Here is a 71,639-nt window from a genome sequence, read left to right on the forward strand (position 1 = left end):
CTAAACGTCAATTGCACTGAAGGTTGTTACCGATTTTTTTTATATAACCGACAAAGCGGCCAGAAGCAAAATTAGCTAACCAGCAAAGCATCTTGCCAACTGATGTTATATAGCAACGTTAGCAGGGATTCGCTCAACAGAAATGTTTACCCACATTTCAATATCAGCTCAACTACGAAAAAACACAATTGAAACTACGTTGAAAATTCACGTGATGAATGACTAGTGAGGAATCCACTGATCCTCTTCACATAAACTTATTGAAAGCAATTCAATTTACTGCTAGTAGGAACTTGCAAACTTGGCTTACAATGGACTTAGCTCACGTTAGCCAGGAAACAGATGCATTGCATTATGTAGCATACATAGCTAGGCAAGTAGCAACTAGCTAGCAGGTAAGCAATAGCTACATGTTTGAAGCGTTTACACATTGTTAATTATCCGAAACCACTGCAAACAGGCAACTTACCATTGTGAAAAGAATTTTAGACGCGGTCTTCTTGAGAAAATGTGTTGACCATGGAACCGTGCGCTGAGACTACTGTGAAGGCTTTCTTCTTTGCCTGACAATTGTATTTGATAACAATGGCATACTGCCACCTAGTGTTCAGGAGTGTAAGAAGGCGTAGACAGGCATCTATTCTAAGCAGTTTCGTTTCATCCAGTTAACATTATGCTGTCATAGGTAACCTATATATCAGCAAAAGACAGCAGTTAGCATTTTAGCAGTCTGTTATCAGTGCCAACTGTGCTGTTGTTGGTGCTTTGCATGCCTTGTAGGCAGTTAGCTCTCTAGTTTTATACCCAAACAAAGTGACAATCCAGATATAAACAAAAAAGTGACTTGCTAGCTCAATGGCCCAGAAAACACAAACATGTATTGTCAATAATGCAGCAGGGAGAATTCAGTGAATTCACCAAGAACAGTTTTAAGAAGTTGAATCTTATGGAAATAAGGTATAATTTTCTCCTTGCAATGGCCAATCAAATTGTCAATTGTAACACTGTGAGTGGCTGGTGGAAACAGTTGCGTTTAGCTTCTCCTCACATGAATTTGAGGATGTTATGAAATAAAATCTACCCTAATACAGAAAAAAATCACAATGGTGCTTTAATTGTAAGCTAACTTGCTTGCTCAGTGTGCTGAACCATTTTCGGGGCTCATAACATGTGACCGAGTGTCTAGAGTGCTGAAGGACTGCAGCTCAGAGTCAGAGTGAGGGTTCAAAAGTCATATGGGTTTAAATCTTCAAATCTTCAAAAACATCAAACAAACCATAAGTCCAAATAAAAATGTAGATTAGGGAACCCAAATTCAAAATTCAATACAAAAAGAGGATAAGGAAAATAAGGAAAAAGTCAAATTCAAAATATCCAGAAAAAAAGCTGCTAAGCCTCTAAGTAAACAGAGGACAACAATCAGCAGTTTCATGGTCCACACACAGGCACATACCTGAAGACCAAACCTAGACTAAACAAGTCAATGTATATAGAGCGGTGGCTAGCACCATTTCTAAAAAAAAGGGGTATAGACAAAAATCTATTAATACACATATCACAAGATAAACCCTGGAAACACAAATACAGCATTCTCTGTGTGCTAAACATCAACAAAATAACTATGTAATATATCATATCCCCACGCCTGTAAAAAAGACAACTTACCGAAGTGGTTTGGCCTATACCATTTATTTCGTCGCTACTGCCGTTACAGGGGATCACCAGTTGGTGCACCAACTCGGTTCACTACAGTAAATAATTGAAAGCGAAATTACAGTTCTAGCCCCCTTTGTGTATGTATAACCATCTCTGCGCGTTTGTGTGTGCTTGTATGCAAGTCCAATGTGTGTGTGCGCTAGCGGTCGTAGAACCAGGGTAGAAGAGTGTCTTTCATGTACAGTCACACCCAACCTCGGGTCTCACACTGGTAAGCGGTAGAGAAAGTCAGCAGTGACATTATTCCGTCCCGGGACATGGTTAATGATAAACTGGTAGGGATGCATGGGCCAGTGGGTAAACCGTGCATTGGAATCCCGCATGCGTTCCATCCATTGCGGTGGCTGGTGGCCGGTGGTTTGTCTCCAAGAGAAACTCATGGCCCAAGAGGTAGTACCTGAAGGTGTCAAGGGCCCATTTCACCGCCAGGCACTCCTTCCCGACTGTGGAGTATCTTACTTCCTTTGGATACAGTTTCTGGCTGATGTATGCCACAGGATGTTGCTGATCAGGCTCACCCTGGAGAAGTCTAAATCAGAGGCATCAGTCTGCAACACAAACTGTTTTTCAAAGTTAGGACAATACACCTGGTCCATCCATCTCTGAAATGTCGCTGGTGCTCCATGCAAACGAACAGGGGCAGTTAATTCAGACTCACTGAGGGGGATCTGCCAGTGGCCCAAGTCAATAGTCATCAGCCATTTAACAGAGCCCAAGGAGTCAATCAGGTCATCAATTCTGGGTGTTGGGTAAGAATCAAACTTGGAAGCAGAATTCAGATACCTGAAATCGACGTTGACTCCTGTCTTTTTTCGGCACCAATACAACTGGGCTGCACCATTCGCTCTTAGGAGGCTCGATGATGCCCATAGCCAACATCTGGTCAACCTCCTCCTTAAAGGTGGTCAGAAAACGTTAAGGGATTCTATAGCTCATGTGACAGGAAACTGCCCCCTCACACAAGGGGATCTGGTGCTCCACCAGACTAGCGCGCCCTGGTGTTACTTTAAACAGGACTGGACTGCAAAGAACCCGAATGTCAGCATGCTGGGCAGGAGAAAGATGGCCGAGTTCAAGGGTCCCCTCTGATGGTAGTGGTTGGTACTGCTCCTCTACCTGTTCCTCATCCTGCACATGCCAAATCATGAGTGCATCTATGGCTCTGGTTTCTCATGCCACTCCTTCAGATAGTTGATGTGTAACACCCATCTGGAGTGCTTCTGTCCTGGCTTAACAACTTCATAGGTGGTAGTCCCTAGTTTACGGGTGACTTCAAAAGGGCCCTGCTATTTTGGCAACAGTTTGCTGGTATCACTAGGCAGCATCACCAACAGCGTATCCCCAGCTTCAAATCTCCTGGCTCTGGCTCTTTGGTGTTGCAGTCAGAGTGCAGGTTTGGGCCCCTGTAGACCCGGTTGGGTGCATGTGTATTCCTTTGCATGTGAATGCACCGTTAGGCTGCTCTTATTACTTCAGTTATTTAAGCTGTAAATGTAATGTAATATTTCTTCTGCATGCCATGCAGCAGAAACCATTTGTAGTTTTTCCAGATGCTCAAAGCCATCAACCTGTCCTGTCTCAGGATAGCATCCAAATAAATTAATCTCACGTCAAAAAGTTTGATCAGTCTTCGTCAATCTCACGCCAATAAGTCTTGGAAGTTTGCAATCTTGGAAACCTAACTCAGTTTGCTTGTAATAAATTACACTGTCCAATGTATATTAAACCAACAACATTTTATTAAATTACTCATACTCCACATTCAAACGCTTAGAAAACAATGTATATGGGCTGAAAACATGAGTCGTATTTTAGCAAAAAAGTTTTGGTTATGTTCGTGTTCATCTCCGATTTTACAATGAATAAAACTATGCAGAGTCATATTTCTGTAAGATCTTGTAATATTACTCTACTTGTCAGTCTACATGTTTCTTTGGCTTCTGCCGTTGTCTTTGCCGGTTCCATATCCTTCAGCTTATGAACAAATGTCTACACTGTCCATTAGGGGGTCTTGAAGCACGATTTGTGTTTAGTCGTGTAAAAGTGAGCTACATTCCGCAGCTTTAAGAGGAACTTGGTAGCAAAAAAATACCAATTCTCGCGTAATGGGGCTTTAAGGAGGTGTAATAAGTCAGATTTTATGTATCATGATAAATGATACATTTGCAAACATTCCGCCAGGAATTGGGAGATTGTGCAGATGATTGGAATTTATGGCAAACAGGCAGAAATAAAAACTATGTAGTCAAGAAAGTTTAGGAAGGAATAAATCAGGTAGAATGGGGAAGGAGATGGGGCTTTAGATTTTCCGTTGAGAAATCAAAGGCTTTGTTCTTTATAAAAAGGAATATTGGGGAGTAAGAATTTAGATCAGGTACATGATTATGGTCACATATGAGAGACAAACCTGGAGCATATTCTTATCTTTACTGGTGATCCTGAAACAGGTACTACAGTAGTATTTATTGTAGTTCAAGGTTGGAATGTTGACATGTATAAAAGAACTTCCTAAATGTATACTTAGTAGAACTGTATGCTATACTGATGGCGGTACAGTGGGCAGAACAGATCCAACCTCATAAGGTGTTGGTGTGCAGTGGCTCAGTGTCAGCTATCAAAAGTCTTGGGGTTGCTCAGAGCTAGACCTAATCCACGAGAGTCTGTTGGCAATTGGGGAAGTTTGGGTTAATGTGGGTTCCAGCTAGGGTTGCCACCTTGTATTACCCCCCCAGCCCCTGACCCACACCCTTGCATGGTTACATTTACATTTACATTTAGTCATTTAGCAGACGCTTTTGTCCAAAGCGACGTACAAGGGAGAGAACAGTCAAGCTAAGAGCAATAAGATTGGTTAGATTGTACTTGATGTTATTTTAGTCTAAGCGGTTTGCAGATCTAGTGTATTATATAGGAAATGATGTGTATGAAAATACATTGATTATGGGATTGAATATGGGACACAGCATTTTATTTTCCAACATGGGACGATTACGTATTGTAAGGGAAGGATGGCAACCCTAGTTCCAGCAAGGGGTATAAGGAAATATCGATACACTTGAGTATTACAACATTATGTTTGTTTATTGTTTATTGTGATCGACTGTACCAATTCTCAAAAACACTGTATTGATTTTTTATTTGGCCTAATAGTTTACCTGCAAAGATACGTGGCTTGAGGGGGTAAAGGGCAGACAGAGAAGGTATGTGTACAAAAATGAGGAATATTAATTTGACAGAAGTATCAGTTAAAAGTACTTTAGAGATTCGGGAAAATGAAAGAGGAAAAAGGCTTTTAAAATTCCTGAAAGACACGGTGGCGTAATGGATTGACCCAGAAGGTGGCAGCATTGCGAGAGTAAGAATGGCGGCTGCCGTAAAAAGTGAAAGAAGAAGAACAAGAAGATTAAGATTTTACAAGTTCCGTGGAGATAGCGACAATAAGCGACAATAGGAGGCAATATAGCGGCTAAAAGCGTCAAAATAGAAGTCCGCTTCGAAGTTTTGTTTGAAAATCCGGTTTCACCGAGGTTTCAACGTTTTACACATGCATATTGTGCTGCTAACTACTGTAGATAAATACACTGCATATTTTATTTGCGAATTTTGTCCTTTTAGCAGACTCATCTTGCAAGTAACCATGGGATTAGATGGTAGCCTATTAGGTAGGCTACACAACATTTCGTTTTTTGTTATTTATTATCATTCATTTCTCCATTAAAGCTATTATAGATAACCACATCCAGAAGGCTGTATTTCACTCACACTTAGGGTCATAGAACACCCTATACATTTCTTAATAAATTGAGCCCATAGATTGTTCAATAGGAATAGGCAGAGTTGTGAGTTAAACTTGCCCTATTATGTGACCTATATAATATATATATATATATATATATATATATGGATTATGCAAAACATATCGTTAACACATACAAAAAGTATATGTGTGCAATATTTATTTACAACAGTGGAGGCTGGTGAACAAATACAAAATTCAAAAATTCCTTTAAAGCTCCACAAGTGGTATTAAAGGGAAGCAAATACTCTTTGATTCTTTTAGAATCTATATCATAAATAGGATTACTGCCAAGTAGGTTTTCACATACAAGGATATGATATAAATATGTATTAATATGAATCTAAAAGGAGAATCTTGGATATTTGCAACAGTGCTGTCTGTTGGCTGAAACAGAAGTTTGTGGGCATTGTTGATGAGACTGCTGTTGGAAAAAAAAACCTGTTCTTATGGTGTGAGGCTTTGTTCCTGATGGACCGCAGTCTCCCTATAGGGGAGATTTTCAAAAAGGCCTGACCCGGGTGGGAGGGATCAGCCATAATCTTCCCTGATCACTTAAGGGGCCTGGACTCGTTTAGGTCCTGGAGCGATGGCAAATGCAGCCAATCATCCTCTCTCTGAATGATGTGCAGCAATCTGCTCTTGTCTTTGGCCATGGAGGCAGCGTAACCAGATGGTGATGGAGCAGGTTAGGATGGACTCAACCATGGCAGTGTAAAGTGCACCATCATGACATTTGGCAGGTTGAATATCTTCAGCAGTCTCAGGAAGTTCTATATACACTATACATACACAAACCAACACATACAGTACAAACAAAATGTATATACTCCAATTGCAGCTGGTGAACAATGAGTAAATTGTAACTTTTGCACTTCATATCAGTTAGCAAGATGGGGAAGGTGGCAGTGTCTGTATATCTATCTGCATTACATGTAATGTCATCCACATGGAAAAAGACACACATGTAATGCTGAAAGTTACAGAGACAAAAAACAAACAGGTTTCTTGATAACTTTGTTGACTACAAAGGCAAGTCAAGCATTACTATCTATATATTCCCTTAAAGTACCTGTTATTAGGATTTCATTTCACCCCCATATCACAATGTGTTATTTTCTCAGGCGCACAATTTATATGAATTGAATAGGCCCTTACTGTAAGCCTAGTGTATATGACTGGGCTGGGGCTTTCCATGTCCTTGTACCTACCAAGGCGATTCAGACAACATTTATATGCTTCCTTAAAATTCCTGTCATAAAGATTTAATTGCAAGTTAATTGCATCAGTAGGCCCTTATTGTCTGACAATTATATGCATATTCTATTGACTATCTTTCAACTCTCAGTCTCAGGCAGGTGGAAAGACTCAATTAGATGTTTAAACACCTTTTTTCTTGTAGATATATATTTTTTAGCTTTTCCCAGATTTTTTTCTCCATGTCCCTATTTAATGTAAAACAAATCAAAAGTTTCGACCTTTATTTTGAAAAATGTACGAATTACCATATTGAAATTGTCGTTATTGTCGCTGGCTACACGCTGCTCGTCTTTACATTGATGCACTCCGGACATATTTCAAAACAACCTGAAAAGGAAAACCTACGTTCGCGAGGTTCTTTGTTGGTGATTGTAGGGTAAGAGTGGCACATCTTATTCGACAAAATAAATTTGCTAACGTTAACGGCTAGAGCCAGCTAGCCATCGATCTACCAAACTAGCTAGCTGAAGTTAGCTAGCTCAAGGTCCACTCAAGACACGAAAGGCTAGCGAAACCTAGTGTCGAGTTGTCTGACGTTAGCTACCCAATTTCCATTGTGTGATGATGATCCACTTTCATATCGATTGCGGGTTTCATGCAGAGTTGTAAAACTAGAAATTCACAACATAACGTTCACTAGTGCATTAGCTACAGTCATTGTTAACTAGAGCCACTAAGCAAGCAAATTGTTTGTGTTTGGCCGCGTTAGCAAGGCGATTAATTGGCAATGGTGCTAGCGACGTATGTAAAGTTGAATGAGCCGACGTTAATGGTCTCTAGCATTTAGTCTGTGGAGTCACAGTGGGAATTTAACCTAGTTGATCGTATTGGTGGTTTGCTGAACGTCCAATTAACTGACTAGTTAACTTCTAGTTAACAACATGTGACTACGTGTTAGGTAGCGAGACCGCTAACATTATCTAGTTTCTGAATAAGCTCTCCGATAAATGTTAGCAATACATTTTGGGTCAGTGCGCTGATTGCATGAGATCAATTCGTATAGCCACTGCTCGCACAGTATAACATCATCTTCATTCTCTTGTGCCGTTATAGGCAGCTGCACTGATCCATATTAAAGTTAGGTTGATAGCCCGTCGAACGTCCTGGCTAGCTCGCTGACGTTACTCTTAACGGTAACTGTTTAAACAACGTTAACATAAGTTATTGGGTAAGTTACAGAATGAATAACGTTTACTTTGCCTTTTTTGTGTACGTTACGACACCATTAGCTTACCCCTAACGTCACAAGTTAATATTCTTGATTAACTTAAGGTGCCACACCCCCGGTAATTACCGATTGACCTGTTTATTTCATACATCAATCTCATTAAACTTCTATATCTCAAAGATAATGTTGTATCGTTGTCTTGAAATTTTAGTTGGTGTTGCGTGTATTATGTCGCACACACACATTTTATATTTCAACTGTATAACACATTCAAATGAAGACCAATACAATATTGACTTTGCCATTCTGCTTTTTTCAGAGGCGAAGTTTGTCTATGTGGGCCAGAATCTATGCAGTGCACCCATGGCTGACAATGTGAATGTTTGTGTGAACAATGAAGTGAGTAATTGCCATCTTTGATTCTACATTTCTCATACTGTCATCAAGCCTAATATGAGAAGCACGTGTTTATGTGATTTGTGATTATGGGCAAGGCTGAGGGTATAGTCCTTCAGTAACAGGAGTCAAAGTCCTTCCATGCAAGTAGGCTCTGTCTCGTTTAAACACGGACAAAGGGTAGGGTTTCTCACAAAATGTTTTCAATAAACTTAATCAATGTTTGAGTCATACATATCTGCCATTAACTGTAAACATATATATCATTTGTTTTCTCTCTTCTCACCTCACGCAGCTTTACTTTTGAGCATTGGTAGATCTTGGGCCACACCTGTTGGTTTCTTGCCAGCTCCACACGATCAGGTGTGTTAGGTGATGTAGGTATGTGGCAGCAGTGAGTGGAGCTGGCAGTGTCAGGCCCTGACTTGCCTGTTAGCAGAGGCTATTGAGATGCTGTGTTCCCTAGTGTTACGGATCTTTCAGCGTTCTCCATTGGATGATCTCTCCAAAGCATGGAGCCTCCTAGTAGTTTGGAGAATAGATACAGCGACGCCCTGTTTTATGACCGAGAGGAAGTGGAAATGTAATTGACAAAGAGAAAGAAATAGTGAGTTAGACAGAAAAACCACAAACTGTCTCTAAACAGCCCTAGAACCCTTCAATACGAGTCTTATGTTTTTATTGTTTCTTCTTTTCTTTCTATGCTCTCACATTCTTGTTCCGTGTCCTCTCGAACACTGCACTCTTTTATCCCTCTGTGTCGTTCTGTATATATCTATCTATTTATCTATCCATCCATCATCTCCTTCACAATTGATCCTCCCTTTCTACATATAATACAACAGGTAGACAGATCGCATGGGTCACTACGGCACCGCGATGCAGCGGCCTCCAGGTCTGGGGGGGGCGACGGTGGCAGTGGCACCAGAGGGGGGGCCGTGCTCAACGGGCAGCCGGCCGTGGCTCAGCGAGCAGTTCCAGCGCAAGTGCTCACCGACAGTGAGGATGAGGAGGACGAAGAGCTAACGCTCAAGTATGGAGCCAAGCACGTCATCATGCTCTTTGTGCCCGTCACGCTCTGCATGGTGGTTGTTGTGGCCACCATCAAGTCTGTCGGTTTCTACACGCAGAATGATGGACAGCAGCTGTGAGTGGAACTCCTGTGTATATATATACGTGTGTGTGTGTGTGTGTGTGTGAGAGAGAAAAACAATAGAATATTAATGTGCAATGAATTGTATTGCCTGCCTCAGGTTTAGATGACCTAGCACATCATAGTAATTGCATGGTCATGAGGCTGAGTTGTAAAAGTTTTGGTACATGGCTCAGGAGTAGTTGGTCAACGTATTGGTCATGCAGATATCCCATTTGGCCACTAGGTGGAGGTGTTAAAAAGCAAGAAAAGGAAACTAGTACATTCTTGTCAGACATCAGTTGAAGTTAGTTATTATGGAAGCGATTTGGCCACACTAAAGTTATGGGCTTTAGCTTTATCTGTCTTCCCCTGGATTGGTTTTTACTTTGAAATATGCCACTCATTCTCTATATATTGCATCTGATGTGGCCGCACATCTTGAAACATCCAGATCTGTTTGTTTATTGAGCTTGTGACCTTGTTAGGCGGGTGAGGAAGCATTAGCGTGTGGGTACCCATGGTTGAGTCTGTCGTTTGTATTTGTTTGCCCACAGGCTATACACTCCATTCCGAGAGGACACAGACACCGTGGGTCAGCGGGCTATCGCCTCTATCCTTAACGCAACCATCATGATCAGTGTCATTGTTGTCATGACGCTGGTTCTGGTGCTGCTCTACAAGTACCGCTGCTACAAGGTAGGACCAGCAGCCAGCCAGGCTATCTGGGGAAGGCAGTCACAGCAAAGTGGTCATTAAATGTGGCTTGGTGGTTTCACATTGGTTGCACCACCCTCTCATATGATTATGAAGGGTGTTCACAGCAAACGTATTTTTAACATAGGTTACATGCACATGCACACTGCTCTCATATAGTTTCCAAACGTATACATACACATCCATACACATGGACTCTAAAACAAATGAACGTGTCCTTTAATGTTTTCTATAGTCTTTTATTTTTCTATGTTCTTTTATAATGCACTTGACCTTTTTAATCTCTTGGCAAATCCTGCCTTGCCTTTTTCTCAGCTGGTTAGTGCAAGCCTCTTGCGATATGAAATTCCTGGATTCCATCCCAGACTGTAGACATGCTGATGCATTGTGAACTCCCTGTACTGTACACAACAGGGTAGCGCTGATGATGCTACCATGGTCATGTTTCTTCCCAGGTGATCCATGGGTGGCTGTTCATCTCCTCCCTGCTGCTGCTCTTCTTCTTCTCCTTCATCTACCTGGGGTGAGCTGTTCTCTGCTATCCTGCTTCTGTATACGTAATGCTTTACAACCCGACACCAGTGGGAATCTTATCTGGCCCTTTCTGTCCTCAACCCAGGGAAGTGTTCAAGACCTACAACGTGGCCATGGACTACATCACGCTGGCGCTGATCATCTGGAACTTTGGGGTGGTGGGCATGGTCTGCATCCACTGGAAGGGCCCTCTGCGTCTGCAGCAGGCCTACCTCATCATGATCAGTGCCCTCATGGCGCTCGTGTTCATCAAGTACCTGCCCGAGTGGACAGCCTGGCTCATCCTGGCTGTCATCTCTGTCTACGGTGGGTCTGGGCCACACCACACCACACCACACCACACCGCACCACACATGTAGGCATGTGTCAGAAGTTTCTCTTTTGGGTTGATTTGGGTAGCTTGATGTACACTGGCAATTACTGGGTGTTGAACAGCTGATTGACATCACAATTAAGGGCTTTGGGTAAGATGTATACAAACTTGGCCGGGTGTTCCAGGAGCCTCCTCCAGAGCCAGCTAAGAGGTTGGTAAGTCGGCCTCCCCGTGGAGAGCTGGTGCTTTCTGACCTGCTGAGCCTAGAGGTCAGAGGTCAGAGGGGGAGGGCTGTATAATGGCTCTGGTTGTTACGGGCTGCTGTCACTCAGCTCGGATGAGCTTGGAAGACAGTGTTTGTGCCTGACACTGTACTTCAAAGAGAAATCTGCTCTAAAGTAAACAAAAAGTTTGGCAATGTTTAACGTCTACTGACATGGTTGTTCCAGTTGTTCTATCCCTGGCAACCGCTTGAGATTATTCATTTTGAAAGTTCTAGAATCTCTAAATGCCCCGAGACCTCATCATCTTGATTTGCCAAATTAGGTGTGTTTGTATAAGATTTGAGCAAATGCTTCACTAACAAGTGTGTCCTCTTCAGAGTTTTCCGTTGTCAGTCTTTCTCGTGTGGCACATATGGTATGGTAGATGCTGCTGTTGGCTCACTCATAAACATTTCAGACAAACAGTGCAGAATCAGATCCAGTTTGAGCATAAACAGACGATGAAAGTGGGTGCATCAGATATATAGAAGGATCAGAAAACATGTTTCTGTCAGTGGGATAAGTCGGGCCGGATGCGTTTGGAACGGAAGGATCTGGGCACATAAACAGGAAGGACAGATTTTCAAAGAGGGAAACACTCTGGTTGTGAGAGAAACCTGAAACTGGGGAAAGATGTCTTGGGTCTCCACCAGATTTCCTGGAAGAAAACACAATGTGGGTCCTTTCAGATTTGGGCACTAAGTCAGTGTGCGGGCGGCATTGTGTGTTTGGTCACAGAAGAATGTGCTGGTGATATATTTAGATGACGTCTCCAAAGCGGAAAAGCGCAGCTGGGGGATGTCGATGGAAAACACTTGAGAGCGAGACAAAGCGTTGGTGTAGCTTTCATTCCCAGCCAATCTATTGTTTGGGTTCATTTGGAAGACTTGAAGGTGTTTTGTTGACGATTTTCTCTGTGGAATGGCTGAGGATCATTGAGTATTCGACGATCGTGACCAAAAACCAGTCTGAAGCATGTGATAACAAAAGTGTGCGTCTTTGAATCTTTATGATTTAAGATGTATGAACTCTGCTTCCCTATACCAGTGTAGTTTGACACAGATTTAATATTGTACTTGTTCATCTCATTTGAAGTTCTCTCTCTTCTCCTTCACAGATCTCTTGGCAGTGCTCTGTCCAAAAGGGCCTCTGCGGATTCTGGTCGAGACGGCACAGGAGAGGAACGAGGCCATCTTCCCAGCACTCATCTACTCCTGTAAGTCCCACATGCTGATTTGGTGTTCTTATCTTATCACCCCTCCTCCCTTCCTCCTTCTCCCTCAAGGACAGTTCCAACAGGGACTGTTTATCTTCGTGAGACCAGAATAGAATATGCTAAACTCACCTGCTGGCACACACGTTTACAGAGAATAGGTCACTTCTAACTGAAGCTGTTTTTGGATTTTGTGTGTGTGTGGTTGTAGTAAACCGTCCTGATTTAAACAGAAATTCTGAGTTGTAAATGTGTTTTTCTAACTTTTTTCTCTATTGTTTGTGGGTTTTCTGCCAGCGACCATGGTGTGGCTGGTGGGCATGGCTGACACTGCGGGGCCCAAGAATAATTCCACCACGCCCTCTCAGGCTGAGAGTCAGGGTGAGTTTGCTGACCAGCCAGCTGGGGTACAAACAAACAAACAAACACACACACACACGGTGAAAACGACGCACGAGAACATGCCACTGGTTCTCAGACGAGACTGACTGCAGCGTGTGAACTGTAGCACCTTGCTCCCACATACGGAGCAGAGTTCTGGCACCCCACGCGCTGCATCAGCACAGGCACCCAGCCAGAGCATGTGGGCAGAACGGAGCGAGTTGAAACTGCGCTCTGTATTTTGCTGTGTGTGTGTGTGTGTGTGTGTGTGTGTGTGTGTGTATGTGTGTGTTTCTAAACAGCTTTCTCACTCTAATGAACTTTGAGCTGCCTTTTCTTGCATGAAAGGTGCTATATAAAATAAAGTTTATTATTATTAATGGAAGTTGTTGATTTCTAGTGCTCACATGCGCCGCACCCAACACACACCAACACACACCAACATACCCCCCCCCCCCCCACATAAGTCCTTCTGTTGATTTTGTCTTCTTCCTCTTCTGCAACCCTGCACCTCCAGCAGTGCCAATGTCGCCAACCAGCCTGGGGGAGGATGACGGCGGCTTCACCAACACCTGGGTGGGGAACCAGGAGCAGCAGCTGGGCCCGCTCCAGTCCACGGATGATACACGCCGTGAGATCCAGGAGATGCCCCCAATACGGCCGCCTGTCGATGACGACGAGGAGAGTGAGTTTTGCGTGCCAAAAAAAATTGAGCCAAAACGATTGCTGGTCAGGCAAACCAAGGAGGGAGCTTTTTTTCTTCTGCGTTTGGCCTGTTTCCACACAGCCCACAAAGCTGAGTCGACAAAATGGCCTCGATGTGGAGTCATGCTAAGTTTGCCAAGGGTGTTTCTGCTTAGCTATGCACATTTTGCACAGAAAACATAATGGACAACATTGGGATAAGGCACTGCCAGACACCTATTAAGCTGGCTGATTTAATTCAGAGGGAATGTTGCACACGTAATCATTACCATAAAGGTACACGCGTATTATTTGCATTAACGCAGTGCTGTATGCAACGTTGTTATTGCAGGACTACATGAAAATGGGGCTATATGAACACCATGAAATGACCGTCGAAATCTCAGATAAAAGCGCATTTAAAAATCTTGCACAATTAATACGTTGTATTTGGAGGATTAACTCTCCGTTAACTGTGGATAAGCCCCACTGCTGAGTTTGAAGGGCTCTGCTTTCTGCCACATGTGTGAGTGCCATGGGACACGGTGACCAAAATGAGGCAGGCGCAGGGTGTAATCATGTCCTCACGTCTCTCATAGTCTGTCTGGAACCGTCTGTCTGTCATCTCCTCGGCCTCTCTGTCCCTCTGCCTTTCATCAGCCTCTGGTTTGGAGGTATTTTTATGGAAGCATTTTTCTTGCCCATTTTGTTTGTGGCGTGAGACTGTGCGTTTGGGTACATGCACGTGTCCGTGCGATGCCAGGCTAAGACACCGTGGCAACCAGGAAAGCTGTTAAGAAAAAAAAAAATAAAAAATGATTAGAGCATCATCGCCTGGGCAAATTACTGGCTTTTCATTTCTCTGCACTTTCATCTGAGATCACAGCCACTGCCTGGCCTCCACATTCAGCCCCTGTAAAGCACAGTACCCAGACGAAAGTTTGCTCAGTAATTAGGACAGACATGCCCTCCAGCTGTGGGGTTAACGAAGGGGTTTTCACTCTGTCTGTCTGTGTGTGTGTGTGTGTGTGCATATGCGTGTATTCATTTGTGTGTGATTTTGTTGTTTCCAGGGGGTGTGAAGCTTGGCCTTGGAGACTTCATCTTTTACAGCATGCTGGTGGGGAAGGCGTCGGCCGCAGCCAGTGGGGACTGGAACACCACTCTGGCCTGCTTTGTGGCCATCCTTATCGTAAGTGAACATCTCTGCACAAACCCCCAGCAGCCCTCGCTCCTGTGCCCACCTCACGTGCCCACCTCACATGCATATATGCCAGGGGTTTGCACAGAGGACTTGGGCATTCGAGTAATCAAATGGTTACCTCAATTCTTGAGTTTCTAGATTAACATCGAGTACATAGAACTGAAAATGGGTCCGTTTCTAAATATTGTTTATTGTTAGTATTGACCGTTTCTCATACTGCTTGGTTTGGAGACGAAGTTGATGCAGGTTTTGGAGCAGAGCAGAGAAGAAGAGTTGATGGGTGTAAAGTGTATGGCACTGGGGAAGTAAAGCGTTCCAGTTGCGAACTCGTCTTTCTCTGTTAAATGATTGCCTAGACCACTTAAAAAAACCTCCAGAGGATCCCAAGAGTACCTCTACGGTGCACACAGGATTCAGTTAGAGCCCTTGGTAAACAACATGAAGGATGCTGACGGCAGAAATCAATTGATTGGAAGTTCTTTGATAAAACAGACTTTTGTTGTGATAAAATAACCATGCAGCAATTGTGAGTTGTGGACAGATTTCTCAAGGATGGCTCAAACATCTAGACTAGGCTACTACACTAACTACACTCAAGGATGGCTCAGACATCTAGACTAGGCTACTACACTAACATGGCTAAACAAATGAATGTTGTTAAATAGGTACAAGCAAATATGGTTCATTTCAATTTTTAGTAGTTTAGGCTTACTAATGATTACAGGTTTCACCACATAAACAAAAAAAAACAGCCATTATATGTTAACACAATAACAACCCTTTTTGAAAAAACTTTTGTCGACAGAGTTTTTGGGCTACTGTAGAATGTAGTAATATATGCATCTCGTTGCCAAACCATATCTAAACCATTGTTCACAAAATAAATTAAACTTTGCATTTCTTTGTTTAGTGTCATAGTCTTTTTCTCTCTTTCTTCCCTCTTCACCCTCTTTGTTATGGTTCTCTTTTCCTCTGTAGCATGTTCACCCGTTCCTTTGTCTCCCTCCTCCCAGGGCCTGTGTCTGACCCTCCTGCTGCTGGCCATCTTTAAGAAGGCATTGCCCGCGCTCCCCATCTCCATAGCGTTTGGCCTGGTCTTCTACTTTGCCACAGACAACCTGGTACGCCCCTTCATGGACCAGCTGGCCTTGCACCAGTTCTATATATGACAGGACCTGGGAGTTGGCCTCACCACCATGCTCATGCCCACACACATACCACACACATACCACACACACACACACACACACACACACACACACACACACACACACACACACACACACACACACACACACACACACATACATACATACACACACACCATTCAGGGCCCCTTCCTGGCCCTCACCAGGGACTTTTGGGTAAAGGAGACTACCCATCCTTCCCTGCTGGATGTGTGACTAAACTGGACCTTTTTTCACCTTATATTTTTTTTGTAATGTTTTTGTTTGATTTATTATTATCATTTTTTTTAGACCTTGCTCTTGTGATTTGCGTTTATCACGCTCAGATCCTTGTGCAAACCCACCAGAGAGCTGAGTGCTTCTCTGGTCTTCCAGCGGCCTTCGCTGTGGTAGCAGGAACAATGCTCTAAGGCATTTCCTTTTTTTAAACGAAAAGCTTACCACTTAAAATGAGCATTACTGATGTGTGGTCCTTTAACATTTATCTCTGTAATTGTAATAACTGGATAATTATTATGCACCTTCGTGGAATATTCAATATTTGATTTGAATGCCAGTTTTTGCTTTTAACTGCCCTTGGAGTCAGTGCTTGCTGTGTTGCCCTGCACTGGTAAGAGATGCCATGGACCCTGCTGGTTGTTTCCCTGCACATTTATAGAAAGTGCTCTAAACCAAAGCCCTCTGAGAATTGTACATGGCTTTGCCAGCAAGTGGTTTTCCTGAATGGGACAGATGTTATTTTGAATGTGAAGGGATACGGGAGGACTGCCACAGACATCAGATGTGGTGTAATGGGTACTTTTCTAAGCCTCCTGACACCTCCATCGACTCGGCATCGCATGGTGATCACTGATTCATTGTGGTCCGGTGCTGAGCACACACAGCTGATTCTAGCCAGTGTTGTGCTTTTGAGAAATCATGTGGAGGCTACAGTATGGAATGTACCGTACACAGAGTCCTTCCAGAGTGACCAAATTTAACTGCCCATGACCGAGAGAGAGTGAAACTGCACCAAAGTTTTTTTTTTTTGTTTTTTTTTTGATTATGTAATGGTAACGTGTTTTTTTTTGTTTTTTGTGTGTGCGTGCCTGTGTTATTGTCTCTTTTTGTTTAGATGTATGTTTTGTTTGCTGGTACAGCAATACTCTTGGTGACAGATTCTACTTCTCTTAGTACAAATGGGCATCAAAATGAATTCATGTAATTATTTTAGGGAATTTTGTAAAAGTGAAGATGAAAAGGCAAACACTGTTTTTTTTTAATTTTTTTTTTTATTATTGGTTTGTATCATTTTCAGGAGGTTGTGGAATAAATGAGATGTGACTGAGCAGTACTTCACTGTTCAGTCAGAATCTGCTCCTTGTCTCCCAGTCCACTGTTTTCACCCATTCGACCAGCAGCACTCTGGCCTGATTCCTCATTGATGGTTTCTTTCAAGCTCCACGTTGTGGCTGTCAGTGCAATACATTACACTGTACCTATACTGTGCCTACACCCACTTCTACTACATGGTTGTGTTCATTAGAATGTATATAATCCACCGGTCAGGTGGCATGAGAACAGTGATTTCTTAGACCTCATATTAACCCAGGGCACTTTTTTTCTTTGTATGGTCAGTGATTCTCTATACTATATTATATTATGCACATTATGACAAATGGATATTCTCTGAATACTATTCACATCTGAAAGGTCCTTGTGTAAAATGTGTATAAATGCATAGGATGCACAATTCTTCACAGTTGCGGGTGACAAGGTCCCACTGTCTGCATTCCCTTGTGCATGTCTCATGACGCTCCGCCTGGTTTTGATGCGACAGTCATCTCGGTAGTGGGAAACGTGGGAATTCCGTGGAATATTGGTCCTCCTCTGGCATTCCATGTTCTTCGCTTTGCCAAATGGCTGGCTGAGTGGGACTGGCACACTGCCCAGAACTCAGGAGGCATTAACCGTTGCCATGGGGACTGCCTGGCCTACCGGGCCCGGATGGTGAGACTATTGTGATTTGTCCATCATGCCTCCATTCACGCTGGGGTTGTGTGCTCACTATCCCATTCATTTCCACTTCATCAGCCTTACTGGAACTGGAAGTTAGTGGCATATGCCATCTGTAAGTCACATGTATAATGACATTTAAATGTTTTAGGTTGACTTATTTTTTCACTTAGGGCAATTGTGCGGTTGGATAATGAGGTCACGTAGCTTTTAAATACACTTAATGCGCTAATTATGTAATGCTGTTCTTGCTCAACCTGGTTTCGTGCAATTTGTCAGTTCCATTCATTCAGATCTTTGCAGGTGTAATCCGTTTCTCTTGACTATGAGGAGGTGTAATCCCTCATTCTCACAACCTCTCTAGGTGAGCCAAGGCTACTCAGACGCTCCGAGCCACGCTCCATACGCAGCAGTGCCCAGGATAGCCTGCACTAAGGAGATTACTCAGAATAAACGGTTGGTTGTAGGTGGAATGAGTGGGGGCCTATCACATGTCGGCATGCAGGGAACCATGGGATTAGACTCCCAAGTAATTGAATGGAACACCCGGAGTTGACCGGATAGCCAGACACGGAGTGAGTCTGTTTATTTGTTTCTGCCTGCTTGTCTGACCACCAGTGCTAGTACTCTCCCTCGCCACTGCCAGCAGCCGCCGCTTCACCGCAAAAGACCCGCCGTCACCGCACCGCAGACATGTCCAAGGAAAAGTTGGAGGGCCTGGTGAAGCGCATGGAGGCCACCCTGACTGAGATGGAGCAGCTGAAGCTGCACTGCAGTCAGCAGAGCGAGGAGCTGAGCCAGCTGGTGGTGGAGCTCCGCAGGGAGAACCTGGAGCTGGCCCAGAAGTACGAGCAGCTAGCCGTGGACATGAAGGAGGCCAAGGAGATCATAGTGCAGCTGCAGGAGACCAAGATTGCCTTTGACTCGAAGGACAGACAAGCTCAGAAGCTGAGCAGGCAGCTCTGAGGCTCCGGAAGAGAAGAGGAGCTGATGCCGCTGTGGAGATGGAGGTTGCAAGAGAAGATCCAAATGAACAAATAGGACACTTGATATCACCAGAAATGAACAAATAGGACACTTGATATCAACAGAAATGAACAAAAAGGACACTTGATATCACCAGAAATGAGCATATAGGATACTTGATATCACCAGAAATAAGGGAATGAGGTTTTAAGAAAGCATGAAAAAGCCTGAGGAGAGAGGTAAAAAAAAAAGGTTTCGGTCGACTGGTTTGACGCAGACAAGCTGGGTGGTATAGCGGCGTGGAAGGGTTGTCTTTATAATGTATGTATATATATCTTCTGTGTTTTACATATATGACCGAGGAGGAGACCAGTGTAAAGTGAAAGCGCTCCAGAGTTAAAATTTAAATGCAGTCATTCAGTTTTTCTTTTTAAAGCTTTGGTAAACTGTAATGAGTGAGGAACCAAATTGGAGGTTTACTCCTTCACAGGCGGATGTGGGAAATGTGGTTTATAGCTGGATAGGGGCCCCTGAAAGGTCCCGATGTACAGTATGTCATGAATAGATGTGCAGAATGCAAGAGGAGCCACCAGGAGAAATACTGGATTACAAGGATTACTACTCTCACTGGATTACCAACATCTGTAGGTCTATGTTGCCTTTGCAATGGTGACTTTACTGATGAGCTCTCACAAAAGGAGGGGCTCAATATTGTTGACTGATGTCATCACTGTATGATGACTATGAATTAAGAGCCCAGTTTACATATGAAGACATCCTCACAAATCATCTCGGTATCTTCCCACTACTCCACAATGGTTCAGAAGAGATGACCTCTGCTCAACTCCATTATTTGTGAATGATTCGATTTGTGTCTGTTATCACATAGTAAGACTGTACTCTGTCTGTTACCTCTCGCCACACCTGTATAGAAGAACAATGCAGTATGAACGTGAGAATATCCTGACAGTTTATCTTCCTCTTCACATTCTCGTAGACGATTAAAAAAAAAAGCTTAAAATGGCTCAACTGGAGTAAACATACCCTTTCTAAGAACTCAAGTAGTGGGAGGGGTTATTGGTTGTCCAGTGGTCAACTTAAGTTGTGACAAAACCTCATCCTGTTTTCTTTCTTCTCACCAATGTCATGCTCGCAGGAACCACTGAGATCAACATGAACGTAGGGGAACACAGATGGAAGTGGCAGCGGCCCCCTGATATTACCTCACCAGATTAAACAGCAATGTGCTTTTACAGTAGCCAAAATGGCAAGTTCATATAGCCAAAAGAAAATGCTGCATTCATTCAAACATACACATCGACTATAAATGCGTTACATAATTGCAGTTTGGGTTTTTCTTCCAAAAGAGGAGCTTTTGGTTGGGACCATTCTGTTCCCTCAAACCCCACCTCTTCTGAGAGGGAAGGAAAATCGGTTTGGGAAAAATATAGTTGTGTTTCCTTAATATAGTAGCCACTGTGGCTCTTGAGGTTTCTCTTCTAAAAACAAAAAACGACATATGTGTGTGTAGTTGTGTTCTGTGATTTCTTTTGTGTGTGTTTCAAGTAATGACCAACTGCAGTATTCAGACATTAAAATCGACCGTTTTTACAACTGTCATTGCTGGGATCTAATAAACGTATCTGTTGTTCTAGGCGTAGGTGTGGAAAGCAAACTTTAATTTTCCAGCTGTAAATTAAACCTTTTGGTGTATGCAATTAGTATTAGTCTAATGCACACATTGTCCCGAATGTCTACAGTTCAGTGACCATTTGAATGTCATGTTATAGTGTGTGAACTGCTGTGACATGGAAATTATAATAACTGTGCTCATTTGTAATTGAGGGTCCTATTTCCAGAAAGTCCTTCGTTTGTAATCAACACAAAGTATCATCTAATCTTTATTTATAAGGTATGGTGAACTCCCAACTCATCAACCTCTCATTACAACCTATGCCTAGTTTTTTTTTTTAAATGACTGACGCTACAACCGAGGGAAAAGGCGACAAATTGAAAATCTCGTGCGCAACCCGTAGACGTACAGACACAAACGGACATGTTCATTAACAGTTATTTTTACGGTCTGAAATTATAGACTCTAGAAAATGTCTCCATATTTCAGTCATCGCCACAGTATAATTGCGTTGAACACGCCGTGATTCGTCAACTTACGCAGAGGAGGCTCAACACTAAACGTTGTCTCCAACCCATGTCATTTTTCTCTGGAGGCGTGGGAGAGAAAATCGACTTGACATCGACCCTTGCTTGTCAGAAGCAAATGGACATCTGACTGAACATACGATTTCACTCAAAGGTAGCTTTATCCGTTGTGTGTGGAGAGACGACCCACCTTACAAAATTGTGACCAACTGCCTTTACTGCGCAAAACGGACCAGGTGCATAGAGGAAGAGAGAACATAGCTCTGCAAGCGGGGTAAGTTTGGTTAGGGCTCAAATTAATCTGCTTTCTCCCTCTGGATTACAGTTTGGTTAATAGATGCATATTTTAAGTGGATGTAGCCTTTCTTTTTGACATGTATTTTATCCCAAGTTCTGAAGAACTTCAGACTTTATGCAGTTCTCTTTCAGTTTACCTCAGACAGTTAACGTCACCTAGGAAGTTATTTTTAAAGTCCCTTTCAGTGTTGTTTCTGGATAGATTTGTTTCTGTTATAAATATGTGTAAGTTATTTTGTCATAGATGACTTTCTAGACAGGAAAGACGTTAAAGTATTTAGACACGAGTAACGTTAATTGTTATGTAATAGTGTCACCCAGGAATACTTCAGCAAATTGAAGGCATGTTCTCATCAATGAGCGTGCTGCGTCTTTAACACTGAACTGATCTAACAAATTGGAATCGAAGTTGGATGCATACCGCCGGGATCTTATTTAAGGCTTTTGAATCACCAACTTGATTTCGTGTCAATTGTCCTGCATACCATTATTCAGTGCCAGACCTTCTTAAAGTTTTCCCAACTGTTTGTAACCATCCTTCAACACTTGATAAATAAAGAAAATCGTATAAGATTAAATGCATTGATTTGAATGCGTTAGTAAAAAGCTCTATCCAAGGACCGTGCCTCTAGGCAACAATGAAGAAACTGTCACTTGTTTTATTTGGGAATACCTTCAAATTGCATCTGCTTATTTAACTTTATCTATTGGGATGATGTAGATATTTAAAATGTGTATACATCCTGAAATGTACATGTTTTGAGAACTGTCACCTAATCTTGTATATTTTGAAGAACATTTATCTCAGTTATGTGCTTTGCCTGTGTCTGTAGACATGGCATTATCTTAAGGGATCACAATGCAACAATCAATGCCTTGCAACAACACTACTAGTCAGATCTACTCCAATTCAGAGCCCTGCTCCTCACACATTTAACTCTACTGCTAACATGAATGCACACACTGGTACAGTAAGGATACAGAAGTGATTACTTCCCAAAGAATTCCATCTGTTTCTCAGACTGTGTGTGTGTGTGTGTGTGTGTGTGTGTGTGTGTGTTTGTGTGTGTGTGTGTGTGTGAGAGAGAGAGAGATAGTTCTTGTATGTGCATGCTGTAGAGGAGAGCTCACTCATTCAGATTGCCTTGCCAGTTGCATCACAGCAGCAGGAGCCACCCCCCTTGACAGCTCTGTAATGGGGGGCGAGAGAGCCACACAATGGACTCAGAGACCCTGCTTGGAGGCACTGACACTGATAACAAGCTTCAAGTTGGTCCAATTACCAACAGTCAGATCACCGCAGGACTGTGATGCTCAGTACCCCAGGCTCCTTGGCACAAACCTGGGGTGATTCACACCCTGCACATCCCAGCGTGATCATGGGCGTCTGTTGGCTTAAAGGTCACAGGGGTCTTGGCAGTGTCAGTCCTTCACATCCCTCTCGGAAAACCCCCCTCCTGCTTGCCCTGATAGCAGCCAGTGAAAACAAACAGCTCCATCTGGTTCACACAGAGTGCACACTTGTAAATGTTTGATCTCAATTAAGCAATTAGGTAGACATTTTGTTGTGGCTCTGTGCATTTCTGGTCAATCTGTTCCAAGCCTGCTGCCAGATTTTATTGTTGCTTGCGTCTTGGATCAAGTGCTGTTGTGACCTAGACATACATTTCAATTGTTTTTTTTTCTATCAAACCAGTGGTATTTTCACTACATTTCCATAACAAATAATTGTTGTTTTCATGTGGGATATAAAATCAATCTCATCCCTATGCCTGGCGCTAATATGTTTGTATTGTATCTTTGCTATGGTGTGGAAGTGGCAACTTGAAGGACATTTTTTTCCGCCTCATCCGGTCGTAAACATGTTGTCCTCTCTTCAACAGTGAACAATGAAGATGGTGTTAGCTCTGGCTGCTCTGCAGCTGCTTCTTACTCCAGTTCTTCTGGTGAGTTCCCGCTAGAGTCTCCTCTTTCATCACAGCCCGTAGACCTCCCTATCTGCTTCTCACATGGCATCTCAGTAGGCTGCCACTCAGCATGCATGCCAAAAGGGCAAAGGTCAGCTATAATATCCATTTGGATCGCCGTACTTTCCCAAGCCATGCGCCGTAAAAGCAATCCATCTTGTCATCCTTGGTCAGCCCCACAAACCCATCATTTTATTTTCACATGGGCATGGCTGTGGAGCTCCTCACTTTATGTGAGCCCTGACTACATATAACTTCTGGCAGTCAAATATTTACAACCCCAACAGGTGGCTGTTTGCAGTTTGACAGTCCAGTGCCATGTATGATACATAACATTCCTGTGCTTCGAGATGATGTGCAATGTGTTTGCAATATGTTAACTTGTCAAGTCAAGTAAATGGAATAATTTTTTTTACATGCCTCATGTTTTGCCACTGAAATTATGTTCACTGTTTTCCATGACCAGTGATGGTAAGAGGTCAGATATAGATTCTATACATGTAGCGGGTGATGGAGATCATTTCCATCACTGTTAATGACTTAAGAATATAATAATCAAGTGCCCTAAATTAATAATTACCGTATATGAATCATGCGCTTATGTTAACAGGAACATGGCTTTTCTGTGTTCCTGTGTATATGTGTAACTTCTAGTAGTTACTGGCGCCACTTAGTCTGCATATGTGTAAGACCTACATGCATTAGTGAGGGGAACCTCTTGTCTATGTTTGGGTGAGCTCAGTGGTGATTAACAGTGATGGAAATTATTTCCATCAGCAGGATATTAGTCCAATAGTACTTAAACCAAGTAACTAAAATGAGAGCAAGATAGCAAGTGATTGGTGGAGTGATATGTTCAGTTTTTAGATGATAATATGAATTATCAGTTTATCAAGGGATGTCTACAACATGCCTTGGATGTTCAAGGCATGGTTAAGGACAGACTAGCTATTTATAAAAACTCATGGCTGGATAGAATAATTACAGTCCAGTCTCTTATATGGCACCCATATTCAGAGGTATGGAAACGTGCCTTTGACTGACTCCAGTCTTCACATAATCAAATGAATTGTTCAGGTGGTACATTGATAGCATTAGTATGATCACCAATCATAAATCACCAATCATAAATCACCAACCATAAATCACCAATCATAAATCACCAATCCTAAATCCCCAATGGGAGGAGGTGCAGTCAGTAAAGGTGTGATGGGTTGTGTCTCTGCAGACCCCGAGTGGGGACTACTGGGGAGAGTGGACGGCCTTCGGTGCATGCAGCCGCACCTGTGGCGGAGGAGTCATGGTGAGAGACAGGAAGTGCATCACTCACAGGTAAATGTGTCCATTGAATCATAACATCAAAATAACATGATCAAATTACATAGAAAACACATTCTTGTAAACAATTTTATCTCAGAGGGGAATATTGGCAGCAAGCTTTGTGTAGCTTTATCTATTTGGTACAATCACTTTGCTACTTGGTCCCAGATAATCACTTTCTCCATGTTTTTGTGTGATATTCACAGATATTCATGTAATAACATGTATTTTGATTTATGGGGCCTTAAAGGCCTTGAACATATGTTTCTCCTTCAAAACCTTACTGTCTTTTTGTCAGTTGGTCTATGTAACCAGACCTATTATCCTGGTCAGAGTCAAAGTGCATATGTGTTAGAATGCATCAGTGATATCTCCACATCTGCAGTCTCAGGGAAACGCTGGAGCAATAAATCTCTGTGCTGGAATCATGCCTGCATGTTGTCTCTTGAACCTCCACATGAGATGAGAAGCCCATAGAATACAAATTTAGAATACCATTAACAGGTAGGTGGAACAAACTGCCTAGTACTACCAGAGCAGGGGCGTCCCTCTCTACCTTCAAGGAGCTTTTGAAGACCCAACTCTTCAGAGAGCACCTCCCTTCCTAACTGGCACCTTGACTAGCGCTTAACTTGCACTTCAGCAGTTACATTCCTGCACTTCTTTTTTCCTTTCTAGGTCGTTTTTCTAATTCTTATGTAAAGTAGTATTTATTGTTACACCATGTTTTTATTGCTCTTAGCTTGACTGTTCTCTCCCTTGTACGTCGCTTTGGACAAAAGCGTCGGCTAAATGACTAAATGTATATGTAAATGTACAGACTGTTACACAGTCTAAGGGTTCATGGATTAAGCTTGCAGATATCTGGCTAACAATGTGAACAACTGTGAAAGCAAGAAGTTAAACCTCACAGGAAACCCAAATAATGCTCTCCAATCACAGGGACTCAAAGTAGCTTCTATATTCCCAGCACTCTTATCTCTCTATTGGCACTACATAGCAGTGTGTAGCTTGCATAGCTTTTGCGGTGTGTGTGTAACTTCTTGTGTGGTCAAACACTGAATGTGTTAGAGCACTTAACTGTGCGTAAGTCAATATTTTCTCTTGTGTGTGATGTTGTAATGGCTGACTTTAATGAGGCAGGTGTAGGCCTCTTCTTCTGACCAGTCCTTTCAATAACCTCAGCAATGGCTTGGATTCAAAATCCAAGCATTATAGTAATTAATCACCTTCCTTTAAGACTTAAACATATCTCACCTCACAAAGGGCGGCATCTTGATCGTTAAACTCAAGAATGAATACCAATGAGATATATTTCCCGGCATAGGCTTGCCAGAGGCTACTAGGATGTATATATTATGGACAGAGATGCACTCTATAAGGTAGACATGTCTGAGCAGCTGGCAGGGGTAGAGAAACCTCATAAGGGATGTCATATGGAGAGTACCTGATTGCAACAGAGGGTACTCAGTCAAACACCACTCCTCAACAGCTGACTAATGGCTATCATGAAGGTACAGGAATAGGGTGGGGTGTGTGTGTGTGTCTGTGTCTGTGTGTATGCCTGTGTTTATGTATGTGTGTGTGTGTATGTGTGTAAATGTCTGTCTCGGTTTATGGTGAGTCAGGAGGCACACCTTGCTCATATTCCTGGAATTTCCAAGGATTTACCACGTCTCCCCATTGATGTTGTGTATGGGTGAGGTTAAGGAGCTCTGATGAGTTGTAATTGACTCTTGTTTAAACTGATCTAGCGGTGGGGACAGGATCCTGTCAGCTTGCCCAGAACATCCGAGAGATCCCCACCCCAGTGTGGGTGGGTGTGTGTGTGTGTGTGTGTGTGTGTGTGTGTGTGTGTGTGTGTGTGTGTGTGTGTGTGTGTGTGTGTGTGTCGGTGTGGATGTGGGTGTGTGTGTGTGGGTGTGAAAAAATGTGTCTGGTTTGGTGCAGACAAATGTTGTTCTGGTGTTGTTCATCTCTTTAGAGCTTTAATTGCCTGTGCAGTTGGCACTCATCTTAAGATGGTGACCTCACTCAATTTTTTCTCCTGTTTTTCCTGACAGGACTGATGGCGGAAACAACTGTGTTGGCCCAGCAAAGTCCTACCGCATGTGTAACGTTAAGGTATTCCTCTCGCATGCTCTTCTCACCTGCATCCAACACTCAAGCAAGTCTCTGCTTGTAGCTCTGCCATGCTTGTGTCAATTCAACTAAATATTTGTTGTCTATGGGTTTAAAAGTTTAAGAAAGTGGATAGAAGAGCCTGCATGGATGTTTCAATTTGTTTCAATGATGTTCTCCCTATGTATATGTGATTTATGTATGTATGTCGGTGAGGTGTATAAGTGTATATGTGTATAAGCTACTGGATGACCTAAATTTCCCTCGGGATTAATAAAGTATCTATCTATCTATCTATCTATCTATCTATCTATCTATCTATCTATCTATTTCCCCATGGTTGTTTTTTTGGCCTTAGGATTGCCCTGAGGGGTCTAGGGACTTCAGAGAGGAGCAGTGTGCCCAGTTTGATGGCACAGAGTTCCAGGGGAAACTCTACAAGTGGATGCCATACTATGGAGGTAAGAGGACATCTCTAAGCTCTGTTTCTAGTAAATCATAATGCTATATTCAGAATCCAGTGAAATTGCGGTTCTGTCGTGTTGAAGTGCATCATTAAGTTACATTGATTAATTATCTATTTCCTATTCTATTAGATGAGATATTGTATTGTATTTTCTATTAAAGATTATTATCTTTTTGATACACATGACAGTAACAATAACATGACTGAGTTGTGACTGTTATTTACCCCCTTATTGAAGCTGAGAATCCATGTGAGCTGAACTGTATTCCGAGAGGAGAGAACTTCTTCTTCCGCCACCGGTCAGCGGCAGTGGATGGCACTCAGTGCCACCCGGGCAGGAAAGATATCTGTGTGGAGGGCGTTTGTAAGGTAGGCACAGGGGAAAACAGAAAGGCCACACGACAACTACAGTTTGCAAACATAATTGAGGTTTTCGTGATGTCAGCAAAAAAGACTTTCAGCTATGTTGCTCTCTTTTTTTAACTCGAACAGAACACAGTTTTGACTTGCAGCAAGTCACATTTTATGAAGCGTTTTATGAGTTTAATGAGTGTAACAGCAGGAACGCTTGCCACAATTTTGATATACTGTAGTGAAATTGAGCAGCCATGGAACAACATAGCTGCTCCTTCCTGTTGCCTCTCTAACCCAGTCCCCATCTTTTTATTCCTGCATCACAGCGTCTGGGCTGTGACAACAGGCTGGAGTCCGTTCAGCAGGAGGACCCATGCCTGCAGTGCGGAGGGAACGGACAGTCCTGCTACCTGGTCAGGAACACCTTCTCACAGAGGGACCTAACCACAGGTGAACTGATGACAAGATTTTAGACGATTTTTGATGTGGTTTGAAAGATTTTTGATGTGGTTAGATGTGTGGGTGGGTGGGGTCTCAAAACAGAGTTTTGAACTTTAGAGCTATGGGTGTCTACTCTCTTTCCCCTAGGCTACAACAGGATGTTCACCATCCCTGCTGGAGCTACCACCATTCGCATTCGAGAGACTGTGGCCTCTCGTAACTACTTGGGTGAGTCTGACAAGAGAACCAAAGAACAGGCCTGCAATCTGAGTTTGGTTTGTCTGACCAAACATGAAGTACCTCAGCCCTTTTAAAGATGCAAGCTTTTGTCCTGAAACCAAACTGCTCTTCTTCTACAGCTATCAAGAACCTCCATGGCGAGTACTACCTGAACGGCCACTGGGTTATTGAGTTCTCCCGTGCCACCCCTATTGCTGGCACCATGCTGTATTATCAGAGGGGAGCCGAGGGCGACATGGCTCCCGAGACCATCATTGGCCGTGGACCCACCACTGAGCCACTTGTTGTGGAGGTTTGAGCTTCATTACATGATTAGGCTGTTGTTAAGATAAGGTAAACTTCTATTAATCCCGTTAAGGAAATTCAGGTAAATGCTGATTGGTGTTTTCAGGTAAAAAGATTGTTGGTACCAATCTTAAAATGCAAAGATAAAAAAACTTGATTTGTTTAAAGCGGAACCCAAAATCCAAATATGTCCTTTATTCAAAATTGCAATTGCAAAAAAATGGTAAAGATTCTGTTTCTCATAACATTTTTCTTAATCTCATTCTCCTGTCATCAGATTATCAGCCAGGAGCCCAACCAGGGGATAGAGTATGAATACTACCTGCCCCATGGCCGCTCTAGGGAGGGATATTACTGGAGCCATGGGTCATGGTCTCCCTGTAGCAGAGACTGTGGAACAGGTTTGTAGAAAGCCACCTTTCATTACACAAGGCACTGCTTCTCTGTTGAAAATGTGTGGTTTCAGTGGGTATGACAATGGCACTCTGAGATTCAGGTGAATGTAGAGTGCGCTATAAATTAAATGAATTATTATTATTATTATTATGTTTGATAGGAAGGGTTTTAAATGCTGTTCTGACCCTCCTCCTTTCTAGGATACCAGAGCCGTCATGTCTTCTGTGCCATTGACACAGAGGTGTACTCTGACCACCTGTGCTCTGCCCTGCCTCGTCCTTCAAGCAACCGTACTTGTAACACACAGCAGTGCCCACAAGTCCGCAGGTGAGATACAGACCACTCTGAGCATCCATCCTATGTGCTTCGAATGCTGTTCACTGTTAGGCATTTGGCTTTTCTTCATGAAGTTTATAAGTTAAATGTAGCTGATATTTAAGCAAGTGACACACTGCACCAGAGTGTTGTCTTAATAATTAGAATAAGATGTCAAGTAATAATTGTATCTAAGTGTATGAAATTTTGTTTTAGTAAGTACAATCCATGAAGAAAGGATGTAGGTAATCGACATGGCATTCTGATGTAGTCACACAGGTTTGTAAAGCAGGATGTTTCACTCTGCAAGTTCCTCTGTGGCTTAGTGAGCTGAACATGAATCTGTTTGAAACACACACACACACACACACACACACACACACACACAGACACACATATACGTGCACACACACACACACACACACACACACACACACACACACACACACACACACACACACACACACACACACACACACACAAACACACACACACACACACACACACACACTGACCGCACAGTTTATCTGACGGAAAAGGAGGAGAGTAGTCTTAGTGGTCTCAATGCTCTTGTCCTTGTCCATTGTCTGTCCATGTCTTAAAAGGATGGCGTATCTGTACAAGCCGCAAATGTGGAAGCCCCAGGAGAGGCCACAAGTGTATATCTATGTGTACAGGTAACATAGTCTGTAGAGGGTGAAACGCACCAGAATGCAATCTCAAACACAGAACTCTTAAAATACGTTGTCATGTGGGCACAAATGCGTTTTGAAAATGCAAAGGAAAAACATTGTATTCAAAACACTTCGTTGTCATGTGAATGACATCTTATACACAAGTAGCCAATCTCCACCCACGTGTTTTATTTCAGGCTGAATCCTCTATAAGACTATCGGTGGAAACTAGTAAACCACCTTAGAAAAAAGTGTACTATCCATAGCAATACCCTGAAATACTAATGAAGGCCACATCAGCAGATGCTCCTTCTTGAATGAGCCTTTCTTAAAGATAAAGGCTGATATTTTACTCTTTACTCAAAGATGTGTGTTTGAGTTTGTTCCCTTCTATGTGTCAAGGGTGTGATGGGTTTTTACAACAAAAAGGACGACGACAACTGTCCAGCTCACAGATAAGCTTTTCTGCAATTCCACTGTTGCGTTAGCAATACATTTACATTTACCCCACAACATTTCACCTGCTAAACAAGCTGTTAATGAAGAAGTCTATTGTACACTAAGCACTTTCTTCACTTCACCAGAGAAATTTGACTAACAGTCCTGATGTTAACATCACTAAAACCATTCTCTACCAAACAGGCTATGGAACTGTTGCAACCTTTTATTCGCTACAAGGGTTTCAATCAGCTCCCGACACTTTCTGAAAGGGAATTAAAGAGAACTGATTGACATTGATTGAGATTTGTCAAACTCATCTTCAGACAATTCAGGCAATTCGGTTTGTGATTTTCCCCTCACGTCACAGAGGCAGTGGGATGTTTCCACTCTCTAACTGGGAAGCTTTGAACACCTATTTCAGACTGTGCCTCTAATACACTTCAGATTCTCTAAGCGGATAAGGGCAAGCCCTGCTTTAAAAGCTTACCCTTTGTGACTCTTAGTTGACTCTGGTTGACCTCTGATTCTGTTCCTGACCCATAGCCATTTTCCTCCACTTTGATGTTTGAGCTGGACCGCTGTCTGGTTCCTATAGCCATACGTGTTTGGTGTAGCTATAGTCCCCTGTTCTGTGTCCACTGATGGCTATTCTGTGTGTCCTGAGTCAATCTAGGATTAGCATGCACAGGTTGCCTTTGCTATGTTTAGACTGTCTGTTGTCTGGCTGTGCATAGAGCCTGTTTGTGTTAGTGCCAGACACCAACTCTGGGCTGTAAAAAGCTTAGGCTCCTCTGTCTCTCCTCGGGGTTTTTGAAGCTTTGATGGTGTTGCTCAGAAACCCGAAACAACCACGAAGTTTGGGCCAGTCTAGTCTACACACACTGTTCACTAGAGACTTCTCTGAGAGACTTGCTCATCTCTGAAGCACCCCCTTTTCCAAATCAACACTCTCTTGCCAAGAGGTCCAGTACACTTTTCAGCCACTGGAGCCCAATATTGAAGCATCACTGACAAATCTGCTTGTGTTCTGTAAAGTAAGAACTGCTTCTAGTGCTGCACCACTTGGGATCAGGGGGACGCAGTAGGTGGTAGTAAGGGGCTTTTAGTGGGTGTGCCGCTGTCTTGTTTGGGCTTTTCCAGCATCCCTCAACTGCTCATGTGATGAACCTCCATCTTCCCTCCATCCCTCCCCGCGTCCTCACCACAGCTGGAAGCTGGGCGAGTGGAACCAGTGCTCGGTGACGTGCGGCGGGGGTTCTCAGGTGCGCTCGGTGGAGTGCATTTCCCACGATGCATCAGGCTCCCGCGTGGTGGAGGATGCCCAGTGCGAGTCCTATGCCCAGCGCCCCCTCAGCCAGCAGAACTGCAACGCACAGCAGTGTGCTGAGTACACAGCATCAGCCTGGAGCCAGGTAGGTACTCCTTGCCTAGAGAGGATAGGGAAGGCTCACCCATAGGCCTAAGAGCTTATTACCTTGTTTACATAAAGTTGCACTTTAACTTACTTAACCTTGTCACTGTTATTACTGTTTTTTTATTTATGCATTCAGATGACTTCCAACCCTTTTGAACACATTTGTAAGTTGTTTAGAATATGAACTTAAATGTAAATGCACATTATACACTGTTTGGAAGTGAAGATGAGAGAATGCAGGGAGGCCAGTCATTTTGCATTTGGCTTTGACAATTGATGCCATGTGGCAAATCAAATGCAATGGGACCAATAGTCCAACCAACCAGTAGTCTGATCACCATTACAGATTTGAACGTAAAAACAGTCAGAACTATGTGTGTAGTTATTCGGTTTCCAGTGTGTAGATATATTTGATAGCGTGATATTGAATGTAGTTGTTGTGGAGTGTTGTGAGTATCAGCTGTGTTGTGGGAAGTTGTCTGATCTGGGAGTGTGGTCATGCTGTTTACCTTGTGTGTGTGTGTGTGTGTGTGTGTGTGTGTGTGTGTGTGTGTGTGTGTGTGTGTGTGTGTGTGTGTGTGTGTGTGTACAGTGCTCAGTGACATGTGGACTTGGCGAGCAGACACGTGAGGTGGTGTGTGTGGGCACTGGTGGGGTGCGGCTCGGGGACCAAGCCTGCAGGGCCCTCCTGAAGCCCCCCCACGTCCAGTCCTGTCAAATGCCAGCCTGCCCACAGCACGTGCGCTGGCACGTTGGAGACTGGGGCCTTGTGAGTCACACCAACACACAGACATACTGTACATGCCAAAACCCAGAAAACTGCCAAACTTAACCAAACATTTTGCTTATATAATACATAGTTGGTTGAAAATACACAGATACCTTAATGCTTATACAACCTCAACATTCCTTGCTTGATGGTTTATGCTACAATTTGGAATGGGTGTGGCTTGCTTGTTTGGCATAACAAAAATGCTGCAATTGGATCATACCCAGTTATGAGTGTAGTAAGTTAGGAGTTGTGCAGGATTGAATTGGATTCTCTCTCTCTCTCTCTCTCTCTCTCTCCCTCTCTCTCTCTCTCTCTCCCTCTCTCTCTCTCTCCCCCTCTCTCCCTCTCTCTCTCCATCTCTCTCTCTCTCTCTCTCTCTCTCTGTAGTGCTCTAAGAGCTGTGGCTCGGGGCTGCGTGAGCGGCAGGTGATCTGCTCCGACAGTCAGAGGAACCTGTATGGGGTGGAGCAGTGCAGCGCCCGTCCTAAACCTCTCACTGTGGAGAACTGCAACAGGCAGCCCTGCTACAGCCCTCAGGGTAGAAGCCTCCCCACCATGCCCATACTTCACCCAGGCACTCAGTCTACTGCTCTCCCTCCCTCTCTCTCTCTCTCTCTCTCTCTCTCTCTCTCTCTCTCTCTCTCATCCACTGCTTCCTGTTTCTCCCTTCAACACATAACATTTCTCTCAATGTAGAGGGTTACTCTACATAGTTGAATTTCTGTATGATCAAGCATTGATATCTTACATGAATCCCCCTCTCTCTCTTCCTCTCAGAGGTTCCAAGCATGCAGGATCCCAGAGGGCATGACAACACAATACACGGATTCCAGCCCCACGTTCCACAGGATCCTTCAGGTTATTATCTTTCTTTTATGTACCTTTGCTGGTGTGTGAGCCTTATCATTAATGCCTGTCCTTGCCTGTCATTTGTTTTGTTCTACCTCCTCCTGGTTGTCCTGCATCCCTCTTTTCCTGGCAGTCCCCCTCCCCCCTCCCCCTCTCAGCACCTCTCTGTCCCTGCACTAATTATCAGGGCCTGATTGACATGTTTTGTGGGGACTGGGGATTGTCCGTCTGATTAAAATATTTGCAAGGCATTGGAGTGTGTGCAAGAGGGGGCTGGCCTTGACTGGACTACTTCTGGCAGTTTGTACAGCATTATACAACTATAGTGTGTGTGTGTGTGTGTGTGTGTGTGTGTGTGTGTGTGTGTGTGTGTGTGTGTGTGTGTGTGTGTGTGTGTGTACTCTCACACTGTGCCCCCGGCACAAGTTATTGCACTATAGAAGGTGTGTTGTGATTTGGGTTCAGGTGCCTCTCAGCTGGCTTCTAGTCTAATTGTAACTCTCCTGGAGCAGGAACACTCTGTTTCCACTTTCATTCTGGCATGTGTCATGCTGTGTGTGAGTAAAATCAAGTGTAAAATTGTAAGTGGTAAATTCCAAAAAATTCTAAGTGTGAAATGACCACCAGTGTAAAAGTGGAGTAGAGTACAAGCTTCTTTGATCTGAAGAGTGTAAGTGGTTGAAACCACACCTCCAGAAGAAACGGTCAATCCCTAAGAGTTCCAATGTTTTCTACAACGCTATCTGCAAGTTGATCAGATACATAGAGATGGACATAACTTAATAAAAGTTCAAGTTTAGTTAAATGAATGCATTTCTGTTAACTTTACAGCATAGCTATATGCCAAGGAGCCATTAATGCCAGGCCATTGTAGTGATGAGTTAAGTTGATAAATTCCTGGTTCTAAGGATTCTTCTCTTGTTCTAATGTTTAGTTTTTTGCGTTCCTGTTTCATGTGTCATCCCAAGATTGTGCAGCGGCTTATGAGCTTGATCTCTGTGTAGGTGATTTTGAAAGTATGTGTTGGGTTAATCATTATGGAGAAACCTGTTGACAAAGGGCCAGGGAGCTGATTTAAGTAAACAGTACTTACAAATAGCCTATTAGAGTGAACTCTCTGGTGTGATATTGGATTGTGTATTTGGTGATATCAATGTGCACTTGCTTTGTTTAACCTCTATTTGCAGCTACTAATTAGAGTAACATCACTACCTCATTCTTTTGAATGAAGCAGTTTGAGTTCATTCAGTTGCCAGGTGTTCTGGGTCACTATAATTGAAATGTGTCGGGTTCATGATTTAATGATTTGATTTAATCAAAACAAGAGGAAATGTGTGTCATAATTCAATTGAGTAAAACTAACAAGTCGTACCACTTACCAGAGTCAACAAAGGAAGATAGAATGACATCAACAGTGTAAAAAACGCAACAGTGTTACATGATATGAACAATGATAAGTATTATTGCCAACACTGGTAGTGTTCCATTGTAGCCCTATTCAGTGTAAAATTAACTCAACCTATTCAACACTATTAGTGTAGTTTTAACACTTTATCGAATGGGACCACATAGGCTCAGAAATAGTGTTAAAACACTATTGAGAGTTAACTGAACACTATTGGTTTTACTGTGTACCCTTACCTCTCTATCTCTCCCGGTCTGTCTCTCTCTCTCTCTCTTTTTTAGTCATCAGGCTTGATGCAGTTGCTCCCACAAACACAGTCCTTGACCCCCATGGCTCAGCCATCGCTCGGCACTGCAGTCAGATGCAGTACGGCTGCTGCCCAGACGGACGCACCTCAGCCAGGGGCCCCAGAGGCCAGGGCTGCTCCCAGGAGCCATCCTGCCTCGACAGCCGGTACAGTAAAGGCCTCGCAACATACACATATGATGTGAAATATATATTACATACATCATGTGTAATGTGATGTGTTTGCTTATACGTTATGTTCTTGCAATCATTTTCCAACATACTGTGTTTTGAACTTCATGGCATGATCCTGAAAGCTTTGCCAGTTAACATAATCTGTTAAATCTCCCAGGTTTGCGTCAAATTCTCAACAAATTACTGCTGTGTGATTTCAGTTAAAGCCACATTATGTAACAATTGAACCTTAACCCAGCAGCAGTAAGGCATTTTAGCCTAAAAATAGCGAGCTAACTACCTACAAGGCATGCAAAAACCTTCGCAAACACCACAAAAGCTCAGTTGGTACTGATAGAAAATTGCTAACATGCTAACTGGTGTCTTTTAGTGATATAAGAGGCCATGTCATGCTATGTCCCATTCACCTGAATTATGTATGTTTTTTAACCTTGCCCGAAAACCCACAAGAACGCTTTTACGGCACATCACAAACCACCAAGTATTGTCAAAGTCCTTATAGGGAGGGAAAGTGAAAACCTACACCCCTTGTGGTTTCATTCCTATCTGAAAGGAGTTCACATGTAAAATCCCATAGGCCAGCACTGCTTCACATGACCTGACTAATTGTTATCACTACGTGGTATGCATCGGCCTGCCAAGCAATACAAATCTGCATTTTGTTCAGCTCGGTGAGACGTGCAAACTGGTGACATCATCTATACAACATATTCATTGTAGTGCCTTATTACCTTGTTAGAAAAAAATTTGAAACGCCTTTGGGCAGCTATTTTGGGCAAGCAAGGTTTTTTTTGCAAGTCATTCCTGAATTATAGCTTACAGATCTAGAATTTACATGAACTGTCACTTGAGTTCATTAAATAATTCCATTATCAAATGTAAAGTTCAGTTGGCAACATTCTAATAACCTAGTTGTGACATACTCCTCAAAGAGTTAAACGTACACTGTTTCAATCTGACATAAAAGACATAAACAACTTTCAACACTTGCCAAAATAACTGGGATTTGTTGTCCTCTAAGCCCCTTCCAAGTCCTTCAACAAATACTGTGTACAGCTGTCTGTGTAAAAATCTTGATTTTTGTTTCTGATGGTGGTCTAAATGTGAAGTACACCCCAAAACTCTAGGGGCCACCAAATCATGAACCCCCACACACTACAGATTGGACATACAATGTCAGCGTCATTTCAGATAACTTAACTAGTACCTTTGAGCGTTAACCACCCACTCAGTCATGTGTCAGCTGTGTGTCCTGACAACCCTGATTTTGCAGGTATGGCTGCTGTCGTGATGGAGTGACTGATGCTCAGGGCCTCAACAGAGAGGGCTGTGCCGAGTACACCCCTTCTCCCCCTACAGTAAGCACTCTCATCAGACCCAACTTTGATTCTGGTTTTTCCTTAGCCATGTGTGTGACTTGAGCAGAGAACACTGGAATAGGGCACTTTACAGTAAAGAAATTACCATTTGATAATAAAATCTCACTGCCCCTAGGGTTAGGGAACTACCCATTAAGTGGGCTGATCTAGGACAACATTTAATCTACTTTGTACAATCTTCAGTACCTCTTTCTCTTTCTGTTCTCTTCTATGTATTTAGGCTGCTACCCCAACTCCCACATACACAGACTGCAAGAAATCCAGATATGGTTGCTGCTTTGATGGTGTCAATCAGGCTGGAGGTCTCTATGGGGATGGCTGTCCCAACCCCCCCACCAGCAGTGAGTAAACTAGGGCTCGTAGAGCCTGTGTAGGGCCAAAAACAAACATGGATTGTATGTCTATCTTAAAGACTGTAAAGAAAACGATTTGTATAGATATAAGTAAATATCAAAGGTTCAAACTCATTTAGAAATCTTTATTCATATTTCTCGTCTAGGTTATGTATGAAGTATTATCTGTAGAATCGGTTGAATTGGGGTTAATATATTAGTTTCTGCTTGGTTTGAATAATTGCAATGGAATTCTTCTTTGTTGGATAATACTGAATCAGATACTTGGTTTGCACGCTGATTGTATACTCATTTGTTTTAATCCTTTAGTCTGTCTGCAAGTCTGTCTGTGTGTGTATGTGTGTATGTGTGTGTGTGTGTGTGTGTGTGTGTATTTATGTCCGTCTTTGTGTCTTTGGCTGTCTGAATATGATTGCAATGATGTGTTTATGGCTAACTGTGTTTATGGCTAACTGTGTTTACGGCTAACTGTCCCCTTGTGTATCTCCAGCTGTGCGTTCAGCCACATGCTTCCTGCCTCAATCGGTGGGTCCATGCGCTGAGTGGACGGCACGATACTATTATGACAACGACCAAGGCCGCTGTGTCCACTTCTGGTACGGTGGCTGCCACGGCAACAGTAACAAGTTCCTGACGCGCCAGGAGTGCCAGAGCTACTGCCAGTCAGAGACGACGCGCCCGAGCGGCGGCAGCGGAGGGAGCGGCGGGCGTACGCGGGACATGAGCCACGTGTTCACCGTCCCCACAGGCAGCTCAGGAGGCGCCGGCGCGGGCTCCAGTTCCTCCAACGTCCCCAACCGCTTCGGTTCCAGCGCTGCCTCCAGCGCCTCCCGTGCCCGCGTCCATCTGCGTCCCCGCCGGCCAGCCCCCTCTCGCTCCCCCACCTACCCCGACACCCACGCCCAGCATATGATGCCCGCCGCCAGGTAAGAGAGCAGAAGTCACAGAGTGCTGCTGCCCCTCCACCTGCCCCCGTGCAGCAGCACCGCCAACCGGCTAATCACAGCACAGTTCTGTGGGAAGAGTCGCCTCTTTCCTGCTCGCGAGTCTCACTCGATTCAGAGTGTACCCACACAGGAGAAGATGCACAGGCAACATACAAACACACATACACACACAGAGACACTCATACACACAATGTCACAAATATGTACACACAGATACTCACACTTAGACCACACTTGCTCACATTTTCCCTGGAAATGTCTCCACTCATGTAGCCAGTGCACGGTACCACTCCATTTTTAATTTATCTGAAGTACATTTGGTCTCTAGTAGCAATGTGCCTAACACAGACACACACACACACACACACACACACACACACACACACACACACACACACACACACACACACACACATACAAACATGCATACACACACACTCAAACACACACATACTCATACAAACATGCATACACGCACACTTAGACACATACACACACACACACACACACACACACACACATACTATATGTGTATGTCTATTTACTTATTATGCACCACACATTTACTCTCATTCACTTTTAAAAAGGCTACTTTGCTCTGTTTTGAAGTTATGCACACTCTTTAGCTAGCACGCTTGGACACCATTTGTTCTCTCAGCATGCATTTAACAACACACGCTAACAAAAACAGGCATATGCACACTCATGCACACTTGCTTAGCCCTTTCATGCTTTGTGTGGGAAAACAAAAAGGCTCTGAAAATTCAGAGGAGAGAGGAGGAGGGGCCGATCGGCCCGTTTGGACTATGTTGTGCTTCTGGGACTCCTGTTTCCTCATGCTGACTCTTGCCACCGCCTTGTAAGGATGCATTAGCGCCTCTTAGAAGCCTAGTTAGTTTCCAGAGTAGCTGCCACCTGCCCGTCATCTGTCACCTGCCAATCACCTGCAATCACCTGCCATTCAGCTCTTCCGCTTTGTGTCACGTCTCATGTCAAAGGAAACCAATAAAGAATGGCTGTGACGCTATAGAATTCCTTGTCTGTCTATGTGAACATGTTTATGTGCGTGTGTGTGTGTGTGTGTGTGTGTGTGTGTGTGTGTGTGTGTGTGTGTGTGTGTGTGTGTGTGAGTGTATGTGTGTGTGTTGGTGTGAGTGTATGTGTGTGTTTATGTGTGAGTGTATGTGTGTGTGTTGGTGTGAGTGTATGTGTGTGTGTGTGTGTGTGTGTGTGTGTGTTTATGTGTGTGTTTATGTGTGAGTGTATGTGTGTGTGTTGGTGTGGGTGTATGTACTGTATTGATGTGTGTCAGCCACCCTGCGAATGCTGCACTTATTTGTAGTCACACTGTAGTGGGTTCTTCTTCTTTTTCTACCAAACACAAATCACAAATCACAATCCTATGGTTGCACATACGTCTGTGTGTATTTTTCACTTTCAAATGTCTGCACTCACTTTAGTGTCAAGCCACACATTCAAACCTCAGCTAGTAAATGTGCTGTTCTTGAGTATTCTGGATGGATTCAAGCAATTGGAGTAGTGCTTCCCATCCGAGCCAAACCTCGAAAGACAACTATCCACAGCTGTAGCCACTTAATGATAGAGAAAGTCAGCCATGACAGTCAACAGCACATAAATTCTGCTGCAGTGGATGCTCATTCATTTTCATTTCAGCTCCAACTTGAATCCAACTAAGAGAGTGATTTATCCCTTCCCATGATGCTCTGGAGGAGGAATCCTCTGGCAGCGCTGGGCTTGAAGTCCCCTCTTTCAGCTCTTTCCTTGCTGTGGCCAGGCTAAGGCTATTCTTTATGCTTGACTTTGGTGACGGATGTGCTTCATGCATGGTGTGCTGTTGCCAACAGTAGAGCATAAAGTGACTTTTGTCTTCCCTGTCTCTTTGAAACTTTTCTCCTTTCTTTTTCATTTCCCCTCTCTGCTTACTCTACCTGTTGTGGTCTCTTCTCCACCCTCCTCTCCTCTCCCCACCTCCCCTCTCCTCCCCTCCCCTCTCCTCCCCTCTCCTCTCCTCTCCTCTCCCCACCTCCCCTCTCCTCCCCTCCCCTCTCCTCCCCTCTCCTCTCCTCTCCTCTCTTCTCCTCCCCTCCCCTCCCCTCCCCTCACCTCTCCCCTCCTCTCCGCTCCTCTCCTCTCCTCTCTCCTCTCCTCTTGGTCCTCAGCTGGACAGATGTGGGTGTGAGTATTGAGAAGTCGGACCCCTCTACAGTGGAGGGTCTGGTGGGGCAGCAGGTGGTGTTGCCCTGCAGGGTCACCCCACCCCCCTCCTCCACTGTAGTGGTTGAGTGGAGACGAGACGGCACACCCATAACTCCTTCCAGGTGAGCAGACGCATCAACACACATACTGCCAGTACACACTCACACGTTTACACATGTGCTGTATATATAGAAGTACACACACATACTTTTTCTCCATCACTGCTGTTTTTACAAACATGATATTTGTAAAGATTATGCAATTCAAGGTCAACAGGGTACTAGGAGGTTTGAGATCACTTGTCATTAAGCAAATCCATGCTTAATGACAAGTGATCTCAAACCTCTCTAGTACCCTGTTGACCTTGAACTGCATACCACATACTCCTTACTTTGCTTCTTCATGTCTGCCTTCCAACTCCTTACTTCCGCGCTGACTTCTTCTTCTCTCCCTCAGGCATCTCCAGCAGCCCAACGGCTCCCTCCTGGTGGGCCCTCTCACCGTAGGAGACTCGGGTTGGTTGCTGTGCCTAGCGACGCGGGACCGCGAGCGAGACCACCGCTACGTCTACCTGTCTGTCTCAGGTGCTGCAGGCCCCTCCTCTTCAAGCTGAGCAGCGGAGGTGTCCATGGCAGCACTTCATTAAAAATGTATATATGTTCCCTTCTCTGTAGAACCAGCCCAGACCAACAAGGACCCACTGGTGCGCCTCGAGGGAGCGGACAAGCCAGAGACGGAAGAGGCCTACCAGCCATTTCCCAGGTAGACACGGAAATAACGGAGCAAAGACACAAGACACAAGACAAGTTTTTACAGGACAGCGGACAAACATGGTCGCAAAAGCATGTTCTATGTCTGTCTCTCCTTCTCTCTCTGTCTCGCTTACTCTCTCCCTCTCTGTGTGATCAGGTTCAGTATTGATCCTCTCCCTCTCTGTGTGATCAGGTTCAGCATTGATCACTCTGAGTCCTCTCTGGTGGAGTCTCGGGCAGGACAGACAGCCAGACTGATGTGCAGAATCAATCCTGCCTCTGCCATCCCCACTGTCACCCTGCAATGGACCAAAGCAGGCCAACCACTCAGCACTATCAGGTGTGTGTGTGTGTGTGTGTGTGTGTAATGTGTGTGTGTGCAATGTGTGTGTGCATGTATGCATGTGGGTGGGTGGCTATGTGCCAAAAAATCCCTCACCAACAGTTGTGTTTGTGAGGGCATGAATATGTAATATGGCAGTCAGAGTGTGTGACGAGGCTTACATGCTACTGGGACTCTAAGTGTGCGTGTGTGTGTGTGTGTGTGTGTGTGTGTGTGTGTGTGTGTGTGTGTCTGTGTGTCTGTGTGTCTGTGTGTCTGTGTGTCTGCGTGTCGGTCTCTCTGCCTCTGTCTATCTGCCTGCCTTTCTGCAAACAGGCATTCCCAGCACTCAGACGGGACTCTGGTCATCAGTCAGCTGACGGCCGAAGACTCGGGGGTCTACACTTGCTCTGCCTCCACCAATCAGCAGCTGGAACAGCGGCACATCCAGCTCAGAGTGCTGGGTGAGTCCCTGCTGAACAGACCTCAACAGACCACACTTCACATTAAGACACTATAGACATGCAATAGATAAAATACATCAGCAATGTATGCATATTCTACATGGATACTCTCAGATAGCTGAAAGAATCTCCTAAATTAGACGCTGGAATAGCAGTAGATAGAAACACTGTGGTTGTGATTATGATGACGGAACGTTTGAGCACTCTCTCCAGGTGACCCGAAAATCACCACAGCTCCCAACAATGTGCAAGTGGTCCAGGGCAGTACATCCCAGCTCCCGTGTGTGGTGACAGGAGACAATGTCAACATAGGCTGGTCTAGGTGGGATGACAATTTATCAGCCTAAAGGATTTAATTTTTATTTTCATTTGCTCTCCTTTAAAGTGCTGGCAATGTTCTGTTTTAACATTTTTAAATAATGTCAATGATGGAAATATGAGAATGAAAGCTTGTGCAGTGGCACCCTGACACTATACCAGTGAAAGGTCGGGCAGCTAGCCTCACTGACATGGAAATCACTAACTCTTCCTCTCTCTCTCTCTCTCTCTCTCTCTCTCTCTGTCTCTATCTTACTCTTTCTTTCTCAGGAATGGTGTTCCTGTGAGGCCCGATGGAGGACATATTCAGGTGTCCTCTGATGGCACTCTGGTCCTCAACAATGTGCAGCCATCCGATGAGGGTACCTACACCTGTAACGCGTACACAGGCACCTTCTCCGTCAGCGCCACCGCTGAGGTGCGGGTCATCAAGTCGTTGCATGGTATGGAACATGACATGGATCGTCCCTCATCCCCTGGTCCTCTGCTTCTCTGTCCTGCTCATGACTATCCATTCTGTCCTGCTCATGACTATTCTGTCCTGTTCTGACATGTTAGATTCTGTTGCACGTCTCTTTCATTGCTGCTATATGAGTGTTATTGACAAACAGTCCCGGCCCATCTCACTGTCTTTTTTTTTGTCTCACGTCGTGTATTTTTCTTTGTCTGAAGATCGTAACGGGGGCCCACCCATCCCTGCTGACTGTGTGGACCAGCCAGAGTTGGCCAACTGTAAACTGATAGTCTACGCTCGCCTGTGCTCCAGCCAGTACTACTCTAGCTTCTGCTGCTCTAGCTGCGCCCGCTACAACCAAGGGCTGGACACGTTTGGGCAGAAAGGGAAGGGAGGAGGCTGGCAGGGCACCAAGCCACTGAATCCCCAAGACTGAGATGGACTTCCCTATCCTCCAGACACTCCACCCCATGAGCCTCAGTGCATGGGGAGCTACACTACACTGCTTTGCACATGTAAAAAGGGATCTCTCCACACCTTTTGTACAATCGAAGTTGCCGAGTCACTGCATATGATATTTATCTTGTAAAAATACTGTTTCCTTTTTTGAAACACTCATTCCTTTTTCAGAGAATGTTTGCTTTTTTGTTGTTGTTGTTGTTGTTCAGGGAAATCTGTTTGTCTAGTGAAATTTGCCTGGTGCTTTTTGTGGGAAGTCATGGTATGAAAGTTCACTGAAAATAGATTATGTTTTTACACTGTTTTTGGTGAATGTGTGAGTCTACTTAGGGAAGATATTTTCCTAGAAGATATAGGGAAGATATTTTCTTAGATTGACCGTCTTGGTTTGTTTATATGAATGATGAATGTGCACCAGATTCACTGGATTTCGACCCCAAAGGTTAAACATGGGAAAAAAGAGCTTGAGGTACTCTCTTAGTGATGTACTTAAACCCACTGCATAACAATCTAAGGATTCGTCCCTGTAATTAGTTGTATAATTTGGTGAAGCCAACAGATTGCACCCATGTCCATATCCTCATCTTACATTTCATAATGACATTGTATACAAGCATAAACTTAGTACTGAGGAAGGGTGTTGGTGATTTGAGATGTGTCTATAACCAAGAACTACTTTTGAAGAAGCAAACACTTAGTGAATCTTTGGTTTGTGTGCTGACATTTTGTAACGTGCTAATATTTTTGAAGATGCTTCTTTATACTACTAAGGCACTGCAACACAAAAATGCAAAGTTTTCTGATAAAATTTGGATTTGCATTTGCTGACTAAATGTCAGACTGATGGCCTAAATCTCGTCATTGTATTTGATCATAAACAGAAAACAATGCTGCCATCTACTGTTCTTTACATCCGACAGCCTTTCGGGTGCGGCCCCAAAGGTTTCTGTTGAAACCAAAACTGTGCAGATTTCAAGAAATGCCTCAGCTTCTTCTGCTAAACTGCCCATAGACAAGCTAAGAGATGATCAGTGGCATCATACATACCTGTTGGTGCAAAGATGCTGGGCTGTATGCCATGTAGTGGTGTTGACCCCTACAGAGGATTTTGACCTGAGGGGTCTGTAGAAAATCAATAATAGACATTTGACATTTATCTATGTAAACATTTTTCAACTGATGTCGCAAGGGCATTTTTATGTTTTGATATTCTTTTTATGTAAAATGAAAACCATAAACATTATTTTCCATAAAAAGGATTTTGCCTTTGTGTGTTTTTTTTAACTCTATTACTAATAGATGGACCTACATAGATACAAATTATTTAGAAATCTTTGAATATGTATGTTGCCACTTGATTATTTGCAATAACTGTTATAATAATAATTGTCAGACTTTAATCGCACAAGCGACACACCGCAACACACGTGAATACATGGAGGCGACACAGGACACAGACATGCAGGCCTGAGGTCGTTTGTGAATTTAGCTTCTGCATTTATCCCATCCCGGACTGTCCTTCCTCCAGGACCCCAGGCAGCTTTTTTTTAAGCGCCCGGGGACCAGGTGAGATGAACCGTCTGTCTTGGTCAGGGACCAACGAAGAGTGTTCTGTTCTTTGCATGTTTTTTCTGTTGGGGTTCTTTAGTTGAGGAAACCCCTTGTGAACACGGGGAGAACATGCAAACTCCACACAGAAAGGTCCAGGAGATAGCCCACCTGAGCACTGAAGGTCTGGGGAGGACTTGCCCCCCAGAGCCAACAGCGCCCCATGCGGGAATCGAACCCATGACCTTCTTGCTGTGAGGCTGCAGTGCAAGCAACTGAGCCACTGTGCCACCATGTGTGATATAGAGCAAGATTTAACACCTTTTTGAGAATGGTGGATGCTCAGTATGCACACTGCACTTCAGGATTAACATGAACATCAACATCAACTTCAACATCAACATCAACATTAACATGCTAAATCAGTATGGCTGAAACAGCCCTGTCATTGGTGCACAGTTCATCACTAGAGGTCGACACTAGACTGCTCCCAGGACTCTCAGCAAGTCAGTGCCTGTCATGCTGCTGTTCTGCTCCCACATGAACCATAGGTCACATCCTGTGTTTGTTGCAGAGAGCTGTGTATTTCCCCTGCATGATCAGCTTTGCCTTTTAAGGCAATGTCTTTTCACAACAGTCAGTTTAGACAGAAACCAGACAGAAACTGGTGAATCACACTACATCTCTGGGAGTTGTTACTGCCTTGTAGTTATTCAATCTGTGAATGACTAAGCATTTGGAGATAGCTATGTTTTCCCCCACTTTGAATGGGGTTTTCTAATAATAGTAGCGCTTGAATCCTTTATATGGAAAATCACACCATTATCATGTCATGGAAAATGTTGTATGCTCTGATTATTCAACATGAGAGGAAATCATGATTTGCATAATAGTTTCTTGTCACCATTACCGATAACAGTCATGACAGATCTCACAATGGTAGATACAACTCATGTCAAATAGTTATAAATTACCATAACCTATGCTAGTTGCCAGGATACTTGCTTATAAAAGTAAAAGGAAAATGTGATATGAATTGAACTACTCTGAAATGAACACCTATGACTGTATGTTGCATGTTTATGACAGTTAAAGTGAAGTATTACCAAAGTGTAAAGGGTTTCCCTTCAGGGTTTTACATTGCTGTTAGGGACAGTGAGACTACTAAATGTGCCATACAAACACTGCAGAAACGTATTGCAGTATCACCAAGCATCGAGTCAAGGGGCAGTTCATAAAGCGACATTATGTAACAATTTGAGTTTAAAATAACATTTTGGTGGTACACTGACTTGTTATACGGAGAATAATAATTTACATTTCGTTGCCTCTGTACCTGTACTCTGTGCAATGACAATAAATTGAATCCAATCCAATAGTGTCGGTGCCACTGCCACAGCAGGCCTGGTACGCCTGGTATTGCACTATGTGACTTTGGTGGAGAGGGTGCGACACCTTTTACTCATTGGCGACAGCTAAAAGAGACAAAAGGATGCAATTCAGATGCCGAGCTAGCCTTCTTTCTGTTGGACATGTCAGTAATTACTGATTAGCTGTCTTACTATGCCTTGTGTTGCACTTGCTTGATGTTTGACTATGTTAGGAAAGTTGCCGACTCACTCGTTTTTCATCAGAAACATCCCTGCCAATGTTATTTATGAAAGAATGCGACGAAGGCTGTAACCTTATCTGTGTCATCCCTGTCTCATGGAGATTTGTAGTGATGGCCAAAGTCATCTACCTCAGGCTACCTCAGGCTAGCATCCAAAAAAGTTTGATCAATCTTGGTAAATCTCACACCAAATAATCCTTAGAAGTTTGCAACCTTGAAAACCTAACTCTGCTAGCTTGTAATAAATTACGCTGTCCAATATATACTATGCACAGTATATGCCTTTATCATGTCGCCAACAACTTTTTATTAGATTACACATACTTCATATTCAAAAGCATAGAAAATAATTGATGGAGATAATTTCCAAACATTGTTAATGACTTAAGAATATAATAATCAAGTGCCTTGTATTATTAATTACCTTATATGAATCATGTACTTATGTAGGAACATGGCTTTTCTGTGTTTCTGCGTGTGTATCTAAGAATATTAGGTGCCACTTAGTCTGCATATGTACAAGAGCATGTTTAGACCAGAAGTGATAAGAAGGGTCGAACTGTGCTTCTACCGACCTGGCAAAACTTCCATCCTTGCCTCGGACGTCAAAAATCCACCACGTGGTTATCTATGCTGAACGCTAAACTTCTGTCTATATAAACCTTGTGCGATGTGTTTATCATTGCTTCACTTTCAGCCTTGTGCTGGGAGTGAGCCCGATTGCAATTGTTGTTTGTCTAATAAATATACTTATGCAGCTCCGGAGTCCTGAGGTAACTAGGGTACATTTTCACCTATCATAATGTATTGTCATTCTTTTTTTGTTATTCTTTTGGTTATGGGATCGTTCATATCCAATGTCACAATAAATAAATCTATGCAGAGTCATATTTATGTAGAATCTGTCAGTCGTCATCAGTCAGTTGACATGCTTCTTTGGCTTCTGACATTGTCCTTGCCTGTTCCACATCCTTCAGCTTGTCAACAAATACACGTGTCTCACTGTCCATTAAGGGTGTCAAAGCACAATTTGTATTTACGACAGTTGTGTAAAAGTGACCTACACTCTGCAACATTACATAACATCATACATTGTACAGTTGTGCTATAACTGCAACCAGAATTGGTTTAAGTGGGCTTGGTGAGATTATGGTAGCCTCAAAAATAATAAGTACCGGTAACCCTATGAATGCCTAGACCTTGAGGAGTATCTATAAATACTTTAATGAAAAGAAAAATAGAGCAGTATTGATATGTGGATGTTTAACTTACACCTAATGTTAAGAACAAGTCATACTTTGGAAGCGGCCCAATATTTATTGCAACACCTCCATTCCCACCTCTACTCTACTATACAGTTTTTCTGTCCATATTACATGGCACTTTCAACCCTCTGGTTCCATGAGACAGTTATTTCCTGTCAAAACAGCACAGGTTTTGAGTGAAGTGTCTCTGTGCAGCCGTAGTCATTCTGAGCCACACCCCAGGAAGGGAGCAGCTGTGGCTTTCTAAGAGCAAAGCCCATCTGTGTTTATAACTAGTCTCTGAGGAAGGCTTATTCAAACACCATGAAACCACACTTAATGCCCGTCACTCTGATTCTACTTTGGCAGTGCGTGTGTTGTAAGAAGACCTACAGTAGCAGGACACATAACTGTATTCCTTAATGGCTCAAAGTTGCTTAGAGTGACCTCCTCTCTGTGATCTCCTTTCCAGGTGTGGTGACTATTCTGGTCAGTCAGGATACGCCGGACCTGGCCCTAAAGCCCAACTCATCACTGAAAGTTGGCTGCACGATAGCGGAGGTCAGCAACCCAGACCTGTACTGGTATCGATGGACCGCCTCTGGAGGGATGGAATTGAAGTTCTTCTCTAGGGGAGTAAACCTGATGGATCCAACTGAGGTAGACGGGTTCACGGCCAGACGGACTGTGGACCTGCAGATGTCATTAGAGTCTGTTAGCGTACAGCCATCAGAACCAGCTGTATGGTATTGTGCTGCTAGTCGCCACAGTGACACAGATCTCTCAAGGAGCTGCACAAAAACCATACACCATTGTTTTTTTTGTTTAAGTTCAAAACTTCAATAACCGTTAACTGTTCTAACTGTATATGCCACCACTGAGCTTGAAATGTGTGGGTTACAACACAGATATATATAGCAGTCATAGCATGGCACCTGTACAGGCCTGAAGCGATCAAGAGATCTGATGTTCTCTGTGTTTTGCAGAGTTCCAACACATCTGCATGCAGTCAGAAATGAAATGAATTTGTACAAAGTGCAGTAATTACAACACAATCTTACATTCATGTGGAATTGAACATCAAGTTTGATGGGTGGATGTTTTTTTTTTACCAGTTTAACTGTAGAGGCCCTTGCACACATTGGATGACTGAAGGGATCCCTGACAAGACATCTGTCACCCAGTCCAATAATTGTTGAAAGATATCTCTATTCTGCCAAAACATACATGAACCTGCTGTGAAATATTTGCACCAGCTTAACTTCAGCCATGTAGTTGGGAATGAAATGCAAATGTTTTGACACTGAACAGTAGTTTACAGAAACCCCACAGTTTCCCAAGCACACCTCCATTCCCAACTCTACTCTACTATACAGTTTTTCTGTCCATATTACATGTCACTTATGACCTTTTTCAACCCTCTGGTTCCATGAGACAGTTATTTCCTGTCAAAACAGCACAGGTTTTGAGTGAAGTGTCTCTGTGCAGCCGTAGTCATTCTGAGCCACACCCCAGGAAGGGAGCAGCTGTGGCCTTTTAAGAGCAAAGCCCATCTGTGTTTATAACTAGTCTCTGAGGAAGGCTTTTTCAAACACCATGAAACCACACTTAATGCCCGTCACTCTGATTCTTCTTTGGCAGTGCGTGTGTTGTAAGAAGCCCTCCAGTAGCAGGACACATAACTGTATTCCTTAATGGCTCAAAGTTGCTTAGAGTGACCTCCTCTCTGTGATCTCCTTTCCAGGTGTGGTGACTATTCTGGTGAGTCAGGATACGCCGGACCTGGCCCTAAAGCCCGACTCATCACTGAAAGTTGGCTGCACGATAGCGGAGGTCAGCAACCCAGACCTGTACTGGTATCGATGGACCGCCTCTGGGGGGATGGAAGTGAAGTTCTTCTCTAGGGGAGTAAACATGATGGAACCAACTGAGGTAGACGGGTTCACGGCCAGCCGGACTGTGGACCTGCAGATGTCATTAGAGTCTGCTAGCGTACAGCCATCAGAACCAGCTGTATGGTATTGTGCCGCTAGTCGCCACAGTGACACAGATCTCTCAAGGAGCTGCACAAAAACTATACACCATTGTTTTTTCTGTTTTTTTTGTTTAAGTTCAAAACTTCAATAACCGTTAACTGTTCTAACTGTATATGCCACCACTGAGCTTGAAATGTGTGGGTTACAACACAGATATATATAGCAGTCATAGCATGGCACCTGTACAGGCCTGAAGCGATCAAGAGATCTGATGTTCTCTGTGTTTTGCAGAGTTCCAACACATCTGCATGCAGTCAGAAATGAAATGAATTTGTACAAAGTGCAGTAATTACAACACAATCTTACATTCATGTGGAATTGAACATCAAGTTTGATGGGTGGATGTTTTTTTTTTTACCAGTTTAACTGTAGAGGCCCTTGCACACATTGGATGACTGAAGGGATCCCTGACAAGACATCTGTCACCCAGTCCAATAATTGTTGAAAGATATCTCTATTCTGCCAAAACATACATGAACCTGCTGTGAAATATTTGCACCAGCTTAACTTCAGCCATGTAGTTGGGAATGAAATGCAAATGTTTTGACACTGAACAGTAGTTTACAGAAACCCCACAGTTTCCCAAGCACACCTCCATTCCCAACTCTACTCTACTATACAGTTTTTCTGTCCATATTACATGTCACTTATGACCTTTTTCAACCCTCTGGTTCCATGAGACAGTTATTTCCTGTCAAAACAGCACAGGTTTTGAGTGAAGTGTCTCTGTGCAGCCGTAGTCATTCTGAGCCACACCCCAGGAAGGGAGCAGCTGTGGCCTTTTAAGAGCAAAGCCCATCTGTGTTTATAACTAGTCTCTGAGGAAGGCTTTTTCAAACACCATGAAACCACACTTAATGCCCGTCACTCTGATTCTTCTTTGGCAGTGCGTGTGTTGTAAGAAGCCCTCCAGTAGCAGGACACATAACTGTATTCCTTAATGGCTCAAAGTTGCTTAGAGTGACCTCCTCTCTGTGATCTCCTTTCCAGGTGTGGTGACTATTCTGGTGAGTCAGGATACGCCGGACCTGGCCCTAAAGCCCGACTCATCACTGAAAGTTGGCTGCACGATAGCGGAGGTCAGCAACCCAGACCTGTACTGGTATCGATGGACCGCCTCTGGGGGGATGGAAGTGAAGTTCTTCTCTAGGGGAGTAAACATGATGGAACCAACTGAGGTAGACGGGTTCACGGCCAGCCGGACTGTGGACCTGCAGATGTCATTAGAGTCTGCTAGCGTACAGCCATCAGAACCAGCTGTATGGTATTGTGCCGCTAGTCGCCACAGTGACACAGATCTCTCAAGGAGCTGCACAAAAACTATACACCATTGTTTTTTCTGTTTTTTTTGTTTAAGTTCAAAACTTCAATAACCGTTAACTGTTCTAACTGTATATGCCACCACTGAGCTTGAAATGTGTGGGTTGCAACACAGATATATATAGCAGTCATAGCATGGCACCTGTACAGGCCTGAAGCGATCAAGAGATCTGATGTTCTCTGTGTTTTGCAGAGTTACAACACATCTGCATGCAGTCAGAAATGAAATAAATTTGTACAAAGTACAATAATTACAACACAATCTTACATTCATGTGGAATCGAACATCAAGTTTGATGGGTGGATGTTTTTTTTTAACCAGTTTAACTGTAGAGGCCCTTGCACACATTGGATGACTGAAGGGATCCCTGACAAGACATCTGTCACCCAGTCCAATAATTGTTGAAAGATATCTCTATTCTGCCAAAACATACATGAACCTGCTGTGAAATATTTGCACCAGCTTAACTTCAGCCATGTAGTTGGGAATGAAATGCAAATGTTTTGACACTGAACAGTAGTTTACAGAAACCCCACAGTTTCCCAAGCACACCTCCATTCCCACCTCTACTCTACTATACAGTTTTTCTGTCCATATTACATGTCACTTATGACCTTTTTCAACCCTCTGGTTCCATGAGACAGTTATTTCCTGTGAAAACAGCACAGGTTTTGAGTGAAGTGTCTCTGTGCAGCCGTAGTCATTCTGAGCCATACCCCAGGAAGGGAGCAGCTGTGGCTTTCTAAGAGCAAAGCCCATCTGTATTTATAACTAGTCTCTGAGGAAGGCTTTTTCAAACACCATGAAACCACACTTAATGCCCGTCACTCTGATTCTTCTTTGGCAGTGCGTGTGTTGTAAGAAGCCCTCCAGTAGCAGGACACATAACTGTATTCCTTAATGGCTCAAAGTTGCTTAGAGTGACCTCCTCTCTGTGATCTCCTTTCCAGGTGTGGTGACTATTCTGGTCAGTCAGGATACGCCGGACCTGGCCCTAAAGCCCAACTCATCACTGAAAGTTGGCTGCACGATAGCGGAGGTCAGCAACCCAGATCTGTACTGGTATCGATGGACCGCCTCTGGGGGGCTGGAAGTGAAGTTCTTCTCTAGGGGAGTAAACCTGATGGACCCAACTGAGGTAGACGGGTTCACAGCCAGACGGACTGTGGAGCTGCAGATGTCATTAGAGTCTGTTAGCGTACAGCCATCAGAACCAGCTGTATGGTATTGTGCTGCTAGTCGCCACAGTGACACAGATCTCTCAAGGAGCTGCACAAAAACCATACACCATTGTTTTTTTTTTTGTTTTTTTTGTTTAAGTTCAAAACTTCAATAACCGTTAACTGTACTAACTGTATATGCCACCACTGAGCTTGAAATGTGTGGGTTGCGACACAGATATATATAGCAGTCATAGCATGGCACCTGTACAGGCCTGAAGCGATCAAGAGATCTGATGTTCTCTGTGTTTTGCAGAGTTCCAACACATCTGCATGCAGTCAGAAATTAAATGAATTTGTACAAAGTGCAGTAATTACAACACAATCTTACATTCATGTGGAATCGAACATCAAGTTTGATGGGTGGATGTTTTTTTTTTAACCAGTTTAACTGTAGAGGCCCTTGCACACATTGGATGACTGAAGGGATCACTAACAAGACATCTGTCACCCAGTCCAATAATTGTTGAAAGATATCTCTTTTTTGCCAAAGCATACATGAATCGGCTGTGAAATATTTGCATCAGCTTAACTTCAGCCATGTAGTTGAGAATGAAATGCAAATGTTTTAACACTGAACAGCACTTTACAGAAACCCCACAGTTTCCCAAGCACACCTCCATTCCCAACTCTTCTCTACTATACAGTTTTTCTGTCCATATTACATGTCACTTATGACCTTTTTCAACCCTCTGGTTCCATGAGACAGTTATTTCCTGTGAAAACAGCACAGGTTTTGAGTGAAGTGTCTCTGTGCAGCCGTAGTCATTCTGAGCCACACCCCAGGAAGGGAGCAGCTGTGGCCTTTTAAGAGCAAAGCCCATCTGTGTTTATAACTAGTCTCTGAGGAAGGCTTATTCAAACACCATGAAACCACACTTAATGCCCGTCACTCTGATTCTACTTTGGCAGTGCATGTGTTGTAAGAAGCCCTCCAGTAGCAGGACACATAACTGTATTCCTGAATGGCTCAAAGTTGCTTAGAGTGACCTCCTCTCTGTGATCTCCTTTCCAGGTGTGGTGACTGTTCTGGTCAGTCTGGATACGCCGGACCTGGCCCTAAAGCCCGACTCATCACTGAAAGTTGGCTGCACGATAGCGGAGGTCAGCAACCCAGACCTGTACTGGTATCGATGGACCGCCTCTGGGGGGATGGAAGTGAAGTTCTTCTCTAGGGGAGTAAACATGATGGAACCAACTGAGGTAGACGGGTTCACGGCCAGCCGGACTGTGGACCTGCAGATGTCATTAGAGTCTGCTAGCGTACAGCCATCAGAACCAGCTGTATGGTATTGTGCCGCTAGTCGCCACAGTGACACAGATCTCTCAAGGAGCTGCACAAAAACTATACACCATTGTTTTTTCTGTTTTTTTTGTTTAAGTTCAAAACTTCAATAACCGTTAACTGTTCTAACTGTATATGCCACCACTGAGCTTGAAATGTGTGGGTTGCGACACAGATATATATAGCAGTCATAGCATGGCACCTGTACAGGCCTGAAGCGATCAAGAGATCTGATGTTCTCTGTGTTTTGCAGAGTTCCAACACATCTGCATGCAGTCAGAAATTAAATGAATTTGTACAAAGTGCAGTAATTACAACACAATCTTACATTCATGTGGAATCGAACATCAAGTTTGATGGGTGGATGTTTTTTTTTTAACCAGTTTAACTGTAGAGGCCCTTGCACACATTGAATGACTGAAGGGATCACTAACAAGACATCTGTCACCCAGTCCAATAATTGTTGAAAGATATCTCTTTTTTGCCAAAGCATACATGAATCGACTGTGAAATATTTGCATCAGCTTAACTTCAGCCATGTAGTTGAGAATGAAATGCAAATGTTTTGACACTGAACAGCACTTTACAGAAACCCCACAGTTTCCCAAGCACACCTCCATTCCCAACTCTACTCTACTATACAGTTTTTCTGTCCATATTACATGTCACTTATGACCTTTTTCAACCCTCTGGTTCCATGAGACAGTTATTTCCTGTCAAAACACCACAGGTTTTGAGTGAAGTGTCTCTGTGCAGCCGTAGTCATTCTGAGCCACACCCCAGGAAGGGAGCAGCTGTGGCCTTTTAAGAGCAAAGCCCATCTGTGTTTATAACTAGTCTCTGAGGAAGGCTTATTCAAACACAATGAAACCACACTTATTGCCCGTCACTCTGATTCTACTTTGGCAGTGCGTGTGTTGTAAGAAGACCTACAGTAGCAGGACACATAACTGTATTCCTTAATGGCTCAAAGTTGCTTTGAGTGACCTCCTCTCTGTGATCTCCTTTCCAGGTGTGGTGACTATTCTGGTGAGTCAGGATACGCCGGACCTGGCCCTAAAGCCCAACTCATCACTGAAAGTTGGCTGCACGATAGCAGAGGTCAGCAACCCAGACCTGTACTGGTATCGATGGACCGCCTCTGGGGGGATGGAATTGAAGTTCTTCTCTAGGGGAGTAAACCGGATGGACCCAACTGAGGTAGACGGGTTCACAGCCAGACGGACTGTGGACCTGCAGATGTCATTAGAGTCTGCTAGTGTACAGCCATCAGAACCAGCTGTATGGTATTGTGCCGCTAGTCGCCACAGTGACACAGATCTCTCAAGGAGCTGCACAAAAACCATACACCATTGTTTTTTCATTTTTTTTTGTTTAAGTTCAAAACTTCAATAACCGTTAACTGTTCTAACTGTATATGTCACCACTGAGCTTGAAATGTGTGGGTTGCAACACAGATATATATAGCAGTCATAGCATGGCACCTGTACAGGCCTGAAGCGATCAAGAGATCTGATGTTCTCTGTGTTTTGCAGAGTTCCAACACATCTGCATGCAGTCATAAATGAAATAAATTTGTACAAAGTACAATAATTACAACACAATCTTACATTCATGTGGAATCGAACATCAAGTTTGATGGGTGGATGTTTTTTTTTTAACCAGTTTAACTGTAGAGGCCCTTGCACACATTGGATGACTGAAGGGATCCCTGACAAGACATCTGTCACCCAGTCCAATAATTGTTGAAAGATATCTCTATTCTGCCAAAGCATACATGAATCGGCTGTGAAATATTTGCACCAGCTTAACTTCAGCCATGTAGTTGAGAATGAAATGCAAATGTTTTGACACTGAACAGCACTTTACAGAAACCCCACAGTTTCCCAAGCACACCTCCATTCCCAACTCTACTCTACTATACAGTTTTTCTGTCCATATTACATGTCACTTATGATCTTTTCCAACCCTCTGGTTCCATGAGACAGTTATTTCCTGTGAAAACACCACAGGTTTTGAGTGAAGTGTCTCTGTGCAGCCGTAGTCATTCTGAGCCACACCCCAGGAAGGGAGCAGCTGTGGCCTTTTAAGAGCAAAGCCCATCTGTGTTTATAACTAGTCTCTGAGGAAGGCTTATTCAAACACAATGAAACCACACTTAATGCCCATCACTCTGATTCTACTTTGGCAGTGCGTGTGTTGTAAGAAGCCCTCCAGTAGCAGGACACATAACTGTATTCCTGAATGGCTCAAAGTTGCTTAGAGTGACCTCCTCTCTGTGATCTCCTTTCCAGGTGTGGTGACTATTCTGGTCAGTCTGGATACGCCGGACCTGGCCCTAAAGCCCAACTCATCACTGAAAGTTGGCTGCACGATAGCGGAGGTCAGCAACCCAGTCCTGTACTGGTATCGATGGACTGCCTCTGGAGGGATGGAATTGAAGTTCTTCTCTAGGGGAGTAAACATGATGGAACCATCTGAGGTAGACGGGTTCACGGCCAGCCGGACTGTGGACCTGCAGATGTCATTAGAGTCTGCTAGCGTACAGCCATCAGAACCAGCTGTATGGTATTGTGCCGCTAGTCGCCACAGTGACACAGATCTCTCAAGGAGCTGCACAAAAACCATACACCATTGTTTTTTTTGTTTAAGTTCAAAACTTCAATAACCGTTAACTGTTCTAACTGTGTATGCCACCACTGAGCTTGAAATGTGTGGGTTGCAACACAGATATATATAGCAGTCATAGCATGGCACCTGTACAGGCCTGAAGCGATCAAGAGATCTGATGTTCTCTGTGTTTTGCAGAGTTCCAACACATCTGCATGCAGTCAGAAATGAAATGAATTTGTACAAAGTGCAGTAATTACAACACAATCTTACATTCATGTGGAATCGAACATCAAGTTTGATGGGTGGATGTTTTTTTTTTACCAGTTTAACTGTAGAGGCCCTTGCACACATTGGATGACTGAAGGGATCCCTGACAAGACATCTGTCACCCAGTCCAATAATTGTTGAAAGATATCTCTATTCTGTCAAAACATACATGAATTGGCTGTGAAATATTTGCATCAGCTTAACTTCAGCCATGTAGTTGAGAATGAAATGCAAATGTTTTGACACTGAACAGTAGTTTACAGAAACCCCAGTTTCCCAAGAACACCATTTTAGTTGTACGTAGAATATATAAGAAATGTGTGCAAACAATCTTGTTTTCTAACTCCAGCTGGTAGGGCTACACCATTTCTCATGTTCTTTGCATTCTGCACCAGAAAAAAAACAGAGCAAGTTTTGCAGAGAGTGCTGCACAATAAACAAGCTTCATAGGTGAGAACTACGTGTCCCATTTTCAACAAAGCCACATCCGGGAGATGAGGCACTGTAGCTCCAGGTGTGTGTTTTTGTGTGCGTTTGTGTGTGTTTGTGTGTCTTTGTGTGTGCTTGTGTGTGCGTTGGTCTGCTCTCGGCTTTGTGTTTGGAGCTCGCTGCTGTGGTTAGATGCAGCGCTACAGGCCTGTGAGCTGCTAGTTTAGCGCTCAGTGCACAGCATGGTTGCTGTCACCACATCCTCCCATGACTTCACTCCCCCTCCAAGAAACACTAAAAAAAACAGCCACTTCCTGTGCACAAGTTCATCTATGCAACATGTCAGGGGGTGGGGTGGGTTACAAGAGAGAGAGGACAAGAGAGATAGAGTTTCAGAACTGATCTGTGTGTTTTGTTTTGCTAAAGGTTTTAACATGCCCTACTTCAGTGACATCTGAGATGGTATACTCAGCTGTCAGGGCTACCAGTAGTCAGTTTCTGGTTCACAACTGCAGTAACCTACATCTCCCTTTAAACATGTTTTAACGGGGAGGAATGAATAGGAGTCATCTCATAAACCAGGAGTTTCCTTCGGTGGAAACAGTGCCTCATGCTGTCTGTTGTTTTCACACAGCGAAGTGTAGATATGGGGAGTGTTTTTCGGAAAAAAAGTGAAATAATCAGACCACACAAGCCAACGCAACTGAAAGGAGCTGCAGAAGGCGAGCAGAGACCTTCCATTGTCGAGCAAATGTTGTCTATGGCAGGAAGTGGTTATCTGATCCTTTGTAGTGTGGGAGACGCTACATCGAAATGAACCATCTCCACTGTGACATTTCTGAGAAATACAATGACAGCTATCATCTTGCTTCTACGGTTTACTTAGTGTGCTTATGTGTAGCCCCCACACCAGCTCTTTTAAAAGAAGTGATTGGAAAAGACATGTTTTTTTCTGAGATATTTAAATGATCAAAGACTTCAAACACCACACCATTAATTCCATCCTGCTGTCTTAATGCCATGTTTCTTTTTTATTGAAAAAGGTTTCGCTCATTTGCATAACAGGCATTGGGCACAGGTTTTACACACATAATGATAACTATGGAATACAAGAGTATGTAATACAGAAGCATTTGTGAAGTACAGGAAATGAATTAGGAATTATGCAAAACAATTCTTTTTTTGAAATGACGCTCTAGTATAGTTAAGAAAAGTGGCACTTTTTAAACATGGCCGTTATTTCAGGGTGTTTCATCATTCTCCTGTACTCTGCTTGCTGCCCTGGAGGTGTTATAGACAAAAAACAGAAACAGAGAGAGAAAGAGACAAACATGAGTAAAAACATACTGAAATATATATATTTTTGATTTTTTAAACAGTTCTATACTATGCAGCACATTTGAAATCATCTTGATGCATTATGAAAGAGACAAACATGAGTAAAAACATACTGAAATATATATATTTTAAGTTTTTTAAACAGTTCTATACTATGCAGCACATTTGAGGGAACCATCAGCACATTTAAAATCATCTTGATGTATTATGATGCAAATACAGCTGCTATTGGGCCAGGAAAAACCTACCCTGATTTTCCACACCAGGCCGCCCACCACTAAAGCATACAGAATGCTCTTGCCCAAAAAGAGGAGATAGGCAAAACGTGCTGTCAGCATGGCCCGGCGCACCGTCTCCACTGGCAACAAACACAAAAACACAGATTACCGTATCAGCCGTGACCTTTAATGATCTGTAAGTTCAGGACGCTGTCAGCAAAAAAAAAATCAAAAATCAAAAACTTTACAGTGGTGGCTTTTGCACATAAATGACTGAAATCACTCAAACAAATTTCATGTCAGCAGTCCTACTTAACAGGGGAACTCACCTGTCAACCCTGACCCTGCCAAAACAAAACAAACAAACAAAACAAACAATTCAACTTTTAGCAGGTGTCGTCAGTTGATAAGAAATGTGTCAGTATAACCACAATGCCACCTTTTAGTTCATACAGTTGATACTCACCACTCTGGCCATGAATTATGTCTGTCACAGTGACATTGTCTTCCCCATCAAAGAACTGGACAGAACAAGTAAAGGTGTTTGCGGTGTTTTGCCAAACTGACTTTTTAACTTGCAGGCGACTGGAGATGCTATACATTTTGTTTAAACTGTGGGCACTGTTTTCTGTTCCCACTCCACTCGTAACAGTCTCATTATTGATCTTCCAGGATACAGCAACATGGTCAGGGTAGAAGTCTGTTGCCACACACACTAGAGTCACCTTCCCACAGATCTCTTTCGGAGAAGGTGGCAGGACCGTTACATTTGGCTTTGTGACAGGAATTTGGGGATCTTGTAGGGAATGTGGAAAAAAAAAACATTACAATCATTAGTTTAATTAATGTTATCATTTTGGAGTGTTGGGCAGCACTTACTGTATGCAGTTGATTACACATGTTTTCTAACAATCAATATGGGATTAAAGAATGTCCTTTTTAATGAATCTGTGACATATTTGTCAGGGGAAAACAAAAACAGAGTTTGTTGGCGACTGCTATGAGGAAGTAGGTAACTAGTGCAAGAACATTGCAAATGCACTGCTTGTTGTTTTCCCCTTACAATACCACATCTGGAGCACAAACCTCAAAATCAAAATGTATTACAAGATCTATCAGTTGCCATTTTTTATGTCCAATGACACTCTAAACTTTAGAGTCTAAAGCATTGTAGATGAAATCAATAGTAATAATTTACAAAAAGTACTTTTACATCAAACTTCATACAGAATATATACTCTGCATGTACTACTGTCAGATAATTAGAACAAATTTCCTTCAACTTACCTAGGACGGTTACTTTAGTTCCAGGACCAAAATGTGCTTGTATGACTGCACACTGTATTTTAAGGCTGTACTAAATCCCTCTGCTATCTTACAAACTAACACAGCCCTTAACACACATATGAAGTGTACAAAATACACTTATGTTACGGATGACCTGTTTTCAAACCTTTTTTTTAAGGTTTTGAAGCAAATGGAAATGAAAATGACTTTATTTGAGAAGTCATTTTTCATCAAGTTGCATCAAGTTCAAGATCCTCTCCCGTGGCTCCTAAATGCATGATTACACTACTCTACTACCATCCCACAATTCAAACATTGCCCAGTCCCACGTGGAGCTGAAAAAGTAGCTTACTCACCGAGAACTGTGAGCTTTGTCCCTGATCCAAATATCAGACTCCCGAAGCCAGCACACGATGATTTCAGACGTAACATAAACCCTCGGGCCAACAAGCACTTATTGGTATTAGCAGGCTTCAGTGGGGGGCCCGTTGGGTGTGCGTGCTGGGTAAAGGTAGGGTCGCCCCATTATCTCTTTCCGCACCTAGGGGCCCCCTTCACACAATCAACACGAAATCTCCCCAGACAAACATAAACAAGGAGTATTCAGGCGGTCTCAGTTTACTAGGAAATTGGTGCTTACAGTGCCATCACATTTACACAAGGTTAACATCACCTTCATGACAGAAATAATGCCAGGACATATGGACCAGCTGAGGTCGTTTGAGTTGAAACACTGAGTAAATTAAACTTGAGTCAATGAAAAAAGAGATAATTATGTAGAACACTTATAGCAAGTCGTGCATGTTCGTGTGACTGTACAGAGTTCTGTGGTGTTTGTTTGTTCAATGACCGTTGTGTAGAGGTTGTGTTTGTGTGTGTGTCACTGTGTCCCCCTGTACACAGGACTACATTGTTCAGCAAAAGTTGCCCTCCCTTGCGATGTCACTGTGAAAACAAAACAAACTGAAGACAGGTTGCACTAGAAACACATTGTTATTTTTTATATATTCAATTCACAGTGTTTGATCAGATTAAAAGTGTTAATCATTGGCCTGTTTATGCTGGTTTATATAATAGGAATGTTCATGCCGAAGAGCACAAATTAACAATAGGAAGAAATATACACATTGTGCCTACACCTGTAAATAGCATGAAATAAGAATGTGCATTTGCTCAGTTTAAGTGTTATAAGTGTGTGTGTGTGTGTGTGTGTGTGTGTGTGTGTGTGGGGGGGGGGGGGGTGTTTGTGTGTGTGTGTATGTTTGTGTGGTGTGTGTATGTGTGTGTGTGTGTGTGTGTGTGTGTGTGTGTGTGTGTGTGTGTGTGTGTGTTTGTGTGGTGTATGCGTGATTTTGCCAAAACACAGACAAGAGGATTACCAGACCTTTTCTTTTCTGGGACCATATACCTTTTGAATATTTAGGTAACACAGCATGCCAGAAACAAAAGCTAATTTGTGCAATTATACAAGATGAGCTAAGTACTTAGATTTCAATGGTTTCCCCTCACTGATTTGATAATACGTGGTGTACATATTCTGCATTCTTCCAGTTTTCATATATTATCTGTGATAATATAGAGATGTATCTTTACAATATACACTCTTTTCACAAAGAATATATAGACACTTTTCATTAACAATTAATATGTGTGCACAATCCTGTGAGAATAAGGAAAGCAAATACTCTTAAGTTTTGGTATAAAGTTAGAAATCAGTTTTAGTGATAGTGTCATATAATGGGTAATTTAAGTATTTGTTTCTAGCCTCACAGGAGAAGTGTTCAATACGCTATAACACATCCATTGTTCTCCTACACTGTTTTCCTAACTTCAGGGCTTCCACAGAAATGTTTTCCCATACCCCCCAGGGCTGTGTTTACCAACTGACATAACAGTATATCAAACTTAATTATTACAACCCTTTTTGTTTCTATTCATTTTTTCTATATTTTTTCATATTTATCATCAATAATATAAATGAAATGTCATGTCCAGATATATTGTACTATTGACACTGTAACAACAATCAATGGTTGTCTTCAAGAACTAATTTTATTTGATGATAACAAGGCATTTTATAAAAAAAATCATACACATATTCATGTACATACTAATTCTAAGGTAAGATAAAGAAACATCATTGGAATTAAATCAGTAAGCAAAGTGTAATTTCATTAATCTGGTATTACAGAAAAACTCAAACCCCTAATAGCACATGCTAGCCAGGATAACATTAGAAAAAAAGGAGCAACATTTTTGCATGCTATACTTCAGTCTACATATGGACCATGATTTTAAATGAGAGAAATGTATAAAGAACATTTAAAAAATGATATTTGATTGATTGAAAAGGTTAATTAATGAAAAAGAGGGAGTGATGGATTTCTTCCTACAGTGGAGAACTGGACGACACCTCCATACTCCAAGGATCCTGAGAGATTCCACTAGCATCTGAGTTTACCACTTCTCCTTTGAGCCGTGAGAAATCTGAGAAAAGTTTTCAATATCAAATCAAATAAGGTGTTAAGTTATACATACATAGATACAAAGTCATACAAACAAAGATTTCAAATGGAAGAACCAGTCTTGTTCTTGTTGTCACAATTAATCTGATCTACCTACCTGCTTCTTGACAACAATGAGGATAAACAGTCCATACACGCAGCTCTTAACGATGAAAATGCTGTATGCAAATTTGGCAGTTTGAGCTGACATCGCATAAAAAGCTGCAACAAAAGAGAATAGACACAGCAGTTTTAATGAAATTACAATGTATACCAATAAAGACACCTAATTCTCGCATGCCCACATTTCACATAGTTAAATGCACACATGCTTAGGGAAATATGAGGTGTGGTTATTAAATAATGAGACTGTTGTTACAAGTACATTTACACGAGTGTAAAGAGTGCTTCATTACACTTGAATTACAGCATTAGTCTAATTATTTAATAGCCACAGCTCGTATTTCTGTAATGTGTATTAGACAGGCATATGGACTCTTTACAGTTTAGATAAATTACATTGTTATTGGTGTATGCATGGAATTACCTGGGTCTACTTCGCCTTGTTCTGTGAAATATAAACATGAACAATTACAACAGGCCATTTATTTTAGCAGAATTAGTCATTTGAATTTGAATGTGATTATAAATGTGATTATCTTATGTATTTCTCATAATTAGATTACATCAGTCTTCAAATCTCTGCAAGGTGCCTTTGTAGCATTTTTAAAACAAATGTACATTTTTGCATTTTCAGTAATCAGTGCTATAGGTATACTTTGGTATAATATGGATATCTGATATTTATATGAGTGACATACCAGCCGTTCCAGTTATATAGCCTTCTGTAGTTACAGTAGTTGCCCCATTGAAAAAATCGACCACACAGGTGAAAGTGTTTTTGGGCTTTGCCCATTCTTTGACTGGAACTCTCAGCCTGCTGGTGATGCTGTACATTTTGCCATCAGTATCAGGCTCGGGACGCTTGGGACTATTGTCTGTTCCCACTCCTTTGGTTCGATTCTCTGTATTGAACCGCCAGGACACATGCACATGGTCAGGGTAAAAGCCTGAGGCCACGCACAACAGGGTAACTGACTTTGACTTCCTTTTCTTCTGGACATCCTTGTCACACCTTTCACTTTTTCCAGGAGGAAATACCTTCACAGTGGGGGGAGTGATGGGCACGTTCGGATCTAAAAGCAAAAATGCAGGAATGATTAAATCAGTCAAGTGCTGTCTGGAATATAAAATGCAGCAAAGCTCTGTAACCAACAGAGGCTCTGTCTGCTATTCACTTCAAATAAACCTATGAATCTATGTCTGGCAACATTTCAAACATGAGACATGACATAATATATCTATATGTTGCTTCTTGAGCTGTCATTATACTTAAGACCATAAATCCACGAAAAATCCACATTTTCAGCAACATAACCTTACATTTAAGGGCTCAATAAAAAGAATATGAAGAACCTTACTTCAAGATTTTTGGAGTGCTTTTACCAGAATACGTGTCAGTTCACACTACTCTCTCCCAGAAACAAGAACTAAGCTACTGTAGTAGTACTGTGAGTTTGGTAAGGAGGAATAGAATGTATACTCCCACAGGACCAAATTGTACAAACAACATTCTCTCAAAAGACTGTTTGCAATAGCAATGGAGCTATTTCTAGACCAACACAATCACTGCTATTGGTTTTATATGGCAACAATATTTCTCTCACTATTTCTAACAAACTCAGTCTCCTTGATGTACATTGGAATCTTGCTGATTCAACATCAGCTTCATTTATGAGTCAAATAGCAATTAAAGTTGAAGAATTAGTCATTGAAGAACTAATTGAAGAACTCATCTTCAAGGTTATATGAAAGCTATAATTATAATCATCATCATGCAAAATAGCCTCATGAAGAGGAAAACCACAAACAGTTTCTCAAGATGCCTGTTCTTCTCTGCTCATGAACGTGAATATCTTACAGCAAAGGAGCAAGCTAAACATGAATCTGTCTCAAAGGTGTTCTTCAAATAGTTAAGTTGAAAACCTTTTCACAATTTCCACATTCACTCATCCAGTCATTGCACACTTTTAAGATTACTTAAAATATCTTCAGTATTACTGGCCTGTATATGCCTTAAACTTTAAATCACATGTAGTTTGCAGCTGATGCTTTTATACAGTTAACTGGAGTAGTCCACATTAACTACAATTTAAAAATAACTACAGTTGATTAACAACAGAATTGAATTGTTCTTACCGAGAACAGTGAGTTTGGTTCCCTGCCCAAAGTAAGCAGGCTGAGTGTTCACACTGCTCAGCGGCAGCAGAAAAACTGAACGACTTCAAGCTAACTGAGCACGTATGACCGTAGCTTAGTGTAACCACTTATCAGTGTAACAAACGCCAAGATTGCAAACACATATATTTCTATAGCATATGATGTGGTATTTCTCTAAACAATGAACTTAGTTTTGCTCCTTCCCTTTCTGACAGAAAACATTATCCAGTCTGAGACTTTAAAAAAACTCACATACATTGATTGATTGAGGGATTGATTACAATGTTATCTTTCTATATAGCAGAAAACATATTGTGGTCTTACCCAGAACAGTGAGTTTTGTGCCTGGACCAAACACTGCCTTGTCAGTCGAGCACAGAGTACGGTCGCATAACATAATTGAGGTACAGACTATGACAGCCGAATCAAGCACATCAGGGTATTTTAGGACAAAATGTCAATCTACAACGCACTGCCAACACTTCAAAGACACCAGATAAACACCTCAACCTTTGAACCACCAAACTAATTCCTTTTATTTTATGCTATGTGTTATTTCATTCTGTGCACACTCTCCTTTTCCAGAAAAAGATTAAACAGAAAAAAAGGCTCTCACCCAAAACTGTTAGCTTGGTACCACTGCCGAAGTACGCTGGGTTGTAGTTCACACTGATACAAGGCTACAGATAAAACCTTCTGTCTCTGCTCAATCAGGACCATATGCACCTGCCCGCTATGATATACTAATTACAAATCTAACACCAATATCAATATTTTCTACACAAAGGAAAGGAGGAATACATGACTGGCCCATACAAGTATACATTTTGTAATGCCAAACCTATTCTGAGTGAACTGTTAAATGACACAGTCCAAATTTCAATATTGTATGGATTTCAACAGCGGATCATTTGGCAAGGTGCCAGGGAGCTCTTAATAACATTTAAATAAAAAGACATCATGTACAACTTAGACAAATGATCCACAAAGCAGATGGATACAAATAGATATCACTAGAATATGTGTTTAACCTATGTTTTAACCTCTATGCTGAGACTACACTTGAGATTATGCCAACGTTGTCTAAAGTCCCTGTTTCTTTAAACAGCATTTAGACATGCAATGCAAAATACTTTCTTACCTAAAACAGTGAGTTTGGTGCCTTCTCCAAAATAGGCTTGTGAGTAGGAGCACAGAGTTTCGGGGTTATGCCATAACCCCTCTCTAAGCAACCTTCACATGCAAAACTATGTCCTTACACAAAGCACTGATTAACTCTCTGCCTACAGTTGTTAAAACACACAAAGCATCCGAACGGCTTTCATTTATCTCAGTCAATGGAAGTTACAAACTAATGACACAGTCCAAATTGCAATATTGTATCTACACTTGAGATTATGCCAACGTTGTCTCAAGGCCCTTTTTCTTTAAACAGCATTTAGACATGCAATGCAAAATACTTTCTTACCTAAAACAGTGAGTTTGGTGCCTTCTCCAAAATAGGCTTGTGAGTTGGAGCACAGAGTTTCAGTGTTATGCCATAACCCCTCTCTAAGCAACCTTCACATGCAAAACTATGTCCTTACACAAAGCACTGATTAACTCTCTGCCTACAGTTGTTAAAACATACAAAGCATCAGAACTGCTTTAATTTATCTCAGTCAATGTAAGTTACAAACTCGCAATGTGTGTTTGTTTGATGGATCTTACCAAGAACAGTTAATCTTGTGCCTTCACCGAAGTGAGCTTGACCTCCGCCAGAGACACAGTGCCCCAAATCATGGACAATATTTATAGGGCAACCATAACAGCTTCAGCCCATTGTACTAACAGTGGAAACTGAAAAGTGCTTTCAACTCATTTTGAGTAAGTAAAAAAACTACTTTCAACATTGTTTGTTGAAGAACAAAGATCCATCATGTAAGTCTGATGCTTTCTCAAAACCAACTCAGAAACAAAAGTATGAATCTATTATGCATCATTTGGACAATTTACTCACCAAGTACAGTCAATTTTGTGCCGTCTCCGAAATAAGCTTGACCGGTGCCAGAGGCACAGTGCCCCCAGTCATAGACAATATTTATAGGGCAACCATAACAGCTTCAGCTCATTGTACTAACAGTGGAAACTGAAAACTGCTTTCAACTCATTTTGAGTAAGTAAAAAAACAACTTTCAACATTGTTTGTTCAGGAACAAACATCTATGTATGTCTGATAATTTCTCAAAACCAACTCAGAAACAAAAGTATTAATCCATTTGGACAATTTACTCACCAAGTACAGTCAATTTTGTGCCGTCTCCGAAAATAAGCTTGATAGTTGGCACAGCAATAGATCACCATGCCAAAAAGTATCAAAATGATGTGACAACCAGTACCGCTACTTTATAATCGTCAGTAAGGACAAATATCTCATTTTGTGAGATACGTTTGGCAAACCAAAGAGCCAGTGCAGAAATCAGCGAGGCATCTAATCCTCAGTAGCAGCTTGACAGTGAATTTTACCACAATGTACAATTACCCAAACTTACCCAAAACGGTCAGTTTGGTTCCATTGCCGAAGAACGCTGGGTTTGCATTGGCACAGTGGGGCAGCAAGCACAAATTTGAGACTACCTCAAAAACCTTAATTCCGAACAAGTTGCACTAATAACGGAGATGCAGAAATCATTCAGGTACTATTTACCAGATTTTGCATTTCACAGCTGTTTCTGTTTGATGAACAGAATCTCACACCTGCACAGTCTGGGCCTTTGAATCAGAATATTTGCAAGACATTAATCCAAAACTTGTGTTCTGTACTTACCTAAAACAGTCAGTTTTGTTCCGTCTCCAAAATATGCTTGGCTTCCAGTGTCACATTGCTTGTTTTCACTCACAAAAAAGTAATCCAGGACATCTTGTACTCCAAAAATATAAAGCAGAAACAGAGCAATCCTGAAGACATTCTCATGAAGCATATATTAAAATGAACAACGCCAAAATAGGTTCATGATGAAGGGGTGTTTTTGGAGAGAATTATAACTGGGGTATCACTTCACTTGATTTCTTCCCCAAAACCTGATATGCATTACATTTTCTTAAATTCTCACGAATCCTTCAATATAATTCAAGTAATTATCCCCAGAGTCTAAGATGGGATGATATTTGTCAGTCAACTGGTATTCTGACCCTCTCTAGTTCCATAGCAATGTTTGAAAGTTGCGTGGGGTTTTTGTACGGCGGCTCTATGGAGTTGTATCACCGTGGCCCCCTGTCCCCACGGTGCTAAACTATCACACAAAAACACAGACTGTCTGCCAGTGTGTGTGGGTGCGCTCCTCCCCCTCCCCCTCACCCTCCCTCTCCGACTCTATTCTCAGCCCCTCAGGTGCTCCTCAAGATCAACTCGCTCCGGTTGAGTGTTTCTATTTCAGTAAACACTGACAAGTCAGACAAAGGGTTGGTATGCATTTGGCTCAACACACTCCCACCCCCTACCCCAGCACATATCCCAAAACAACATCACACCCCCTGACCTGTTTTTCAACCAGTCCCAGTGACATCTTCTGAGGTGTAATCTGTTACGTAAATATTGCTTTGTCTGATAGAATTTGAAAGGTGGAATTGTACGTTGTGAGGTATGTTTGCCCACCACACAGCAGTACATACAGTTTCTACAACTTGTGTGTGTGTGTGTGTGAGAATATCACCAATATCTACATGTATCCATTTTTAATTACAATATATTTACATTTATATTGATATTGCAATGTAAGCCATTTAATTTACTCTTACTTAAAGTAGTAATAAAGTAACAACAACAGCAATCCAGCCAAAATGATTGTGTGTAGCCTTACTGTATGTGGGAGTAAATGTAATGTAAGATACAAGATGATTGTGTGTAGCCTTACTGTATGTGGGAGTATATGTAATGTAAGATACAAAATTATTGTGTTTAGCCTTACTGTATGTGGGAGTAAATGTAATGTAGCCTTACTGTTTGTGGGAGTAAATCTAATGTAGGATACAAGATGATTGTGTGTAGCCTTACTGTAGCCTTACAGAGTCATTTTGGACATTTTTGTTCAGCCTACAAGAAAAGTACTCTCATTAAATAGCTTTTTGTTCTTTTAGCTGATCGTATGAACCCCTTCCTTTTTAAATCTATTTTTAAATCTGTTCTAATGCACTTTGCCATTTTGTATCTATTATTTTTCAATGTTATTTTATCGCCTCATTTTTAAAGCATTTTGAATGACACATTTGTCTGAATTTTGCTATATAAATACATTTGCCTTGTGTAGTCAAAAATGTGCTGTCCTTGGCCCTTGGCCCTATCCAGGAAGCCTTGTACACTGTGTTAGATTTAGAGCTACATTTTCACATTGTTCATCCATTATGAAGCAGCATTTAAGGTACAAAAACAACATCTATCAGGGTGAAAATATTAGATCACAGATTTAAATACTGTATACAAATTTGGAAGGATTTGAAAGAAGTTTTAAAACAACACCCATTACAACTTTCAAATAAAACTCGATCAGACAGACTGTACTAATGTTGAGAAGAATTTGGCAATCCCTTATCCTGTTTCTCACACAACTATGATTGTACTGATTGGGTTTCATTCAGTCAAGTTTAGTAGAAAATCCATTCTCACCATTGAATCAAAATAAACTTATAGGAGAGGGGGGGAAATTCACCATAAAGGCTACTTCCCTTCAGTTACAGCTACCATCCTGCAGAGGTCAGTAAACTACCTCTGTTCAAAGAATATCAATATTGCTGGATATTTTTAACACTGTAGAAGATTAGGAAAACAAATTCCTCGGTATGGCTTTGTATGGAAAAACTAAATTCCACTTACTGTGGGATTCATTTCCTCTTATGTATGAGGTTTGTCTACATTAACCCTTAAATGTCTAAGGCCTGTTAGACCTTTTTATGTAGTCTGACATGCCTTGATGTTTTTGTATATTTCCTCTAACTAAAAAACATTGATGCACAAGTGGCATATATGTAGAAGATTAAAGGTTTCTGGGGGTGTTCTTTTTATGACTCTAGGACTCGTCAATGTATACTCACTCACGATAGATCACTGTTCCAGTTCTAAATGTTCAGTTGGCACCTCTAGCACACAATTCAAATCAAAAGTTGGAGTAGCAAGTATTGAATACATGAGAAATGTCTACTGCTCTACTGCACAACTGAGTGGTATCTAAAGACTGAGGTGTATTTTGCATTTTATGTGCAGGCTGGAATGCAGGTTGGTATCATCTGTTTTAGCTATGATGAGGTTGTTGTGCTGTTGAGATGCTGAACTGTTCCACTGTGCAATACTGGTAGCGCAGAAGTATTGTGCAGAGTCTCCACTTTCCAGACCCTTAATCTCCAGTGAGGACTTTAACACCTCAGGGCGGGTAAATGTGTATTTGGATTTCTCAAAAGGTGTCTCAATTTGTTCATCACCTTTATTCATAGAAAAAGCAATCAGATTCATCTCTCCATTTGTCTGTTGTCTGTACCAGAACATGTAGTAATAAGAGCTATCATCATGCTGACAGTACAGAGTCACCGATTTGGCTTGTATTGACATGAATGAAATCGGTGGCGACTGGGAAACCTTTACTCCAAAGGTGGATCCTGTGGGGCAATAGACAGAAACAATTTTTAAGATATTGTATAACCTCTTTTTTGTAAATGTTACCAGAAGGATGAATTACTGACTAATACGGAGTTTACTAATTAGTTATTAGTAGATACTAATTGCTATTCTTCAATATCTTTTTTATTTGAATTAGAATTATCTTTGTATTTTCTCATTTGTAAAGCTCTATGAATGACGGCAGTGTATGAAAGGTGCTATTTAAATAAACCTGCCTTGCTTAATGCTAATTCTAAGCCTAATTCTATTACGAAAGAAGAATATCTGCCAAAACATCTACAGGTTGAACCATTTCTTACTTGTAGCGATGAGAAGCGATACCAGCACAAATATCTGCTGCATTCTAATGGTGAAAAACCCAATGAGACTTAACCTAATATATGGCTTTCTTTTTGCCTTTGGTCTCCTCATCCGTTTTTCCTGCACTGCCATCGACACACAGTATATACAGCTTGATCACATGACACCAGTAGACACACACAGAGACTCATGTCATTTGACACAGTCACCACGAGTGAAAATTATCTATTACGAGTTGTTATCATTCATAGTGGCCTATAATTAATGTTAGTAGAGAAGTATAGAAAAAAAGAAAAGAATACAATAATAAGGTAAAATTAGGAGAAGAATAAAAAAACGTTTAACTACTAGGATAAATTATGAAAACAAAATGGAACAATAAATGACATTAAAAAAGAAAGTGTTAAAATATAGGATTAATTGCACCTGTCCCATCGCTATGTATACTGGCCTTTTCTCTTTGTCTTTTGGTATAGCAAATTGTGGTCAAGTTGAAAGACTAAAAAAGCAATGGTTCAATAGTTTTGCGAAATGCATGGGGAGAATGGGCCCAACTTAATTAAAGTTTCTAAGGGGGGAAAAATACTCATCTTTTGTGTTTAAAATGAAACACTAATGCTGTATCATAATTTGACATATTTGTGATGGCCTTTGGAGTAATGTTTATTAAAAATTGTATTTTGTCACACTGTGTGCTTTTAGTAGGTAAGACTTTTGTCTTGTTCTCCTTTACGTGTATGAAGTTGCTGATAATCAACTGCATGATAGTAGAGATACAGTTTTGAACTGGGTAGTGTCATCTTGGTTTAAAAGACTGAATGTCACCAAACGAACCCCGTGGCAGCAAGTGGCAATTTTGTGCCCCTACAGACATGTCCGTATTGACTGTGCATGTGTGAAACTGAGCGTGCGGTAGTTCCCATGTCCTCAGTACAATAAGGTCGTAGTGCGCATGCGCTCAGCTTGTCCATATCCGCTTGACCGCAACAGTACAAAAACAAGTATACTTGGGACACACCAATGCGGACATCCGTATTGTGCAAAGCTGTGTCCACTGAAGTGTATCTCTGCCTTTTAAGGGAGAATTACGAGCTTCATCATTTACTGCACAGTGACTACATGGACTGGACTGGAGCTGGAAACTGACATTAAGATGTTCAGATTCAGTCAGTACTGCTGGTTGAAGTCACACGATCTTCTGTATGTCCTCATCTGCCCTATCAACTGACAACTGGCACCTCTAACACAATATTAAAATCAAAGCTAACTTGGCAAAAGTACAATTCATTTTTTTTCTACAACGCATGATACTTGGATGTTTTAAACTATATGTCTGCATTTTTAAAAATCTATAAAAACTTAAGTCAATATTATTTTACCCTGACTAGTTCTGAAAAGATGGCAATACTATCCAGTGTGAACCCTAACTGCACTGTAAAAACAGGTGTTACTCTGGTGAGACATGAGAGGGCAGAGTAGATTAATAAATGAGAGATGGTATCA

At 42.4% G+C, this 71,639-nt stretch overlaps 4 protein-coding genes and 1 gene segment (V, D, J or C); 2 read left to right on the forward strand and 3 right to left on the reverse strand.

The window, feature by feature from the left end:
- The window catches only part of LOC105899112 (ERH mRNA splicing and mitosis factor), a 4,351-nt gene extending 3,732 nt beyond the window's left edge, over positions 1 to 619 (reverse strand). Inside the window, exon 1 of the mRNA XM_012826249.3 lies at positions 470 to 619. Coding sequence (XP_012681703.1) covers positions 470 to 472 — 3 coding nt within the window. The 5' untranslated portion in view covers positions 473 to 619. The remainder of the gene's footprint in view (positions 1 to 469) is intronic.
- Positions 620 to 6,177: 5,558 nt separating this feature from the next.
- Positions 6,178 to 20,581, forward strand: psen1 (presenilin 1). Of its 4 annotated transcripts, none has more exons than XM_031579954.2 (11): positions 6,178 to 6,200; positions 8,260 to 8,339; positions 9,182 to 9,483; positions 10,026 to 10,167; positions 10,641 to 10,708; positions 10,805 to 11,025; positions 12,413 to 12,511; positions 12,806 to 12,889; positions 13,407 to 13,574; positions 14,647 to 14,765; positions 15,791 to 20,581. In XM_031579954.2, exons 2-11 carry the CDS (start codon positions 8,304 to 8,306, stop codon positions 15,944 to 15,946), a joined length of 1,395 nt encoding a protein of 464 aa, XP_031435814.1. In that variant the 5' UTR covers positions 6,178 to 6,200; positions 8,260 to 8,303; the 3' UTR covers positions 15,947 to 20,581. The 4 variants fall into 4 exon arrangements, with proteins under 4 accessions (XP_031435814.1, XP_031435815.1, XP_031435812.1 ...); XM_031579955.2 differs by lacking the exon at positions 6,178 to 6,200 and adding an exon at positions 7,018 to 7,148 and having other exon boundaries at positions 13,410 to 13,574; XM_031579952.2 differs by lacking the exon at positions 6,178 to 6,200 and adding an exon at positions 7,020 to 7,148.
- A 100-nt stretch (positions 20,582 to 20,681) lies between these two features.
- paplna (papilin a, proteoglycan-like sulfated glycoprotein) lies at positions 20,682 to 44,243 on the forward strand. The gene is made up of 27 exons (XM_031579951.2): positions 20,682 to 21,359; positions 23,266 to 23,328; positions 24,578 to 24,681; positions 26,733 to 26,793; positions 27,149 to 27,251; positions 27,495 to 27,625; positions 27,937 to 28,060; positions 28,199 to 28,279; positions 28,411 to 28,583; positions 28,854 to 28,977; positions 29,173 to 29,299; positions 31,610 to 31,814; positions 32,409 to 32,585; positions 32,976 to 33,126; positions 33,366 to 33,446; positions 35,124 to 35,295; positions 36,596 to 36,680; positions 36,922 to 37,042; positions 37,545 to 37,980; positions 40,182 to 40,340; positions 40,675 to 40,802; positions 40,893 to 40,980; positions 41,164 to 41,310; positions 41,629 to 41,756; positions 41,970 to 42,078; positions 42,345 to 42,517; positions 42,747 to 44,243. The coding sequence occupies exons 2-27, from the start codon at positions 23,272 to 23,274 to the stop codon at positions 42,962 to 42,964; spliced, it is 3,663 nt and encodes a 1,220-aa protein (XP_031435811.1). The 5' UTR covers positions 20,682 to 21,359; positions 23,266 to 23,271; the 3' UTR covers positions 42,965 to 44,243.
- Positions 44,244 to 57,555: 13,312 nt separating this feature from the next.
- On the reverse strand, positions 57,556 to 60,607 carry LOC105899102 (T cell receptor beta chain MC.7.G5-like). Its single transcript, XM_042709834.1, has 5 exons — positions 59,762 to 60,607; positions 58,585 to 58,914; positions 58,448 to 58,462; positions 58,149 to 58,258; positions 57,556 to 57,843 (listed from the first exon to the last, which is right to left on the reverse strand). Exons 1-5 carry the CDS (start codon positions 59,835 to 59,837, stop codon positions 57,817 to 57,819), a joined length of 558 nt encoding a protein of 185 aa, XP_042565768.1. The 5' UTR covers positions 59,838 to 60,607; the 3' UTR covers positions 57,556 to 57,816.
- Positions 60,608 to 61,438: 831 nt separating this feature from the next.
- Positions 61,439 to 67,525, reverse strand: LOC105899103. The segment is given in 5 exon segments: positions 61,439 to 61,892; positions 62,028 to 62,131; positions 62,457 to 62,477; positions 62,731 to 63,105; positions 66,996 to 67,525. Coding segments are annotated over 5 exon segments (684 nt in total).
- Positions 67,526 to 71,639: the final 4,114 nt, after the last annotated feature.

Source organism: Clupea harengus, chromosome 14, assembly GCF_900700415.2.
Source record: "Clupea harengus chromosome 14, Ch_v2.0.2, whole genome shotgun sequence".
Lineage (NCBI taxonomy): Eukaryota > Metazoa > Chordata > Actinopteri > Clupeiformes > Clupeidae > Clupea > Clupea harengus.

Coding starts and splice junctions, on each gene's coding strand:
- psen1 (XM_031579954.2), top strand. CDS start 8,304: ATGGCTGACAATGTGAATGTTTGTGTGAACAATGAA. Junction 8,340..9,181: donor ATGTTTGTGTGAACAATGAA/GTGAGTAATTGC, acceptor ATAATACAACAG/GTAGACAGATCGCATGGGTC. Junction 14,766..15,790: donor GCTTTGTGGCCATCCTTATC/GTAAGTGAACAT, acceptor CCCTCCTCCCAG/GGCCTGTGTCTGACCCTCCT.
- paplna (XM_031579951.2), top strand. CDS start 23,272: ATGAAGATGGTGTTAGCTCTGGCTGCTCTGCAGCTGCTTCTTACTCCA. Junction 28,061..28,198: donor ACAGAGGGACCTAACCACAG/GTGAACTGATGA, acceptor TCTTTCCCCTAG/GCTACAACAGGATGTTCACC. Junction 40,803..40,892: donor CGTCTACCTGTCTGTCTCAG/GTGCTGCAGGCC, acceptor CCTTCTCTGTAG/AACCAGCCCAGACCAACAAG.
- LOC105899102 (XM_042709834.1), bottom strand. CDS start 59,837: ATGTTACGTCTGAAATCATCGTGTGCTGGCTTCGGGAGTCTGATATTT. Junction 58,915..59,761: donor GACAAAGCTCACAGTTCTCG/GTGAGTAAGCTA, acceptor ATTCCCTACAAG/ATCCCCAAATTCCTGTCACA. Junction 57,844..58,148: donor GCCTGGTGTGGAAAATCAGG/GTAGGTTTTTCC, acceptor TAACACCTCCAG/GGCAGCAAGCAGAGTACAGG.